Here is a 71878-nt window from a genome sequence, read left to right on the forward strand (position 1 = left end):
GCCAGGCATATAATCAACGTGCTTTCCATGCCAAGATTTTTGGTGGGCATCCCCTGGGCTTACACACCTTTTGAACATTTGCAAATTGATTTCATCACTATGCCTAAAGCTGGACAATATAAAGTTTGTCTTGTTATCATGGACCAACTTACTAGATGGATAGATGCCTTCCCTGTTACTTGCACCATAGCAGCTTTTGTTGGTAAAGTGCTATTGAGGAAGATTATCCCCCAATTTAGCCCATCTGCATACATTGATTCAGCTATGAGAACTCAATTTACTGATTCTATTTTATCACAGATCTGTTCTTGCTTGGGAATTACTCCCAAATTCCATATACCCTACCAGTAGACCAAGAGATCAGACCAAGTTGAACATATGAATGCAGAATTTAAAATCATGATTGGTAAATGGTGCACTGAGATTCATTTGAAGTGGACTGAGGTTCTCCCCTTAGACCTATTTTACCTGCACAGCAGACCTAGGGGAGATCTACACATCTCACCATTTGGAATGCTCTTTGGACATCCCCTATTCAGGCCAAATCTGTCCCCCTGTATACACATAATTCCTAGAGGGAGACATTTCTGTTTCTTTTTAGAGATGGGAATTACAGATCAAATTACATAAACTTCATAACTCTGGGGCAATAGTATAGGTAGGAACCTAGGTCTTCTCACTCTATGATCTATATCCAGGAGACAAAGGGGTATGTAAAGAGCTTTCAGTGAACTGGAGGGACTCAGCCTGCTTGGGAAGACCCCTTCCAAATATTGCTAACTACTCCACCTGCCATCGAAATTGGAGAAAAAGACTCTTGGATTTATTGTCCTCTTGTCAAACTGGTACCATCATGTATGGACTGATTAACTATATCCGGTCACTTTTATTGTACATTATTGCCTATTTGTCATTGAATTTGGTTTTGCTTTTACTTTTATTCTTATCTTTTCTTGTGATTAGGGAGTTTATATGTAAACCTAATTTAATTTACTCTGTTTAAAAAATGTTACCTTCATTTGGTACTATTTTGTTCTTAGCATTAAACCATATTAAAATTTTCCTCTTTTATTCCCTCTTCTGATGATTGGACTAAGGATAATGCTATTATTAATGTCCATAGCCAAGTAGGATATACTTTTATACCAAGACAAAGGCATTCAACTTATGGATGCTAGGTCTGTCACCAGCTCCGTTGGGGCTCTGTTGTATCATAGGCAACAATTCCAGTCCACATGAATGAGACTTGCCACAACTTGCACCTGAAGAGGGTCATATATTGCCAAACAAGTCTTTTGCCCTTTTTGCTTTTATTATAGGTCACATCAGCGTTGACAGGTAGAGCCCATCTATCTGGTCACAACTGCTCTCATTGGTCTTTGAGAGATCCACAGATTTTTAAATCTCAGTTAATTTTAACATGTCTTCCAAGATCATTTTCAGATATGTGGGAGTCCTGTCCTCACTGATTGACCATTTACCGACCTTTGATTCATGTGTTAAAAGAGGTAAGGGACCATTGAGTAGCAGATACCTGGATGACAATGTGAAATGCAACCTCACTATTCCATTCCCTACCACAATATTTCTCGGTACTAAGATGAAGCTCGATAGCTTAGAGGAGAGGTCACATAAATATATATCCTTTGAAAATGTTACTGCCTTATCAGAGATAAAAAGAGATTTCACATGGGATTTGGTGACTCCTGGGCAATTTTATGTTTGTAACTCTTCAGCTTACTCCTCCCTTCCCAAGAGTGGTATGGGATCTGTGGTTTGGCTTGTGTTACCCACCAGTGTTGGTACATATTGGCCAGGTAGACAAGTCCATAACTAGGATTCTGTTGACATGGTGGCATACACAGAGTAAAAGATCTAGTAATAATTCAGTAGCCATTTCCTGAGATTTTTCTGGACAACTATGTATGCTCACTTTGGGGATGATGGGAAATTCTATTAGGAATATTTCTGCTAAGGTTGAGAAATTGGTTCAGGAGACAGTTCAAGCGATCACTCAAACTTCTAAGTCTATCTCCTTCTTCCAGGAGGTGACTGATTCCCTGGCAAAGGCAGTCATGAAAAATCAGCTATTCCTTGTTATGCTTATGGCTGCTTCTGGAGGTCTTTTATTAATGAGTCTTGCTCTTCTTATGTAAATAGATCATATGAAATTGTTACAAAAGTCCATGAGCTTCAAGGAATTTTGAATGACACTCAGAAAATTACATTAGAGACCCATGTTACATCTGATGATACAGGGTTGTGAACCTTAAAAATTCTCAAACCCTACTTCATAAGGTTAGGATTGTAAACCTTAAAAAAAATTCCCAGACCCTACTTCATAAGGTTGGGTTAAGACCATTCCCCATTGGGACCATTCCTCATTGGGACCTTTCTCCATTTGGGCAGTGAAGGCACTTAGATCAGGAATGTGAGAACTCTACTTAGATCAGGAATGTGAGACTTCTACTCCACCCCTACTTAAGTCTGCCCTGGGGGAAGATAAAGTTGTAAACTCTTTGCTGAACAATGAAAAGTACTTAAACCCATACTTATAGTAAGACAAAAAGTTCTTTAAGCCATGCCTATTTTTGGATATAATACAAAAGGGTGATAAGTACCTATAAAGGTCAGGCAACTTGTGAACTTATAAGGAGAAAAGAGGTGAAAACTTACTCAGAGATTCTAGTCTACTCAGGTGTGAATTACTCAAAAGATTAGTCTACTCAGGTGTGAACTAAGAATGGTCTGTCCTTTGAAAAACATCTACTGTGATTGGTAGATGGGAGAACTTAGGGGAGGTGACATAGGAGAAAATTCCCTATATAAGGAGATGACAGTCTCCTAAGAATGAGGAGTCTCTAAGGAGACTCTGAAAAGAGTCTGTTGAAGAACAGTCTCTTGAAAGCAGTCTCTTGAGGACAATCAGAAGATTCTCTCTCTGGAGAAGGATGGCTGGCTGAACTGGTGTCTATATTCTTGCTTGGACAGATCTTGTGGTGAGTGATTAAGGACTGACTGATCTCTCTCTTAAGACTCAGGTCTAGGCCATGTTGGCTTAAGGCCCTTCATACTTATTCCTTTCTTACTCTTTCTCTCTTTCTTTAATTCCTCATTGTATTTTAATTAAATTCTCTATAAAACCCAGTTGACTTGGGTATATTCATAATTGGGAATATTTCCCTGGTGACCACCTTATATTTGATTTGAAACATGACACTGTAGTGAAAACATAATTTCTGTGGTCACAATTTACTCATCCACTATTTTAATCTACTACAATTTATATCTACAGTTTATGACAACCAACTATTTTAATTATTACATTTTAAGACTACTCCAACTATTTTAATTATTACAGGGTATAACCTCTCCTGGCTACAAGGCACAGGTTTGTTAGCAATTATGCCAAAATGAGCCTTTTTAATTCTAGGAATTTTTCTCCTTTTCAGATTTTGCCTTAGTCATTATATTAAAGTCTATGCCAAGCTTTTACCAAGGGTAAAACTTTTATATATGCAAATTGAGAATCATGATCATGTTAGATTAATGGATTTATATATTTATTAAATCTAATATATAATAGATTTAACTTTTAAGTAATCAATTTGTATTTTTTAAAATGCACATATTGAACTGTTACATTGTTTAATGGGTTTTTAGAAATGATCTTTTTTATTTTTCTCTTTGTTTTGTAAGTTTTAAGTATGATGTTTTAAACTTGAATTTATGGAATTACATCTGATATTTGGTATTGAAGAAAGTTTACAATGTCTAACAATCCTGACAACTTTGTATACTCAATGCTTAGACTATTAAAACCTGCCATTGGTTATTGAATCTTATGGGACTAAAACTGATGTTTTGAGTCTGATTCCAAGAAAACTCCAAAGGGACTGTTAGCAAGCCATAGATCGTTGCTGATAAGCCAATTATCATGGAGGTCAACAACCCCTGTAGAGGTAAGAAATGTCAGTGACAAAGTGGGGAGCTGTCTTGGGGAGAGTCAGAAAAAGGATTGTTTTCCAAAGTTCTGAGGTAGATCTTTTTTGATTTAGCCTATAGAACATGAGCCTGAAAGACATGAGAATATCCTTATTTGGCTCTGCCTCCATCTTGCTATCCCTGTGACTTGTATGGAATAAAAATCAGACTGGGGAACCACATTCTACTTTTTTGGTAAAATTTCTGCCCTTCTTTCTCCTTGGCATGGCAACTTTCTTTAACTGTGGCAGATGGTGGGTAGCTGCAATATTGTTGCACCTGCGCTCAGACCCTGAATATGTATCAGAGACTTGTAATTTTTATTTATTGATATTTACTGTTTCTCTCTTATTTTGGGGAAAGGTGATTCATATATTATTTGGGTGACTTATTGGCTGGCATTCTTAAATTAGTAACCTAACCATATATCCATACCAAATCTATGGTTTTTGTAAATGAATATTCACCATATTGGGACATTATTTTGTGTTATCATCAGGTTATGTATGTGCTTATATGTAGGATTAGATCCTGGGCAGTGTCTCATCCTCCTGAGGGGGGATTAGGAAGTTATCTCAAAGGCCCAGAGACTAAGAACTTTTTATAAAATAAGGACTGAGGAAGCAGCAACTCTCTCTCTCTCTCTCTCTCTCTCTCTCTCTCTCTCTCTCTCTCTCTCTCTCGACATGCATGGTGGGGCAGCTCATGTGCATGATCTCTTGACTGCAAACAGAGACACAAGGTAAGCAGTGAAATCAGATTAGTTAGGTGATTGGACATGTGATTATATAGATTTTCTCTCTCCAACCTGCTTTCACTATTTAATAAATAATTATAAATTAATATTAAGTCTCCAGAGAATTTTAATCCTAACACCTCTACTCCCGTTGTTTATCAGGACAGGAGACCGCAGGCTCTTTAGTTTTAGAGCTGGTTTGGACAACTCCTCCAGGGTGAGGAAAGAAGCACAAATCTGGCCTCAGACACTAGCTATGGATTCTAGACAAATCACTTAACCTCTGTCTGCATCAACTATAAAATGGCATTCATTATGGTGTCTACCTCTTGAGTTGTTGTGGGGATCAAAGAAGTAATATTTATAAACATTCTGCACAGTGCCTGGAACATAGTAGATACTTAGTAAATATTTGTTTCCTTCATTCTTCCCATCAGAAAAAGGTAGAAACTTAAAATTGGGATTGATTTTCCTAGATCAAAGTTATTTTCACTCTTTGAAAAGTCTAATGGTCTTTTTTCACTCCTCATCCTTGATTTTCATGTATCTTTTGATACTCTTGAATAGCCTTTCCTCTTGGACATTCCCTCTTCTCTGGGTTTTCATGAAATTATTCTCTTGGTTTCTTGGTTCTTTTGCTTCTCTGAGCACTTATTCTCCTATGTTGTATCTATATCCTATCTGCTAACTGTAATGATGTCCCAAGATCCTGTCTTTGGCCCCCCTCCCCTACTTTCCTTCTCCCTATTCTACTTGATAGAGACAGGCAGTAGGCAGTGAGGGGCAGTAATAGAAACAGGAGCCTCGTGTTCTGGAACCTTGTATTTCTCAGCAATTAGCACTAGTTAAACATGAACTGCAAGATCTGTGGTTTCATCATTAGTCAAGCATGAATTGCAAAATCTTTATTGTTGATCAGTTCAGTATCATCAATAGCCTGTACTGGATCTGTAATGTTCTATAATGGGCATCAGCTTTGCGTGTGCTCAACATTATTAATTACTCATATTGTTCTTTATTTACCTTAGTTCTAGATTGTTAGGCATTATTAATTACCTACAGTGGTTGTCTACTCTGCTGTGCCCTTCCCTACATTCCAAAAGGGTAGTGAGACATCTTCCACATTGACAAATGATGCAAGGTGGAACCATGGAGAAACATGGGGCATGTGCACTAAGGGCTCTGGCATTCCAGAAGGATCCCCAAAGTCTACACATGTTCTGTATTCCCTTTTTGTGCCCCCAGATTAACCTATGACATGTCAAATCCAAAACCATACTTCCACTTTAATTTGATCGTGCCCATTTTCCTGGAGGGGGTTGGACTGTAATGAGAAAAGGTGGACACTTCTCTGGAATAGAAGATGGTCCTCAGTAGTAGTGGTAGTCTCTTGGTGACTGAGAATGACTATTGTCTTTGTGCATTATCATCTATTGATGTACCCTCATATGGCTTTGAAGTCCAAAGACTGAGGCGCAGAGTCTGTGGCACATGGGGCATGGGGCGCCAGTTGTTACGGGAGGTGCAGTTGTGGCCTGGTGTCGGCATTCACATGCAGCGGCAAGACGTCAACGTCGCTCATCTTCAAAGGTGGTGGCGGCATGGTTAATGTGGGCTCGCCAGCTGCTTCTGTCAGAGGGAGCCAGTTCTAGTTGCTTTGGTGTCATGCCAGCCCACTTCAAGTTGGACTTTAGCTGATCCTTGAATCTTTTCTTTGGTCGACCTTGTTTCCTGAGTCCAGCTGACAGTTCACCATAGAATATCTGTCTTGGTATTGGCTGTGGGTCCATGCGGATGACGTGTCCAGACCATGTCTCACCAGCGTACAATGATGTAGTCAATGAGATGCCACTGTTTTGATCGTGGGTGCATCCATGTTGTTTTATATTTGTTCGCCATTCTGAACATAGTGTTCGTGATGGTGAGTTCGAACTCTGAGCATTTGCTGAGTAGCAGTAGGCCGTTGTTGTTCATTTTGTCCACGCCGTGTTTGCCGAGCACTCCTTTCCATCTTTCATGGTCCTGGCCAATGCGGGCGTTGAAGTCTTCCGGTAGTATCAGCTTGTCATTTGTGGGCACTGAGTGCAGGATGGCACTCAGGTCAGAGTAGAACTGCTCGATGGTCTCCTCTGTGCTGGTCAGTGTTGGGGCATATGCGCTGATGATTGTGGCATACCGTTCTTTTCTGAGAGGCAAATGGATCTTCATGAGCCTCTTGCTGATGCCCACAGGCAAGTCTGGCAGCTGTTTGAGCAAACTGGTCTTGATAGCCAGGCCAAAACCGTGGATTCTGCCTTCATTTGAGGCTCTAACTTTCCAGAAGAAGGTGTATCCAGTGGTGGATTCGCTGAGTGATCCCTCTTCTGGTAAGTGTGTTTCGCTTAAGGCTGCGATGTCGATGTTATATTGCGCCAGTTCTTTACCGATTAGAGCTGTTCTTCTCTCAGGTCTTGGGGTATTCTCTCTGTCAAGTAATGTCCTGATGTTCCATGCTCCTAGTAGGAGTTTCTTTGTATTATGTTTTCTTTGGTTTCGACCACTTAAAGGGATGACCCACCAGCCGCAGTGTGCTGACTGGGTGTTTGTAGGGCAGGCAATGTTTGGGACACCTTTTCTAGTCCCCTCCCTTGATTAAGGTGAGCAGTGCTGTCCTAGAGAGGGCTGCTCAGTCTCCCAGGATGCTGCCAAATGTCCCTGCTGCCCACAGGGCCGAGCGACCACTGGTCTGTGGGCTGCCTAAGTGCAGGATCATGACTACAACTGCCAGTGGTCACCTCCACCTGTTGCGTCGCCACTCCCCCATTGCCGCAGGTCTTGAAGAGGGTGGATGGGGTTAGGATAGATGAGTGTGCACAAAGACACTTGTGCATGAAGATTTAAGTGGAAAAGCCGATGCACAGAGACAGTCCCACTCTCTCAGCGTTGGAAGCCTGGGTCCAGTGGTACGAAAAGTCATTACACCTGGAGACTTCCTCAGTTGCATTGGATGGCCATGTTGTCTTTTGTGCTCCAACATGCCCTAAGCACTCCACAGTGCTTTGCTGTGTTGCCATCTCAGCCGTTGAACCTTCTTATTGGTTTCTTCCATCTGTTTGGCCGAAGCAGTCTTCACATGCTGGGTGAGCAAAGCCCTGGTTCACCAGGGGTCGACGACCCGATGGCTACCCTCACAAGGTTTAGCTGGCCTGTTGAAGCCGTTGCCCTCAATGATGGTCCTCAATAAATATGTAAACCCTGATCCACAACTTGGGTTGCCACTCCACACCTGGGGCTATTATTCCATCAGCTTGATGGGGCTGATATTCCACACAAGGAGTTGGTAATCTGCCACATGGAGCTACTACTTCATAGGGCTATGGAGCTGCTACTCCACACCTGGAGAGCTGCTATTCCATCAGCTCCAGAGAGGCTACTGTACTACCTATTAGGTTATCTCACCACCTTAAACCTTAAGAAAGAGTTTGAATCTCCCAATCTTGGGACAAGACCCTGCTACAAATTTGGGTGTGTTTCTCCCACAACATCCCCTCTCCTCTCCTCTTCTCTCCTCTCCTCTCCTCTCCCTTCTTCTCTCCTTTCCTGTCCTCTCCTGAACTGTCCCATCCTTTCCTATCCTCTCTCTTTCTCTTCTCTCTGCAGGTAGATAGCATTTTTCATTATAAGTCTTTGGAATTGTATCATTGAATTCCTGAAAATACCTAAGTCATTCACAGATGATTATTGTTATAATATTCCTGTTACTATGTAAATGATCTCCTGACTCTGCTCATTTTACTTTGCATCGGTTTGTCTAAGTCACCCCATGTTTTTCTGAAACTATATTGCTCATCATTTCTTAAAGCACAATAGTATTCCATCATGATCATGTACCACAACTTGTTTAGTCATTTCCCAGTTGATGGACATCACCTCAATGTATAATTCTTTGCCTCCACAAAGAGAGCTGCCATAAATATTTTTGTATATATAGGACCTTTTTCTTTTTCTTGCGTCTGTTTGGAATATAGGCCAAGTGATGGTATTGATGGGTATATCTGGGCATATTTCCAAATTGTTCTCCAAAATGGTTAGATCAGCTCACTCCATCAAGTATGCATTAGTATCCCAATTTTCCCCATTCTCTTCAACACTTGTTTACCTTTTCTGTTAGAGTATCCAATAGGAAAGGTATGAGAAGCTACATCATTCATTTTTATTTGTATTTCTCTAGTCAATAGTGATTTAGAACATTTTTTCACATGACTCTAGATAGTTTTGATTTTGTTGTCTGAAAACTGCCCATTCATATCCTTTGACCATTTATCAATTAGAGAATTATTCATATTCTTATAAATTTGACTCAGTTCTCTATATATTTTAAAATGAGGACTTTATTTATTTATTTTTCCATTTGAATTAGTTCATTTAGTCAATTTAGAACATTATTCCTTGGTTACAATAATCACATTGTTTCCCTCCCTCCCCTCCACCCACTCTTCCCACAGCTAACAAACAATTTCATTGGGTATTACTTGTGTCCTTGATCAGAACTTATTTCCATGTTGTTGTTTGCACTAGGATGTTCATTTAGAGTCTACATCCTCAACCACATCCCTTTGATCCATGTATTCAAACAGTTGTTTTTCTTTGGTGTTTTTACTCCCACAGTGTTTCCTCTGGATGTGAATAGTGTTTTTTCTCATAGATTCCTCCAGGTTGTTCAGGATCACTGCATTGCCACTAATGGAGAAGTCCATTACATTCAATTGTACCACAGTGTATCAGTCTCTGTGTACAGTGTTTTCCTGGTTCTGTTCCTCTCGCTCTGCATCAATTCCTGGAGGCTGTTCCAGTCCCCATGGAATTCCTCCACTTTATTATTCCTTTGAGAGCAATAGTATTCCATCACCAAAATATACCACAATTTGTTCAGCCATTCCCCAATTGAAGGGCATCCCCTTGTTTTCCAATTTTTGGGCACCATAAAGAGCACAGCTATAAATATTTTTATATATATCTTTTCCCTTATTATCTCTTTGGGGTACAAACCCAGCAGTGCTATGGCTGGATCAAATGGCAGACAGTCTTTTATTGCCCTTTGGGCATAGTTCCAAATTGCCCTCCAGAATGGTTGGACCAATTCACAATTCCACCAGCAATGAATTAATGTCCCGACTTTGCCACATCCCCTCCAGCATTCATTACTCTCCTTTGCTGTCATGTTATCCAATCTGCTAGGTGTGAGGTGATACCTCAGAGTTGTTTTGAATTGCATTTCTCTGATTATAAGAGATTTAGAAGACTTTTTATGTGCTTATTAATAGTTTTGATTTCTTTAACTGAAAATTCCTATTCATGTCCCTTGCCTATTTATCAATTGGAGAATGGCTTGATTTTTTGTACAATTGGTTTAGGTCTTTATAAATTTGAGTAATTAGACCTTTGTCAGAGGTTTTTGTAATGAAGATTGTTTCCCAATTTGTTGCTTCCCTTCTAATTTTGTATGCATTAGTTTTGTTTGTACAAAAACTTTTTAATTTGAAAAAATGAGGACTTTATCAGAGAAACTTGCTGGAAAAATTTTTTCTCCCAGTTTTTTGCTAGGATAATAGTTCCTTGACAGAAACACAGGGATCTAGGGATTTCCCCAAGTAAAATTAAGTGGAATATTCCAGGGCCAACCCAGCTCCTCCCATTGCAGTATACCTTCCACACCCAACATTTCAACATTCTGTAAATGAATAAAATAGAAACCTTCAGATACTTCTTACTCCCAAGTAAGAGGTTGTCCTCATCCAAGTGACAGTGCCACTTACTTCTTCACCTGGGTGAAAGACCAAGGAGTTCAAAAAATCTCATTAGAGCTTAAAGAAACTACTGCTGTCGAGGAGCTTAGGAAAATTGGAGAGAGCACTTGGGCCAGGTAACATTTTATCCTCCCTGTGACTGGAAACTCTCTAGATCCTTCTCTCACTGCTATGTCTTGGGCTCCAGGAATGGGGTTGGTCCTGAGCCTAATTGATGATGGGTGTTTTTTTCTATAAGGTCCGTTTTAGTCCATGGGGGCTAGCAGGTCCCATCCCTGCTCACTAGGCATTAATGAACTGGATTCAGTATGGAAACTCAGTGACAGATTTCCTAAGAAGGGTGCTTGGGGGGTATGGAAACAGCAACATTGGAAGGATCTTTGAATGGAAGTGTATTCTTGAAGGTTTGAATGATGCCCTACCTGTTGCTTTGGGGATACTGGAGGTGATGTCTGTTCTCAAGGGAACATCCCTGCTGAGGAAGCTGAGTTGGGTAACCATGAGTACCAGGAAGGATTGAATTTGTTTAGTTCAACTGCATGACCTAATAAGGCTTCTTTGCTGTGAGGTGGGCCAGCCTCCCACAGGGGATGGGGTCTTGGAGGTGATGGTGTCAGAGGAATGATGGATGAGACACAGCTTTTGCATTCAACCTGCAGCACAGGTTTCACAAGATAAACTGCTCCACCTTGGCTGAGACCTGGTTTTATTTTATACCCTCATAATCACATATCTACTTGGCACAGTTTTATTCTCAACATACATGTTTCCACAGAACCTAACAATAGACAGAAATCCTAGAGAGATAGTCAACAAAACAATGTTGCCAAGTGCAGGATCAGGGGGTAGAACCAATATGACCCGGATATAGGTTAGGGAATTCAGAGCACAGATTAGCCAGAAGTTTTTATGTCTAGAAAAGAGGGTCCAATATAAGTGGGTATATAAGAATCCTTAAGTTTAATTTTGTAAATGGGCTCTCCTGGTGATATCCTAGGGGGACAGAGTGGGACATCTGTATGAACCCTGCAAGCATGTTGCTTTCATCTGTTTTTCCTGGGGTTAAGTAAGAATAATAATCATGGCAATTCCAGTAATAAGGGGATGTTAATAAGAAAAGCCACTTGGGGGGGGTCTCAGTGGATGTTTCCATCCTTCCTGGGGGCTGCTTTGTAGTCCCTGGTTTCCACGAGTGACCATGTCATACAATGTGGTCTTTGATGGCTCCTGGCACTTATTCACAAAGCAGCTAGGTGGCACAATGGAGTGCTAGGTCTCAAACCAAGAAGACTCAAGTTCAAAACTGATCTCAAGTTTTTATTAGTTCTTTGACCTTGACCAAGTCACTTAACCTCTTCCTCAGTTTTCCCAACTGTAAAATGAGGATGGTCATAGTGCTTACCTCCCATGGATCAAATCAGATAACATTTATAAAGGGCTTAAGCACAGGAACATTTATAAAGTGCTTAGCCTGGCACATAGTAGGTGAGGAAGAGAGGACATGGAATAGATCCTTATTAAGACCTATTCATTATGGTTCTTAATAAATTCTTGTTTCCTTTCTTCATCATTCACACCTCTCTGTATAAATGTGCTCTGGTGAAGGTAAGTATGAGGCCAGTCCTGAATCAACCCCTGAATAAAGTATTCTGAATCAATTAACTTTAAACTATCTTTATAGGAGCAGAGATAATCTTATCATGAGTAGATACCAACCTGGCCCACAGAAGTCAGGTAAGTAGACAACATGTTGGATGATGCTGGTTCTTAAGCTAGTAAGAATGAGAAAATTTAACTGTAGGGTAATGGTTCTGGAGTTCAAATTCTTTCTCTAATGCTTTCTGCCTGTACCTTGTTGGGTAAATTACTTAATATTTAATCTCTCTAGGTCTCCATATAACAACAACAACAACTATTAGAATTTATAAAGCACCTAGTATGTGCCAACCATTGTGCTAAGTGCTTTACAAGCACTAAGAGCTTTTTATTATTATCTCATTTGATCCTCTCAATAACCCTGGGAAGTAGGTGTGTTTATTATCCTCATTTTATAATTGAATAAACCAGGATCAAGAGAGGTTATGTGACTTGCCCAGGGTCACACAGCTGGTAAGTGTCTGAGGCTGGATTTTGCACAAGGATTGCACTAGATTGGTCACTATGATCTTTTATGGCTTTGTAGCAATGATCCATGTCTATCCTGGAGATGTCTGAAAATCTCCACTGTGGGGTAATAAATTAGCCAAAACCAATTATAAATTATTCAGAAGTCATGCATATGGGAAATATAAGCACCCCAAATGTCTAACCAGTGTTTGGAAGACAAGTATGTATCCCATAGCATTTTATTTTCACCTATGCCCATAGAGAAAGCCTTTTTTATTCTTCCTCAGTGCTGGCATCTCTCCCTTCTCAAACTAACCTGTAGTAAGTTTGTATATATTCTGTATCTTCCTATACAGTTTTTGCTTTACATAAATTTGTGCAAATTTGACTTTATATTAAAAATTCCTAAAGAAATTCTCATTCAACCCCCCCCCCAAATCTGTTTATGTTAACTCTACCATACAGTGTTTTGCTGACTGTTTTTGCTCCTGTCCCTTAGCTTGTGCTCCATAGCCTCCACCTCCTCCCCCCCAAAACCCTTTAAATTAAAGCAGAAAAATGGAAGAAGGGAGGGATTGTCAACACTGTCATGGGATGAGGGTTTGGCTTAAGATTTCTGGCACTGAGAGAGGAGACCTTTGCCCTCCATGTCTGTCTTCTATCCATCTGTGCTTGGGTACCAAGTGAATGGCCCTGGACTCCCATTGTTGCCTGTCCTTCTCTGTATGTGTCTTTGTTTGGTCCTCATATGTCTTCCTCCTCTTCCCTTTCCCTTTCCTCTTGGGTCCTTCCCATTCTTCCTCCTGTTCTCTCTTCTCTGACCCTAGTCACCATATATTGTTAAATCATATGCTGGTCCCTTCCCTCTACCAGAGGCAACCTCTTTCCCAATTCCTTCCCTCCTTTCCTCTCTTCCCTGCAGAAGAATCTATTTATGTACTGTCTGCATGTATACATGTTATCTCTTCTGTTAGAATTTAAGCTGTTTGAGGGCTGTCATGGAGTCTATTCTATAGCAGAACTGTATATTGATTGATAAATCAAAGAATACCATGCTCTTTTTAACCTGAAAATGGCACAATACCTATATTTATGTTTCTCTGGTTTCACTATTTTTCAGGATCTTCATCTGAACTACTACTACCTGACAGCCATAAAGGTGAGACATTGTTGTACCACCTCCCTCTCCCTCATGCCTGCTTGACTGGGTTTCCTGGATGGGACAGAAGGAGTCCTGTCTGAGGTTTATGCAACTCCTTGATGACACCAAGCCTTAGACACTATTGGTCCAGTTGTCCATATCTAATATTTTACATTGCCCTCTGATGCATGGCTATGCCATCACTTAGGACTTTTAAGTCTTTTAATATCAGTAGAAATGGGATTTTTTGGCACTCCACTTTGGGATGTCATTTTAAAGTTTATTTATTTTACTTTTTCATTGATTGTGTGTCCTTGATGTATACTCTAGACCTACTTGGCCATGGAAAAGCTCATTATGTCAAGTAAACCCTTTAAGGAATGTCTAGGACATCCACAGGACAGAAAAAGCTTTCCCAGTGAATACACATCATTACCCTCCCAGCCTTCATATCTTTCTTGATTATCACATTGGGTATGGGGACAGGCAAGGGAGGGTGATTTTTTCATCATTTGTTTTCAGGAGAGCAACAAGGATTTTTAAAGAAGCTATATATTGAGAGGGCAGTGGATTGAGAGCTAAACCTAGAGTTGGGAGGCCTTGGGTTTGAATCTGACCCCATATACTTCCTAGCTATGTGACTAATGACAAGTCACTTAACCCTACTTGCTTAACCCTTGCCACTCTTTTGCCTTGGAACCAATACATAATATTGATTTCAATATGGAGGTTAAGGTTTTTTTTAAAGCTATATTAAGGGAAAAGTGAGGAGGGAGAGGTCCTGGCAGTTAGAATGATGAATGATAAGAGACTAAAGGGAAAGCTACTGTAACAATTAAAAGAGTGGTTGGTATAAACTGTGACCGCGGAAATATGGTTTCAAGATATTGTCTTGAGTTAAATCAAATATAAAGTGGTTGCCAGGGAAAAATTCCCAAATATGAAATATACCCAAGTCAGCTGGGTTTTTATGGAGATTTTAATTAATACAAATAAGGAATTAATGAAAGAGAGAGAGAGTAAGAGGAAACAATGAGAAAAGGGCTAGGCCAGCCTAGGCCCAGGCCCTAAGAGAGAGATCAGTCAATCTTTAATCCACTCACCACAAGATTTGTCCCAAGCAAGGTTCTAGTGTTCAGAGAGACCCAGCTACTCCAACTAGTCCAATCTCCAATTCAGCTTTGGCGAGCTGAATATCCCAGAGACCTCTTTTGAGCTCCTTTTAAAGAGAATTTTCTCCTATGTCACCTCCCCTAAGTTCTCTACCAATCCAAACATCTACCAATCACAGTAGAAGTTTTTCCTAAGGACTGACCATTCTTAATTCACACCTTCTTTAGTTCTCAACTTCTCTGGGTAGACTAAAACTTCTGAGTGAGTTCACACCTCTTTGCCGCTTGCAAGTTTGCAAGTTGCCTGACCTTCATAGGTACTTAGCACCTTTTTGTATTAGATCTAAAAATAGACTTAGCTTAAGGGATTTTGCCTCACTATAAGTATGAGTTAAGTACTTTTCATTGTTCAGTAAAGAGTTTACAACTTTATCTTCTCCTAAAGTATGCTTAAGTAGGGGTGGAGTAGAGTTCTCACATCCCTGACTAAATCCCTTCATTGTTTAAAATGGGGAATGGTCTTTACCAAATCTTATGAAGTAGGGTCTGAGAATTTTTAAGATTCACACTACTCAACTTCTATTTTGTTTATCTTCTCTAGAAGGATAATGAACTTTGCATTGGAATATGGTTAATAAGGAGTGGCTAGCCAAGATAAATAAGAAGATATTAAGAGAGCACCTAACTACCATCAAATTCAAATTAGTTGGTCCAAGATGGCAGATGTGGGGAAGTTACTATCAGTGACATTTGAAATCTTCTAGAGAATGGCAGTGGAGGAAAGCAAGTGTTCTAATTTCCCCCCAAAATGGGGAAAGAATAGGTTCTGCTCTGCCAAATTTACACCAGTGAATTTTCTTGGATTTCTACAAAATTGGAGAAGACATCATATAAGAGATATTTAGTAAACACCTAGAGTAGAAATCTTAACACAAATTGCCGGCATGACTTGAACAAAAACAAGTCATGCCAGACTAAACATATCCTTTTTTGATGGAGTAACCACACTAGATAAGGGAATTTGACAAAGCAAAAAAGGATCCCACACTAGTCTTGTGGGAGGAGATAAAAGGAAACAGCTTAGAGTATAGTACATTTAGAATCTCAATGGATTCAGGATTGGCCAGATCATTGGACTCAAAGAGGGTTCATTAATAGTTTGATGTGGACTTGGAAGGAGATGTCAAGTGCAGTGTTATAGGAATCTATCTGCTCTTGACTCTGGGCTGTTTAACATTTTTAGCAGTGACAGATGGGATGCTTATCAAGCTTGCAGATGATAATAGAGCCTAGGGGGATAGTCAATATCCAGAATTATAAAATCAGGTTTTGAATTGAACCTGACAGGAAAAAAAAAAACATTGGTCTCATGCTATTATAGGGCAGCTAGGTGGCACAACAGATAAAGTACATGGCTTAGAATCAGGAATACCTGAATTCAAATCTGGCCTCAGACATGTACTAGCTGTGTGACTGTGGGCAAGTCACTTAATCTTGTTTGTCTCAGTTTCATCAGTTTTAAAATTAGGCAAACCATTCTAGTATCTTTGCCAAGAAAACCCTAAATGGAATCATGAAGAATGTTGGGCATGACTGAAATGGCTGAAGAACAACAAACAGGGATAAATGCAGAGCTTATACCTAGGTTTAAATAAATGAACTTAACCAATACTAGATACTGTGGTTAGATAGAAGTTTCCTTGGGAAAGACCTGCAGGTTTTGTTCAGTAAGGAGTTAAATAAACTGGAGAGTACTCAGTAGAGAGAGACCTAATTCAGTGTCTTGATATTGACAATAGTGAGATTATGATAAACACATGCATGTGCACGTGCACACACACACACACACACACACACACCTGATGTGATATGGGGATGCTTTAAGAGCATCAATCACAGCTTTTAGCAATGAGGAGATGATTATGACTCCATCCTCACATCTGGAGTAGTGGGTTCATTTTGAGGCACGTTGATACACTGGAAGCATTCAGATAGGGGCAGTGATAGACCTCAAGTCCATGCCACATGAGGATGGTTTGCAGAAAAGGAGACGTTTTGCTTAGAGAAAAGAAGACTCAGTTGAGAAATGAGAATTTTCTTCAAGCATTTAGAGGGCTAACCCTGGAGAGAGATTAGACACATTTTGTTCATCCCAAAGAGAAAACAGAGGAGCAGCATGTACAACTTGAGAAGAGGTAAATTTAGACTTGATGTCAGGAAAAACTTTCCAAAAATTAGAGCTTTCTAAAATGAAATTGGACTGTCTTCTGATGTGGATTCCTCCTCGTGGGAGGTTTTCTTGAGAAAACAAAAAGAATCAGAATCTTCTAGGCATATGAAGGGTCTGGGAATGAGTTGGTTTAGATGGATTCTAAATTCCTTTCCAATCCTGAAATTCTACAACCCCTTCACTCACAGTCACAGCTCTTGGCTCATCCCAGTAGGGATTTCTCCACCCCACCCCATCAGCTTTAATCCTTATCAGCCAATGACATTTGTATTCTAACAATTTTCATTAGAGTCAATAATTCATCCAAGTCCCAGGAAAATTCGTGACGTCCATCAGCATGTCTTTGTTCTTCAAGAGAGAACCCTTATTGCAGTTCCTGAGGATGAAAATGTGACTCCAAGTAAGTGGGAAACCTCGCCCTGTTTTATTTTTCTCTGAGACAGCCTCATGATTTGGGTGACTGTTTCTTTATAGTGTTCCCTAGGACAGATGCTTGCAGTTAAAAAAATTCCAGAACTGATTTGGGTAGTTATTAAACAAAATGGGAGAGAAGAGGAAGGTCCTTTTTCCATCAGTGAAAGGTGATAAGGGTCAGTTGGGCTGGCTCTTATTAGAATCAAATTCTGCTGTTCAATGAGGTCAGAGACAAAAAACAATAGAACAGTGTTTAGGATGGAGGATGGAGAGATGAAGGGGAAACATATTGTTCGATCTATTGCAGTTAAACCTAGGTAGATAGCATCCTGGGAGGGTTATAATGCCAGGGAATTATGGAAAAATGGTTTGGGGAGTAGGGGTAATGAGAGAAGAACAGAGTGGTACTCTGGTATGGAGCAAATAGGGGCTTAACCTAAGTTGCCAACATCCAGGAAAGAGTTGGGAAACTTCCTCATTATTCCTTTACATGCAAGTTAGAGCAGCACCATGGATAGAGCAATGAAGTTGGAATTAGAAAGACCAGTGTTAGATTCTTACCTTAGACACTTACTAGTAGTATTACTTTGGGCAGTTATTAGGCATAAATGCATCTCTCTGAGCCTTAGTTTTCAAGGGTAGAGAAGTAAAATCTATGAAGTGAAACTTGGGTACCGTGCCACAAAAGACAAATAAAATGAATTTTACTTTATAAAAATAAGGACCTATAAGGTCTTTTCTGGTTCTAAGTCTATAATTTTATTGTAGCAGCTTAAACTGGATCCTGAGGCCCTGGGAAGTATGTAGAATGAATCTGTAGATGGGTCTGGAATGCCCCACTCCACATCTCCAGGGAATGTTGCCATTTTTGACTTTATAACAAGTAGGGGGACAGGCATGACTGGATGATTACTCTACAGTCCCTTCTTCAAGAGGACCACTGGACTAGGATAATATCTATCTGTTTTTCATATCTACCACCCAGAACTCCAGTGTTTTCTTGGTGTTCAGGATGAAAGCCATTTTTGCTGGGAGCAAGTAGTCCTACCCTGGAACAAGGTTTTGTTGTTGTTGTTGTTGTTGTTATTGTTAGTGGTTAGTTTATATCCATTTCCACAAAATGCTAATCACATAAGAGCTCATCATATATTATATATATGTGTATAATGAACAAACATAACTATCAAAGCAAACAGAAATCAGTAATTAGGGAGGTTATACCAATTAATTTAGGCAGAAAGAGACATATGAGTCATGGGTCTCTGGAATTTGGAATTGAGGTGAAATATCAACTCAACCAAGAAGGAAGTAATTTCACTGAAGAGGTCTGTTCTTAGTAGCCTTTGGGAGTAAGGTTCTTGGAATCAATGGGTATTTATATGCCATTTCCTCCTGGACATCTCTTGTTTGCCCAAAATCATTCTCCTCTTTGACAATACATCTCCCTGCTCCTCTCTTTCTCTAATTCTATATTGGAACTTTTTCAGCTAATCAGAGGAGTCCTATCTACCTCATGTCTACTATAGACAGCGTCATGAGACTGTCTTTCAGGAGACTGTCAAACCTACCCGGTTAGGGTGTTGCCTGAAGGGAAGTCAAAAAAGGCAAAGGATGGTTATGGCTGAAGCAACAGGCACTGAGGTCAAGGTCCCCTCTGGCATGCTTCCTGGCAGGAGTGTGCCACTGAGCTCTGGAACTAGAACTCATGCTGAGGATTCTAAGCCTAAAGAACAAATTGAATAAATGAAGTAGCCACTGAGCTTATAAACTCTCCATCCAGAAATGAATGGAAGACATGCCCATAGAACTAGGCACTTCACTTTCCTTCCCTTCCCTCAACACTTCCAAATCAATATCTCTAAAGCTCAATTCTCCTGATCTTTTCTTTACCTGGATGATGCCTTCCTTTATGACCATCCTCTGTCAAAAATAGATTTTTGATCATATATTAGCAAATTTTTTTCATCTGTATTGTCATCAATTCTTGTATTCCCAGTCATACTGGAGACTGTGTCAATCCTAGATGAGTCTCTTGAGAAAGGCAAAGGCAATGCTCTTTACCTGGGGATAGGAGAACAAAATCCGCACCTGTGCCTGTGTTGTGTAGCCGATGAAGGTCAGCCCACCCTGAAGCTGGAGGTGAGTTACATAACATCTCATAGAACCTCAAAATGGGAAGAGATCTCAGAGCTTATCACCTAATCCAATCAATACAGCAATTCTAATCTCCTGGGAAGTATCCCCAACTAGTAGGTTCTAATGAAAGCTCTTGGGTTCTGATAGGTGACCTTTTGTCTTATCTTGCTTAAAACTAAGCTGTCATGTCATGTCCTGGCCACACCTACCACTCATATGATTTCTAGCTTTTTTCTTGTGTGATTTATTTATTTTTAAATAGAATTTATTCCAAGGCATCTCAGCCCCTCTGTCCCCAACTTGCATCATAGAAAGTATCACCTGACAAAAAGATATGAACATATAAATTACATCTTTCATGATTCTATTTATCAGTTCCTTGTCTGGAGGTGGACATTCACAAGTTATTCTTTAAATATTAATTCCATAGCTGTATATAGTTTTGGTGGGTGGTTCTATTCCTTTTAATCTTTGTTATTCCAGGTAAGTCTTTCCAATTTTTTAAAAAAATTAACCTACTTATCATTTTTTACATCACACTCTAGCTATTCTTTTAAAAACCCTTACCTTCCGTCTTGGAGTCAATACTGTGTATTGGCTCCAAGGCAGAAGAGTGGTAAGGGCTAGGCAATGGGGGTAAGTGACTTGACTCCCACACAACTGGGAAGTGTCTGAGACTAGATTTGAACCTAGGACCTCCCATCTGCACTGTGGCGCCAAAGAGAGAATGTTTAATTCTTCTTCTCATGAAAGACCATATAATGTTTGAAGAATGACATCATGTCCTTAATAGGTCTATTCTCCTTCAGGTGAATTACTACTATTTTCTTCATCTCATCCTTATATGGCATGATCGTAAGGTCCTTCATCCCAGTCTTTCTTCTTTGGATACTCTCCAGTTTGTTAACGTGTTTACTGAAATGTGGTGTACAGAATTGTATGAATGAAAAAGATTCATTTATTATTTACCATGAACCAAACACTGTTCTAAGCACCAAGAATCCAAATATAAAAGTCTCTACCCTTAAAAAACTTTTATTTTAATGGGGAAGATAACACATAAAAGGGAATGGTAACCAGGAAAGGGTATTATAGTCTGGGAAATCATAGACATGTGTTCAACAATAGTTTAATCAACTGACTTTTCTTTCTGAGGCAATAGTAATGGCTAGTAATAGTAATAATGACAATTTGCATAACACTTTGATGTTTGCAGAACACTTTATGGATATTATCTCATTTCATCCTTACAACAAACCTAGAAGATAGATGCTATTATTATTCCCATTTTACAGATGAGGAAATGAGGCAATCAGAGGTTAAACAACTTGCCTGGCATTGCATAACAGATAAGTATCTGAGGCAGGACTTGAATTCAAACCTTTCTGAATTTAACTTTAGCCACACCTAGCTGCCAGGGATAGGTTTAATGTGATTAAAATTCTCAGGGGAAGAAGCACCCCCAAATTTGGTTGTGTTAAAAGGGATATAGATTCCAGGAAAGGCTGGATGATAGTCCACTGTACTCTGCCCTTCTCTTACTTCATCTGGAGTATCATGTTCCATTTTGGGCACCACAGTTTAAAAAGGATATTGATAAATTGGAAAATGTCCAGTGGAAGATAGCCAAGATAGAGGGCTTTTCTTCCTTATCATTTGAGGTGGCACACATATCCTGGAGAAGAAAAGACTTGAAAGTGTGAAGAGGGAAATAGTATCTCTCTTCAAGTATTTGGAAGACTGTCACATAAGAAGGACTTGACTGATTCCATTTGGCCTCAGGAGGCAGAACTAGGATTACCCCCAATAGCAGTTACAAAGAGCCAGATTTGGGCTTAAAATCAGAAAACAATTAGAGCTGTCTCAAAGTGGGCTGGGCAGCCTCAAGAAATGGTAGATTCCCTCTTATTGGAGGTTTTCAAGAAAGAAGTGGATGACCACTTGTCTAATAGATTATTCAACTCTTCTTTCATGGCAAAAATATTGGAATTGTTTGCCATTTCCATCTCCTCTTCATTTTAAAGATAAGGAAACTAAGGCAAACTGGGTTAAGTGACTTGCATAGGGTCATACAGCTAATAAGTGTCTGAGTTCAGATTTGAACTCAGGTCTTTCTGATTCCAAGGCCAGAATGCTATAGTACATGGATTGGACTAGATGGCGATTGAGATGTTTTCCATTTCTCAAATACTGAATTTTTGTTATTCCATCTTATGGTCTTTTTCTTCTTGCTTTTCAGGAGAAGGACATAATGGATTTACCTCGTACTGAGAATGCAGTGAAGAGTTATGTATTTTACCATAATCAAAGTAGCAACAACATTTCTACTTTTGAGTCAGCTGCTTTTCCTGGCTGGTTCATCTGCTCCTCAGAGGAGCAGAGAAAACCTATCAATATTACCAATGATGTGGGAAAAAATAATATATCTTTCTTTTTAGACTTCTAGCTGCTTGCACAGTATTTCACATCCTCCAAAACACACATTTCATCATATTGTTCAAGAAGACACAGACCACTAAAGAAATAAAAGAAAATGAAAATGGTCTTTGGTCTGCATTTAAACTCCTTCAGGTTTTTCTCTGATCATGGATAGCATTTTAAAACATAGGTCCTTTGGAGTTGTCTTAGATAATTATATTGCCGATAATTGCTATAATTCATAGTTGATTATCATACAATACTCTTGTTACTGTATTTGGTTCTGCCCATTTCACTTGCCATCACTTCATACAAATCTTTTCAGGGTTTTCTGAAATCATCTTGTTCATTTTCTATAATATAATAGTATTCTATTATAATCATATGCTACCCTCCCCAATTGATGGAATATCCCTTCAGTTTCCAATTATTTGCCACCACAAAAGTGTTTCTCTGAATATTTTTGAACAGATAAGTTCTTTTCCTTTTATTAAAAAAAAATCTCTTTGAAGAGAATTAGTGTTGGTATCAAAGGTTTACATAATTTTATAGCCCTTTTGGCATGGTTCCAATTGCCCTCCAGAATTATCATATCAGGTCACAACTCCACCAACAGTGCGTTGATATCCCATTTCCCCCACATTCCCTTCATCTTTTATCAATTTCCTTTTCTGTCATATTTGCCAATTTGATAGATGTGAGGTGGTACCTCAAAATTGTTTTAACTAGCATTTCTCTAGTCCAGTAGTGATTTGGAACACTTTGTCATATAACTTTTCTTTCTTCATCTGAAAACTGCCTGTTCATATTATTTGATCATTTATTAATTGGGAAATGACTCAGACTTTTCTTAGAAATTTAACTCATCTCTCTATGTTTCGGAAATGAGGCCTTTGTCAGAGACACTTCCTGTAAAATTTTTTTTCTGTTTTCTACCTTCCTTCAAGTCTTGGTTGCATTGATTTTGTTTGTGCAAAACCCTTTAAATTTAATGTAATTGAAATGATAAATTTTATATCCTGTAGTGCTCTCTATCTCTTGTTTGCATTATATCCATAGATTTGACAAATAAACTGTTCTATACTTCCCTCATTTGTTCATGGTATTACCCTTTATGTCTAAGCCATGCATCCATTTTGACTATCATGGGGTATGATATGAGGTGTTGGTCTATCTCTAAATTCTGCCATACAGTTTTCTAATTTTCCCAGCAATTTTTTATTAACAGTGAATTATTGTCCTCAAAACTGGGATCTTTGTGTTGATCAAATACTAGATTACTATGGTCATTTATTACTGTGTATTGGGTTCTTAATCTGTTCCATTGTTCCACTACTGTATTTCTTAGCCAGTACCAAATTGTTTTGATAATTACCACTTTATACTATTATTTTAGATCCGGTATAGTTAGGTCACCTTCTTTCACATTTTTTCCATTAATTCCCTATATATATTCTTGATTCTTTGTTATTCCAGATGAATTCTGTTATTTTTTCTAGCTCTGTGAAATTATTTTTTGGTACTTTGGTTGGTATGACACTGAATAAGTAAATTAATTTAGGTAGAATTGTCACTTTTATCATATTTGCTTAGTTTTCCCATGAGCAATTAATATTTCTCCAATAGTTTAGATCTGACTTTATTTATGTGATGTATTCAAGGGGAGGTTAATTTGTATTTGAGGAGTTGTTTAGTTGAAACCGAGGTGTTGTTTATTTCAGTAGTGAGAGGGGGAAAGAGAGGAGAACCTCCCTTCTCAAAGCAGGGTTCAGAGGAGACAGCTGGTATTTAGGGTTGGCTCAGAGAGAGGAGAGGGGGTTTGAAGATTTTCCCTCTTCTGCCTTCCCTCCTTTGCTAAGGCTGCTCTCCCAGATTCACTCTTGTCCCTCTTGTCCCCCCTCCACTACTTGAGATCAAAGGGGCTCCCTTTGATCTGTTCACTCACACACAGCTTAGAGAAAAGATAACTATTTTAATGTCAACTCAATCAGGATAATACAAATAATAACTAACCAGGAAAAGAATGGGAAAGGAGGTGGGGAAAGGGGGTCCCTGTCTCTATCTAAATCCTTTCCCCTTCCTCCTTGAGTTTGGGGGGAACTCAGGCCTTGGCAGCCTGAGCCCCCTGAGAGAAAGGCAGGTTGACTCACCCCTGGGCAACAGGAGCTGAGCTAAAGTATGCTCAAATTTCTCTTCAGAAGGTCCCTTCAATGGGGAAATGTTGGGGAGGGGGGAAGATTTCCAGTCACCAGCAGGAAAAGTGAGCAACCCTCAGGAGTAAGTCTTTTCCCACCCACTGTCTTCTGCTTCTCCTGACTGAGAGACCAACTCCTCTACCAGCTCCTCCAGATTCCAAAACTCCTGGGGCCACTCCCTTGTAGAGGTGATCAGTTCCACCCACTCTTCAGCCTGGCACTTTTCTTATATGGCAGCCTCTCTCACAAGGGGAGTATTTTGTAATTGTGCTCATATTGTTCCTGAGTTTGTCTTAACAGGTAAACTGAGTCAGGTCCTGAGTCAGGTAAACTCCCAGTTATTTTATATTCTCTACAATTACTTAAATGGAATTTCTCTTTTTATCTCTTGCTACTGGACTTTGTTGGTAATAAGTGGCTGACAACTTATATGGGTATATCTTGTAATTTTACTGAAGTTGTTAATTATTTCTATTAGTTTTGGGTTGATTCTCTAGGAATCTCTAAGTATAACATCATATCATCTGCAAAGAGAGTTTAGTTTCCTTATTGCCTATTCTTATTCTTTCAATTACTTTTTCTTTTCTTTTTTATTATTGTAGCTACCATTTATGAATAATGTTATACTGAATAATAATGGTAATTCATAACTAATCTTTTTTGAAAGGCTTCTACCTTATCCCCATTACATTTAATGCAAGCTTATGCTTTTAGGTAGATATTACTTATCATTTTAAGGAAAGCTTCATTTATTTCTATATTTATTTCTATGTACTCTAGTGTTTTTAATAGGAATGTCTACTATATTTTGTCAAAAGCTTTTCTGCTTATATTGAGATAATTATTTTGTCATTGATATGGCCAATTATGCTGATAGTTTTCTTAATATTGAACCATTCCTGCATACCTGGTATATAACCCACCTGATCATAGTGTATGATCATTGTGATATATTGCAATAGTCTCCTTGCTAGTATTATATTAATTTTTTTTGCCTCAATATGCATTAGGGAGATTGATCTGTAGTTTTCTTTTTGAATTTGCTCTTTCTGGTTTAGGTATTAGCATCATATTTGTGTTGCAAAAGGAATTTAGCAGGAATCCTTCACCTATTTTTCCAAATAGCTTATATAGTATTGGAATTAATTGTTCTTTAAATGAGTGGTAGAATTCACTTGTGAATCCCCCTGACCACAGGGTTTTTTTTCTTAGGGAATTCATTGATGGCTTGCTCAATTGAAAGAAATTAAGTATTCCATTTCCTCTTCTATTAATTTGGGCAATTAATATTTTTGTAAAATCCATACATTTTGCCTGTGCTACCTCATTATGCCCCATTCTGCTTTTTTGTTGTTCTATTTGGTGAATTTTTTGCTTCCCTTTCCATATGACCATTTGTCAGATTTATTAGCATATACTTGGAATAACTCCTAATAATTGCCTCAATTACCTCTTTATTAGTGGTACATTAACTCTTTTCATATTTGATGCTGGTAATTTTATTTTCTTTATTTTTATTAAAATAATATTAACCAAATTTTTTATGTAACCAGCTTCTAATCTTATCATTACTTCAAGATTTTCTTTTTTTTAATTTTACTAATGCCTCCTTTAATTTTAAAGATTTTCAATTTGTTTTTTAATTGGGTATTTTTAATTTGCTCTTTTTCTAATGTGTTTTTTTAGTTGCATGTTTAATTTATTGATCTTCTCTTTCTCTTTTTTTATTAACATAAGGAGATCACTTTCTAATGGGAGAAATGACATGCAAAAAGCTCTATACATACAAGTTATATACAAGACTTCCTTCAGAAGGTGATTCTTGATTGTAGTCCTAGCTCCTTTGCCTTCTAGAATGTCATATTTCATGCCCTCCAATCCTTTAAAAGCTGTTAGGTCCTCCATAATTCTGACTGTGGATCCAAGATAATTAATTTTTTCCTTTCTATCTGCTTATAATATTTTTTCTTTGGCCTGGAAATTCTGGAATTTTGCTATAATATTCCTGGAAGTTTTTATTTTGTGGTCTCTTTCAGAAATGTGACTAATTTATTTCTTAAATTTCTATTTTCTTCTCTTGTTCAAGAATATCAAGGCAGTTTTACCTAATAATTTCTTTTTTATCTTTCTTTTCTTTTTCTAAAACCCTTACCTTCTATCTTAGAATCAATTAGGGTTAAGTGACTTGCCCAGAGTCACACATTTAGGAAGTATCTAAGGCCATATTTCATCCCAGGAGCTACCTCATTGCCCCAATTCTGCTTCTTAAAGGGTTGTTTTCATTGGTGAATAGATTTGCTTTCCTTTCCATTTGACCAACTCTGTATTTTGGGGGGTTGTTTTCTTTGATGAGTTTTTGAATACATTTTTCCTTTCTGTGTTTCTTCTACCAAGTGCCTTTTCTTCATGATTCTCTTGCATCAGTCTCATCTCTTTTTCCATTTTTTCCTATAGCTCTCTAATTTGATTTTTAAAATCATTTTTGAGCTCCAGACTATTTCACATTTTCCTTTGAAGCTTCACATGTAGTCATTTTGGCATTCTTGTCTTCTCCTGGGTTTGTGTTCTGATCTTCCCTGTTCCCAAATAAACTTTCTATGATCAGGTTTTTCTTTGCCTTTTACTCATTTTTCTAACCTGTTCTTCAGATGGGTGGGAGGCATTATTCCAAACTTTTTCTGCTAAGATTTGTTCCTGTGCACAAGGGTGGCCTGGCTGTCCAGGGAGGCTATGTTGGATGTCTGGCGATTATCTCTACGACTGTGCTATGGACTGGAACTGCATGGACCTGGCTGTCTGTGGATATAAAGGGTGCAGGATTTAATGGTCTTGGTGGAAATGCCTGAGTCAAATTTTTACCAAGATCTCCCATCTCTATGACCGATTCTCTATCCACAAAGACCCACAAAGTCTAACATAGTTACCAGCAGATAACAAGATATAGCAAACATTTTGATGACAAAGGCATTGGGGAGACACCCAGTTTGCATCAGCATTTCTACCTATGTGGTATAATCAGAGCGATCATTAGCTCTGAGACAAAAGCATGTCTGGGTAGGTCTCATCTCAAAGCATTTTGTTACCTGGATACTGGAACTAATATTTACAATCTGTCATCTCTGTGAAGGTATGTGTATAAGGGAATAGATGGGTAGGTGTGTGGGTTATTTTAGTTCCTCATGCATAATTATTTCACTAATATAATGTTGTTGTTTGGTCATGTCTGATTCTTTGTGACCTCATTTGGGGTTTTCTTGGCAAAGGCAGTGGAGTGATTTGCCATTTCCTCTCTAGTTCATTTTATAGATGAGGAAAATGAGGCAAACAGGGTTAAGCTAGTAAGTGTGAAGCCATATTTGAACTCAGATCTTTCTAACTCCACGTCCAGCTCTCTATTCACTGTGCCACCTAGCTACCTCTAAATAGCTGTCTCTAAATGAGTGAGCTGATACTCATATGATTGAAGGTCTAAAAACTAAAAAAAAAAAGGGACAGTTTATTTGCAAGCTAACAAAAAGTGTGGCTGCTATCATTAGCATGTAAGGGCCCTGACCCAGTGGCAAGTCTTCCAATAGGTTCAGATAGAGGGTAGCATCTTTTATTTAACCCCAAACTCATCCTTTAGCATCTGCCTGCAGTGTCTCAGCTTGAGACTCAGTAAAATTCTTCTTGAGTCCGAGATCAAGTATCTCTCCTAGGAAAGGGCAAGAGTCATGGATGAAGGAATTTGTTCTTGGTGGATTTCTAGGGAAAGATCTCCAAACCTCCAAATTTTATTTGCCTGAATCTTCCTCAATTCTACCTCTGATACATACTGCTGATGTGACCCAAAGCAAAAAAAGAAAGTTCTCTAATATTAAAAATGGTGGAGCAGTTGCTGATCTACATAGGTAGAAGCTATTTTATCACTTTGCCAGTGAAACCAAAGGTTTAGCATACCCCCACCCTAAATCTTCTAGAAACTGGACTTTAGGAATCTGATGGGTGACAGGAGGAGTTGAGGGATTTCATTTGGGAAGGAGGGACTTCATCCCCAATTTTTGTGACCTTCAGCAAATAGGGTAGAGTGGTAGGGAAAAACACAGCTTTGACAGGCAGAAAACTTGGGTTCAAATCCCACCTCTAACATTTATTTCCACAAAAATTTGGACAAGTCATTTCAACACAGTCAACCTCCATTTCCTTATCTATAAAGTGATATGGTTGGACTGGTTGAACTTTCAGGAACCTTTCAGTGCTAGGTCTCTGATCCTAGAAAGACTGGTCTTCCTCAGCTTTGCTTTCCTCATCATTCCAATGGAAACCAGTAATGCACTCTGCTGACCTCACAGAGATGTTATAAGGTCCTGACGTGACCCTGAATGTGCTCTAAAAAGTTAAAAAGTACTCTCTGGATTTCTGGCAGTGTTGTCACCAACCTTCCTACCCTGAGCTCTTTCATATCATCTAGTTTAGGTCATTTTCCATAATATCTGTGCCAGAATGTGGCAGTACTACCATATGGTATGTCATAAATGAGATTTGAAATAGAGTCTTACCCAACTCCAAGGCCAGCTCTCTATTTACTATGCCATGGTGCTGGCACTGAGAAGGTTTAACATGAATAAGAAGCCCTAATATGACTTGAACGAACTTGAAGAATATTCTGGGACTGGAATAGGAGGAACTGTAATGAGGGAGAGCTTCCCCCAGTACACCTCTTTTTCTACTGCCCTTGGTAATAGTATGACTTCCTAGTTGTATGATTTTTAAGGCACTGGGATTCACCAGAGTACAATATTCCCTCATTCTTCCCTTTTGTAGGCAAGGTAGAAGAAGGAAGGAAGCCCAGCTTGTGAGCCAATGCTTCAGAGCCAAGACAAAGAGTCAAAGAATAGAGGCATTGGGCCGCCCTGGGGGAAATGACAAAAAAAGATAAATGACCAACAGGGACAGATTATGAATTTTTTGAGGAAAAAGGATGGCAATAGGGAAATGAAGGTACTGATACTGTGTTTGAGCTCTTTCTGATTCTAGTAGATTGGGTGAAACTGAGCAATCTGGATGATCAGAATTTATAGAGAACCTATCCCTTGTACTTAATAAGTATTTACACTGTGCCAAGCACTGAACTGGGCATTGGGGAAACAAAGACAAAAGGGATAAAGTCCCCACCTTCAGAGAGTGAACATTCTACTTGGAGGCAATGCAGAAAATTAAATAAAATATGTATAAATGTATACAAAATTATTTCTGGGAGGAGGGTATAAGCAACTGGAGATAGAGATGGGGTGGAATCAAGCTTCTTGGAGAAGACAGCACCTAAAATGTGATAGAGCAAAGAGTACTTCTACACCCAGAATTCACTAGCATTAGGTGGTAAGTGCTGAAGAGCAGAGGGGAGATGATCTGGAACTAGAGTTCATGGAGACTTCTAGTTAGATTCTTGGAGTGGCGAGTCCTTGACGCACCATGTGGGGTTAGGAGGCTTGAACCTGAGGAATAATCATACTGTTTTGTTTTGTTTTAAACTTGTCTATATACAATGCAGTAGTTTGAGTATGAGCCGTGGTTATCGAAACTTGGATTGTACTTTGTGATTCAAATGGGTGTTATTCAAAGGCTGCAAGAACTGCAGGAATCCAGATCATGCAGGGGTTGTTAAAAATCCTTGCTTTCATTCCTTTTATCCTCTGATTATGAATATAGAAATGTATTCAGTTATATTTTGTTTATGGAATTCACTCTATTGAAAAATAGGGAATGGAAAGACCACATTTTCCAGTGGATGGGTCCAATAAGATAAATCCACATACTATAACTCCATAGGCTAATGGGATGAGCATGACTTCCTCAAAAAGGGGACAGAACAGAGGAAAAAGATCAAAGAGGGGACTTTGGTAGATGCCTTCAGTAATTCTCAGATTCAAGAGAAGGACAGAGGAAGGGAGAGAGATAGAGGGAAAGAGAGAGGGAGACAGAAGGTGAGAGGAAGAGAAGGAGGGAGAAGGGAGAGGGAAGGTGAGAGAGAGCAAAGGAGGGAAGGGAAGGAGAACATGAGAGTGGGAGAGACAGACAGAGATAGAGAGGCAGAGAGAAACAGAGACAGAGAGGCAGAGACAGAGCTAGAGACAAAGGAAGGGGGTAGGGGAGAGAGAGAGAGAGAGAAAGAGAGAGAGAGTTGACTCTTTAGATAAAGGTCATTTCCAAATCTTAAAACTTCAGCAAGACACTAGTACCTTCCATTTGAGAAAGAAGGGGATTCACATCCTTGTAATGTGAGAGTTGGAAAGACCTCAATAGCCATTTTAATTCATATTCCTAAAGAATTCCCATTATAACACACTTGACAAGTGGTTATCCATATACTGTTTGTTATTCTGGATTCCAAGACTAATATTCCCATCAACTCTTAACCCTACAGTTCCTTCTAGGTCTCTGCCTCATGGGTTAAGATCAGAACTGATCGACTCAGTTCAATGGTTCTTAACCTATTTGTGTGTATCACAACCTATTCTGGTGATCTGGTGAAGCCTATGGACTCCTCACAATCATGTTTTTAACTGCATAAATTGAAAGCAAGCAAGCAATAAACATTTATTAAGCACTTGCCATGTGCCAGACACTGCTAAGTAATGGGGACACAGAGATAAAAGACATACTCTGTCCTCAGTGAGCTTACAGTCCAATGGGGGAGACAACAAGCAAACAAGTATATACAAATCAAGCAATATACAGGATAAATAGGAAATAATATAGGGAAGACAATGGAATTTAGAAATGCATACAATTATAATTGCAAAGGAAAACATAATATATTAATCTTTTAACAGAATATTATATAAATCCATTCAATATATGTTAATATGATGAAATATATTGAAATATCATTATCAAATAAAAAGGAAAAACAAGCTCGTTGCCCTCAGGTTGAGTACCTCAGCCCTAGAAGCTTGTCCTTCCCACTCCTATTGCCTTCTGGGATTTTTGGCACCCATTTTCTATATATTTATATGCTCTCATGTATCCCCTGTTACAATATAACTTCCCTGAAAGCCGGAATCATTTCCTAGGCAGTGTTTGATATAGCAAAATCTTTATAAATTCATTTAAAGAGGTAGATTGACATATTTGGGACCATTTCCTGGTGGAGGTTGGTGGGAACCTACTAAAATTCTTTTTATATAGGGAGGAGAGTCACATATGGGGTGATGTAATCATGTAATTTGGGTGATACTGTGAATCTTAAAATTTCTCAGACTCTATTTCAGAAGATTTGATTAAGCTATTCCCCATTTAAACAAGGGAGGTACTTGATCAGGAATGTATTGGGAACTTTAAAATTACTCCACCCATACTTAGGCATACCTTGGGGGAAGATAAAGTTGTAAACTCCTTACTGAACAATGAGAGGCCAAGCCCTTAAGCTAAGTCTATTTTTAGATCTAATACAAAAGGGTGCTAAGTACCTATGAAGGTTAAATTAATCACTAAAAGGGCAAGCTTAGCAAAGAGATGTGAAATACTCAGAAGTTTTAGTCTACCCAGAGAAGGTGATAACAAGGTGTGAATTAAGAATGGTCAGTCCTTTGGCAAACATCTACTGTGATTGGTAGATGTGAAAGTTTAGGGGAGATGACACAAGATAAATTTCTCTTTAAAAGAAGCTGTCTGAACCAGTTCAAGGTAGTTCCAGTTAGTTCAGCTTTCGTAGCTGAGTTGGAGCTGAGATTAGTTGGAATAGCTGGGTCTCTCTCGGTGACTGAGCTTAGTTGAGCTCAGGAGCTGAACTGGAGGGTCTCTCTCTACACTAGAGTTTTGCCTGGGACAAAATCTTGTGGTGAGTGATTAAGGACTGACTAGTCTCTCTTAAAGCTCAGGCCTAGGCCAATGGCCTAGGCCCTTTCTTACTATTTCCTCTGCCTCTCTCTCTCTCTCTCCCTTTCTTTAATTCCTTCATTCATATTAATTAAAATCTCCATAAAACCCAGCTGACTTGGGTATTTCATATTTGGGAATTTTTCCCATGGCGACCACTTACTTTTTATTTAAATCAAAACACTAAAAATTATCTTTACAGTTTGGCAATTCACAGTCTTGAAACCCATATTTTCATGGTCACAGTTTATGGCAACCACTCTTTTGTCTGTAACAATACCCTCAGATGGGATATAAAAAATAATTAGCAGGGATTATTTTTTCATTGGGGGAAGAATGTATCTCCTTAAAGTTACTAGAGGGCAAACAGGTCTGTGGGTCTGTGGAATTATGTTGTGTTCTGTAAACTTATATCCCTCATCCAGAGCAGTGAAGTGGCACTGTGGATATACCACCAGGACTGGAGTCAGAAAGACTCATCTTCCTGAGTTCAAATTTGACCTGACACTTACTAGTTGTGTGACTCTGGGCAAGACACTTCACCCTATTTGCCTTGGTTTCCTTATCTGTAAAATGAACTTGAGGAGGAAATGGCAAACCACTCCAGTATCATTTCCAAGAAACCTCCAAAAGGTCCAGCAAAGAGTTGGATGCAACTGAAGAGTAACACAATCCCTAAAGCAACTATGGAAGACTTAGAACATTTCAGAAAAAAAAGGGTGTTCTTCGAAAAGATGTCTGGGAAATTTAGAGAAGATTAGGAAGCACTTCCCAGTGCAACTCTTTCATTCATAAATGAAATTAGAACCCACGTGGGTTCTAATAAAGCTAGAAAGGACCATAGAGTCATCTAATCCAACTCCCTCTACCTCCAATTTTATAGATGAGGAAACTGAGGCACAGGAGACTAAGTGAATTGCTTAAGGTCACAAAAATAGTAAGCATCAAAGGTAATAGATGCACCTGGACCCTCAGACTACAAGGACAATGCTTGGTCTGCTCTCTTGGTGGCTGGACATGGGAAGATAAGTAAGGAATAAAGATTTGGGGAAGCAGGGTTAGAGAGAGATTGCCAGCAGAGATTGCCATATTTGTTGGAGAGGGTTAGGAGGGAGACCATTGGCATCAAGGTTAGAAACCCTATAATGACTTCAAAGTCGAAGTGCTGGCAAGAGCATATATTTTCCAAATTACTGTATGGAGGCAAGTCTAGAGAAATGTGTTAATTCCATATCAGCCTTGATAGAGATTGCTGTGTACTTTCTGAATTTTCTTTCTTTCTTTCTTTCTTTCTTTCTTTCTTTCTTTCTTTCTTTCTTTCTTTCTTTCTTTCTTTCTTTCTTTCTTTCTTTCTTTCTTTCTTTCTTTCTTTCTTTCTTTCTTTCTTTCTTTCTTTCTTTCTTTCTTTCTTTCTTTCTTTCTTTCTTTCTTTCTTTCTTTCTTTCTTTCTTTCTTTCTCTCTTTCTCTCTTTCTCTCTTTCTCTCTCTCTTTCTCTCTCTTCTCTCTTTCTCTCTTTCTCTCTCTCTTTCTCTCTTTCTCTCTCTCTTTCTCTCTTTCTCTCTTTCTTTCTCTCTTTCTCTCTTTCTTTATTTCTTTCTTTCTCTCTTTCTTTCTCTCTCTCTTTCTTTCTTTCTCTCTTTCTCTCTTTCTTTCTTTCTTTCTCTCTTTCTCTCTTTCTTTCTTTCTCTCTTTCTCTCTCTTTCTTTCTTTCTTTCTTTCTTTCTTTCTTTCTTTCTTTCTTTCTTTCTTTCTTTCTTTCTTTCTTTCTTTCTTTCTTTCTTTCTTTCTTTCTTTCTTTCTTTCTTTCTTTCTTTCTTTCTTCCTTCCTTCCTTCCTTCCTTCCTTTATTTCTTCCTTCCCTCCTTCTTTTCTTTAATTCCTTCTTTCTTTATTTTTTCCTTCTTTATTTTTTCTCTTCCTTCTTTCCATCCATCCATCCATCCTTCCTCCCTCCCTTTCTTCCTCCCTTTCTCCCTTCCTTCCTTCCTCCATTCCTCCATCCCTTCCTTCCTCCCTTTCTCCCTCCCTCCCTCCCTTCCTTCCTTCCTTCCTTCCTTCCTTCCTTCCTTCCTTCCTTCCTTCCTTCCTTCCTTCCTTCCTCTCTCTCCCTTTCTTCCTTCCATTCTTAAAAATAATAAGCCTTTGTCTTTGATCTTAGAATCAATACCATATATTGGTTGCAAGGGAGAAGAGTGGTAAGGGCTAGGCAATGAATGTTAAGTGATTTGCCTAGGATTATACAAGGAGAAATAGTCTAAGGCCATATTTGAACCCAAGACCTCCCACCTCAGTACCTGACTCTGAATCCACTTAGCTGTCCAGAAGGCCCATTAAAATGAGAAGAACAAACACAAAGTATTGACCCACATTCTACTTTATACATCAGGCTTCCAGAAAAGCCAGAAAACTTTGTAATAGCTGTATTACCTGGAATAATTAAATAGAAGTAAGCTGTATTTCTTTAGCACATCAAGACTTACACAGTATTTTCCTGAGGAAATCCTTTTTCAGTGCTAAATTGAGAGATAGGTTAGAATAGTGGATAGAAAGTCAGTCTTTGAACCAGCATAGTTTGCTTGTCTCAATGTTGCTCATAGGAAGACAAGAATAAGGATATCTAGCATCCCTCCATCACCCCCTTCTCCAAGGAAAACTTTTGTTCTTGCGAGTAGGGGTAGAAAGAGATTTGAGCTATAGGTTTGACCATTCTATTCTCCTTAGAGAGATTGGGTCCTGGGATAGAATCATGCATATTAGTCTAGGGAATGCGATTTTTAGGTTTAAGCTAAACTCCTGATCAATATTTGTTTTCAAATTTGGAAAATTTTATTTAATTAATTAATTTAGAATATTTTTCCATGGTTACAAGATTCATGTTCTTCCCCTCCCCTTTCCCTATCTCCCTCCCTTAGCCGACTACTGGGTTGTACATGTGTCATTTAATCAATATTATTTTAAGGGGGAAGTTGACCTTCATGTTGAAAATAATCCCAATTATCCAAGCTAATAGCAAAATGGATATCAAAGAAAGCATACATTGGAGAGTATAAACAAGATAGTTCAGTGCAAAGCAGTTCTTCCATTGTGAGTGAGGTAACTCAATTTAGTCAAGAGTGAATCTCAGATCTCATATAGAGGGGGAAATCCCTGAAGTCACTAGAATAGCAAATATGGGATATTGTAAATACTTCCAGCTCCTCTAATGTTGGCTTCTTCCTAGAGCCTTTTTCTCCCTTCAGGGTCCTAAAGAGGAATTTCACATATCTTCTCCCTTGATGTTGGAAGCCAGAAGAATCCACAGATTGAATCTTCTTTCTCTCCTGTTCCTTAAAATTCTATTTTTATGCAAGTGTAGAGCATTGATTTTTACCAATGAGTGTAGTCCCCAGTAATGAGTGTGAACCCAATTTGCAAGGTCTCTGGGAAGCCATAGCTAGCAACAGCCAGACACATAGCTTGCCTCCTCAGCATGAGAACTCAGCCTCTCCTCTCCCCAAATGCTCTATGTTCTTCTAAGAAATTACTGATGCAAGAATTCTGTGAGAAACTTGGTTAGATGATAACATGTTGACATCTTGAATCATCACGTATAGAAAACTCTGTTTAGAGCCACTGGAGTAATCTAAATCTATTATCTCCACCTTGTAAATCATTACTAACCATTTTCTCTGCAAAAGGCTTACTTCATCCCTTAGCCTATTTCACTCTCTCTATGAGCACCTTCCTGAAATCAATAAACTTTGTCACTGATCAGCAAGAGGCTTTGAATCTTCTGTAAGTCTGTCTGTGATCCTCCTGATCCCAACATCATTCTTCTTATCCCATTTCATGAACCACAAATAATTTGTCAAGCTGGACTCTACAAACAAGGAGAGTCCCACATAATTGACCTTTCAAACTGGGGTATTCCAGGAAGATGAGTTTAAATCTCACCTCTGACAAATGAAACCATGTGTCCAGTCCTAACTGCTTCTTCTACTAAAGTCATACTTCTTGGTATGAAATCTCTTCTTGGTATTAAGGCGATGTTGAACTCTTAAAGGCCATGCTAGAGAAGAGTCAATTCTGGCAGGTCCTGACAAGCTGAGTGAATACATTCAGTGATAGATGCTATATCTGTTGTCCCACCATGAGTCTGGTATACTTTTCAGAGTTCCTAAGAAGCAAGTTTTCATCAAGTGGTGTATTTTTTCAGCCACAGCAACCCAAGAAGACTGTCTAGTAAGACAGAAGAATCATCATCCTCACTGGTGGGAGGGATAGTTGCACTGATCATAATAGGGAGCATTCATATAACATTTTAAGATCTGCAGAACACTTTAAAGTCCATAAAGGAACTCATAAATCCCTAAAAAAATTTGGTCAAATATTTATTGGTTTGATCTTTGAACAGAAAGGCAATTTGGGGAGCATCCAGTTCAATCCCATCTTTAAAACTATTTCATTGATATGTTTTTGTTTTAATATCACCTTCATTTCTGAATACATCTCTCCCATTACCTGATCTGCTGAGCCATCTAACATAATGAATAAAAAAGAAAGAGAAGAAAAAAGTTCAAGAAAAGCAATCAACACCCATTGAATATGACTGCATTTACAATTTCCATTCCTGTCAGTCACCCACCTCTGCAAAGAATGGGGGGAGGTGCCTTTCTCATTTCTTCTTCAGGGATAGACTTGGTCACATATTGTTCAAGTTTATATTTTGCTTTTCAACTCCCTCATTTTACAAGTGAGGAAATTCAGGTCCAGAAAGGGGAAATGATTCATCCTGAGTTATACATTATGACATAACCAAATTCTCCTGAATCCTAATTCCAAGAGGGAAGAGGGGTGTTTTTTCTAATACCTTTCTATACAATCATCCAATTCCTGGTTGTGCAATGAGCTTTTAGAGTTGAAAGATCATTTACTTAGTTCAGCATAATTCCAGGCTTCTTTTTAGAATGGCTGGAACAATTTACAATTCCACCAACAATGTGCCAGTGAATCTGCTTTCCCATAGTTCCTCCAACATTTGATATTTTCCTCTTTTGCCATATTTTTCAGCCTGATGGGTATGAGATGGAACCTCAGAGTTGTTTTAATTTACATTCCTTTAGTTATTAATAATTTAAGAATATTTTATTATGATTGTCAATAGCCTGTATTTTTTCCTCTTTATAAGCTACCTCATATTCTTTAACTATTTATCTACTGAGGATAGCTAGTGGCACCACTCCTATTTTCCATAATCCTTCAGATATCACTGCCAATGACTCATCAATCAGCCATATGCACCAGTCTTTTAGAATGTGAAGATACAGGGCATTTGGATCAACTTACAAGAATTTATAAAGGATGGTTTGATGTTTTATTGCTGTCTCTTTATTTGTTATAAGTAATGATTCCTTGTTTTTCATTTTTGTTCTGGTGATTCCAGTGAAAACACATCCTGTTTCCTGAGAAAACAGAAACAAAATAGAGATAGAACAGCTCTGCCTTCTCTTAGTTGTCAGTTATCATCATTCTATCTACTCCAAGAAAAGAGTCTGACCTTTCTTTGGTCCCACTTTTCTTCTAATACAGCTAAAAGATCCTTTTTTCTATATTTGCTCAGTTAATCTGTGTCTTAGCATTCCTGACATCATTTTTGTAGTACTGTGATACATATTCACCCTTTAGTTCCTGCCCTTGAATCCATCTTCTGTATAATTTTTTTCTTATATCTAAATTGTTTGGCAGTCTATTCAGACAAATCTAATTTTTCCTCCTTGGTAGAATTGTTTCTCTTTGTGTCTTCATAATTTTGTTCTATTTTAGAGATAATAGGGGAAAATATTTGTACAAGAATATTCATAGCTGTGCTCTTTGTGATGGCAAAAATTGGAAAATGAGGGGATGCCCTTTGATTGGGGAATGGCTGAGCAAACTGTGGTATCTGTTGGTGATGGAATTCTATTATGCTCAAAGGAATAATAAACTGGAGGAATACCATGTGAACTGGAATGACCTACAGGAATTGATGCAGAGTGAAAGGAGCAGAACCAGGAGAATGTTGTACACAGAGACTGATACACTGTGGTACAATCAACTGTAATGGACTTCTCTACTAGCAGCAATGCAATGATCAAGGACATTTCTGAGGGACTTATGAGAAAGAACACTATCCACATCCAGAGAAAGAACTGTGGGAGTAGAAACACAGAAGAAAAACATTTCCTTGATCACATAGTTTGATGGGGATATGATTGTGGATATAGACTCTAAATGATCACTCTATTGCAAATAATAATATGGAAATAGGTCTTGATCGATGATACATGTAAAACCTAGTTAAATTGCACATTGGCTATGGGAGGGGAAAGGGGGAATGGGAAGGAAAGAATATGAATCATGTAACCATGGAAAAATAGTCTAAATTAATTAAATAAATAAATGCATTTTTAAAAAAAATCTAGGCACTATAAAAACAAAAATATCAATAAAATCTGTTTTTAAAAAAGAAGAATTTTATTCTTTTTTAAAATTTATATTTTATTCTGAACTTAAACAATAAATGAAATAGACATTTACCCAGGCATGGTAGGACAGAAAAAAAAGAACAAAACTATATTTTTGCATTAGGAACAGTTGATTTTTCTTTTTAAATGTATAACTTCAACCTGCAACTTCTTTTAAACCCTTACCTTCCATTTTAGAATTAATACTGCATATTAGTTTCCAGGCAGAAGAGTGGTAAAGGCTAAGCAATAGGGATTATGTGACTTGCTCTGGGTCACACAGCTAGGAAATGTTTGAGGCTAGATTTGAACCCAGGACTTCTTATCTCTGGGCCCAACTTATAACTTTCAAAGCTGTCCTGCTTGACTATGATTCAGTCTGGCCTTCTCATTGTTCTTTTTTTTTCTGCATTGAAAGGGGAAGAAAAGATGCTTAAATGACCATTTAAAATGTTTTTTTTTGTCCCTTAATTTTGCTACCTTATTTCTATCCTCCATCCCCAACGGTATTTTTTAAATCTTCAACTATCATGATATTTCTGCTGCCTTTATACTGTTTTATATTGCCACCATCTCCTCCTGGATACTGACTTCTCTCTAGCTTAGCATGACATTGCTCTTTCCTGGTTCTCTACTTGTTTGAATCAAGCCTTCTCAGTCTCTTTTGCTGTATCTTCATCCAGATCACACTTTGGGTGTCCTTCAATGCTCTCTCTTGGATCCTTTCTCTTTTGTCTTTATATCATTTCTATTGTTGATCTCATCAGTTCCCACTGGGTTTTGTCATCATCTCTACCCAGATGATTCCCAGATATGTAAGTACAAACAAATATATTTGTATACATATACACTCACAGATATATGAATGTGTATATGTATGAATGCCTACACATTTATATATATACATATATATATATATATATGCGTGTGTGTCTCTATCTCCCTAATGTCTCTCCTGAGCACTAATCCAGTGGCATCAATTATCTTTTAAATCTCTTTTTAAAACCTTTACCTTCTGTCTTAGTATCAATTCTAAGACAGAAGAGCAATGTGGGTTACTTAAGTGATTTGCCCAGAGTCATACAGCTAGGAAGTGTCTGAGGTCAGATTCGAACCCAAGTTCTCCCAGCTCCAAGCCTGATGCTCCATTCATTGTGCTCCCTAGCTTTCCCACATTTTACATATCTAGAATTGGATGTTCCCTCGGCATCTGAAACTCAACATGTCCCAAAAGGAACTCTTTCTTTTACTCCAAACCACCTTCTTCTCAATTTTCCTGTATTGTAGTGAGCACCAACCATCCTCCCAGTCACCCAGGCTCACAACCTAGATGTCATCTGTGACTTCACACTTACACTTCCTCCTCACATCTAATCTGTTGTCAAAGTTTGCCATTTTTGCTTTCACAGCATCTCTCATATACCTCCTCTGCACTCGCCACACTATGATAGGTCCTAGTCATCTCTTGGCCAGCCTGTTTTAGTAGCCTGCTAATTAGTCTTCCTTCAAGCCTCTCCTCACTTCAGTCCATTCTCCTTTCAGCTGACAGAGTCATTTTCCGGAAGTGCAGGTCCCATGGTCCCATAGTGCCATCACTCTATTCAAAAACAACAACACTAACAACAAACTCCAGTGGCTTCCTATTAACTCCGAGATCTTAATACAAAATTCTCTGTTCTTCAGAATCCTTTATGACCCTTCCTGCAATTCCAGTCTTCTTACCCTTTGTTCCCATTCTCTCCTGGCTTATTTGCTGTTCTTCACACAGGAAACTCCATTTCCCAACTCAGTCTTTGCACTGTCTCCCATCACCGGAATCTTCTGCCTCTTTCTTTCTGGATCTAGCCTCCCTGGCTTCCTTCAAGATTTAGCTCATCAGGTCTTTCCTAGCCTCACACACTTTTAGGACCTTCTCTCCTTCCCATTTATATTGCATTTTTCATGTATGTACAAAATTCTTTACATGTCGATGCCCCCATTAAACTGTGCTCACCTTGATAGCCATGACTGTATCTTTACCTTTCTTTGAATCTCTAGCATTCAGCACAGTGTCTGGTACATAGAAAATCCTTAATAAATGTTTATTTATCCCTCCTTTCCAGGCTTGTGATTGGTCTCTCAAACTATTTTGCTTTCTGTCCATGTGATCTGTACCACACTTCAGAGACAAAAATCACTCCTTGTTTATCTCTTTAACCAAATATGCATGCTTCTTCCCTCTGGCTCTTGGATTTCCTTGTGCATATGAGTATGTCTTCTTAATACACTATACCCCTTTTACTATACCCCATTTCCTCTCCCCAGGCAACAGCTTCAATAAGCCGACAGGCTGGCTAAACCTTGTGAGGGTAGCCATCGGGTCATCGACCCCTGGTGAACTAGGGCTTTGCTCACCCAGCATGTGAAGACTGTTTCGGCCGAACAGATGGAAGAAACCAATAAGAAGGTTCAACGGCTGAGATGGCGACGCAGCAAAGCACTGTGGTGTGCTTAGGGCATGTTGGAGCACAAAAGACAACACGGCCATCCAATGCAGCTGAGGAAGTCTCCAGGTGTAACGACTTTTTGTGCCACTGGACCCAGGCTTCCAATGCTGAGAGAGTGGGACTGTCTCTGTGCATCGACTCTTCCACTTAAATCTCCTTCACGCACAAGTGTCTTTGTGCACACTCATCTATACACCATAGATGAAAACACACAAAGACAATTGTCATCCTTGGTTACCGAGAGACTACTACTACCATTTCCTCTTAAAAATGTATACTCATATAGCCACATGGAATGGTCATGGGGTTTTTTGCCACCAAGTCTCAATTATATCTATCAAGTTTAATTCACTTTCATGTGATGGAGACTCTACTCAGTTGCTGTCAGTTAACAAGCATTCAATTATGTCTTTGTATTCCTACCAAGATCCTGTACATAGACATTAACAATCACTGGATTGAAGTGAATGAAATAGTTTGATTTCTTACTTTTGATCACCTGTCCAGAAAGAGAAGGAATTTGACAAACAGATCATGAGCCTGGCCAAGAAGAATGATATAGTACCTAGTCAGTCAGTCAGTCAGTCAGTGAGTTAAGAAACATTTAGTGAGGTTTAATTTGTGCCAGACATTGTACTAAGCATGAGGAATGCAAAGAAAGGCAAAGCCCAGTTCTTCTCATCACCTAAACTTTGGGGATTTGTACATAGATTTTTGAGATAATTAATTTTCCTACTGGCTCTTCTCTTGAATTTTGTTTACTGTGAATTTCTAGTTATCTTAAAAACTATCCTTTTTCTTCCTGTATTGTACCTGCTTTTTATAATATATAATTCAGGAGATACATGACTAAAGAGACACATATATGTATATATATAAACACACATACATGCACATATGCATTCATACACACATATCCTCAGATGCTTGTTAGGTTTCAGCTTGATCTTGTTAGGGAGGGGCTTCTTAGTCATGTCATTTTAGTAGATAGGAACAGTGAGTAGTAGATGGTCCTAAAGAGCCAAAATTTAGCAGATAATAACAGAGAATAATTTGGAACATCAATGCAAAGAGATCAAGGATAAGATGTCTATTAGATAAAAGATGATGATCCAAAGAGAACAACAGAAAGAGGCAGTATTACACTACAAGCTCCACAGTATTGGAAGTGTGATTTTGGAATTATAGCAGTATGACTTTGAAACATGAACCTTTTCCATAAGTGTCTCTATTCATGTTCTCTGTCCCTGTAAGTTCTTGGCATGTATGTCCTCCACAAAGTGTTCTGACCACATTGGTTCCTGACATGTATGACCCCAATAACTATTCCCTGGATGCACAGGATTCTGATGTGGACTCCTGGTCATGTGTATTCCTTAGCTGTGTCCTTTTCATATGGATTTTAGAGAATCAGAGATTGAAGAGACCTTATAGTCTACCCAACCTAATCTCTTCTTTTCATAGAATAGGAAATTGAACAGCGGTTGAGGGGACATGACAGAGGAGAGACTCTAAAAGAACACTCTAATGCAAATATTATCAACAAAGCAATGGGTTCAAATCAAGAAAACATCTAATGCCCAGTGGATTTACACGTCGGCTATGGGGGGTGGGGGGAGGAAAAGAAAATGATCTATGTCTTTAACGAATAATGCTTGGAAATGATCAAATAAAATATATTAAAAAAAAAGAAGATAGGAAAAAAAAATAAAGTGCATTTGTATAAAAAAAAAAAAGAATAGGAAATTGAAGCTGACAGTGACCGAATGCTTTGCCCACTCTCATAGCTAGTAAGTTGTCTCAGGCAAAATTCAAATTCAGATCTTATTGATATTAAGTTCAATCCTCTATCTACCCTGCTCCATCTGTGAGTCTTTCACATCTCCTATGTTTCCTTCTTCCCTGTATTCTTAGATGATATATTGCTCCTTCTTGCCAAGTTCAATCCAGTAAATTTTATCCCATCCTTTCTCATCTTCTCCAAAAGGTTGCCCCCACTACCATAATCAATGTCTCTATAATTTCCATGTCTCCTTAGTGTGCAGATGAAAAATTTGCCACACCTGAGCTATATTCCCAGCATCCTTTTAAGTTATGTCCTCATTTTACGTAAGGATGCTTTGGAGATAAATTTGGCTGATACCCACACTGCAGGACTCTTTTGGGGGGAGCTTGTGCTTTTGGTAAAGTGCTGCAGGGGTGAGTCTCTGTCTCTCTTTGCTCTGCTCACTTGACTGAAAGAACCCTTTTTCTTTTTTCTTCTCTTGTGACTTATTATTAAAAATCCTATATCTTTAAATATTAGGAATATTTATTCATCTTTACTCCTATACTAGTTACCTCTTTGTTCTTTGATGCCTACAAAATCCTCTCAATTTTCCTTTCTTTTTTTAAAAAAAACCCTTACCTTCTGTCTTGGAGTCAATACTGTGTATTGGCTCCAAGGCAGAAGAGTGGTAAGGGCCAGGCAATGGGGGTCAAGTGACTTGCCCAGGGTCGCACAGCTGGGAAGTGTCTGAGGTCACATTTGAACCTAGGACCTCCTGTCTCTTGGCCTGGCTCTCAATCCACTGAGCTACCCAGCTGCCCCATCTCAATTTTCCTTTTAAAAAGTCCTCAGTAGACCCTGTCATGCTCATCAGTTATTATCCTTTATCTCTCCTCCTCTTCTTAGCTAAACATCTTGGAAAATATATCTACAATGAGTGGCTACATCTAAATTTAGGTCTGAGCTAAGGAAGCTATTCATTCACTATTCACTCACTATTCAATTGATCAAGGCTGGTTATTGGCAACATAAATCTTTGTCTGTAGTCGATGGTTCCCAGGTTCTGGAATATAATGAGAAAAAATAATGGTGTGATATTTGTTCGTTTGGGTTGCTGACTTTCTCAGTTCTTAAAATATCACTTCAGACACTGTTATAGTTCTCCTTAGTTTCCATGACAAAAAGGAATTCTCTTGACCTTCAGATTTGGAAACCACTTTTCAAGACAATGTGATGTAAAAGGTTCCGTGTATGTACTTAAAAAAACATGAGTCAGTAACAGTTATACATCTAATTTTTTTAGCATTACAAAGTTATATGAATCATGTATCCTAGGCTTACTATTGTATGGTTATGCTTCTGAAGTATTTCATTATTGCAAAGTGATATGGATGGTTTAGCTTTTGTCCTTCTAAGGAATTATGGGAAGATGATTTCCCATGGGAAACTCTGTTGCATCCAAGTAGAACAATGTATAAACTTCCTTTATTCATTTATCTGTTAATATTTTATCCATTCTTCCAAAGATTCCATAATGTCCCCCTCATATCTACTGATCCTCAGTGATTCCATTGTGTACCTCCATGATTTATATGCCTCAATTAATCTTTTTGCTTGTTGGACCTTTATTTATCTTGTTTACTACCCTTGGCTGATTTCTCCTCCTGAAGAGTATAACAATATTTAACCTTGTATAGTTGGAGGAGGCAATTGGACCTGGTGTTTGTAGGGGGGGGGGGGAAGGGTTTATTTATATAAAAAGGTTGAACTGGATATATTTAAAATAGGATATCCAGGAATTTAATTTATTCCAGAGATTAATTGACAATTTATTTACAAAATATAGAAAGAGTGGAGTAAGAAAATCAGAGAGAGGTAAGGGTAAGATATCTAGCTTAAGCACTAAGTAATTACTCCCAGTCCCTGGCTCAACCTGGGCAGGGAGAGTTTAGTCCTTAGAGGAGAGGCCTTGGCCCTTGTAGTTGAGGAGCTGAGTATATAGGGAGCCTCTCTCAAGAGGATAGGTCTCTCCTGAGGTTATTCTCTTCAGAAAAAAAAAAAAACCCAGCAGTTAAGAGTCAGCTTTCATTCACCACATGTCGGTCCAAAGGAAGAAATTTAAGAACAGTCTCACTAGGAACAGGGTCTCGGGTCTAGTCAGCAGATTCTTCTCCAGTCTGAACTTGAACTCAGAACTCCAAGGAAAAAACTCACTCAGGAAGTTGTAACTCCCTTTTAAAGAAACTGTCTTTTGCATCACTTCCTGTGCCTTCCTCCACTTTTTTACGTGGACAAATCATAGTCTAAAGCCTTGCTTGACTGGCCAGGAGGCAGTCAGTCGATTCTGATTCATTACTCACTATTGCACATGTGGGTCACAGACCTCACCCACTCAAGTGTGAATGGGGGTGTTTACACCTTTGGTGATTAAATCTAAAAATGGGCAGATCTCTCCACTCAACTTTAAGTAAGTTGTTTACACTTTTGGTGACTAAATCTAAAAATGGGCAGAGGTTACAATTTAATCTTCACAATCAGGGCTAATTAATTTCATTTTCACAATCAGGGGAGAGTAAAATTTAATCTTCACATATTGAATAGAACCATTACAAATAAAGGCTTGACTAAACTGGAATCCCAGTGCCTTGGTTTAAGTCTTCAACTTAAGTAAGCCTGCTCTGAGTAAACATTATTCATATGCAGATAATGTAGAATTCATTAATCCAGAGTTTTCAAAAGACACACCCTAGTTGTTAAGTTATAAACAAAGAAGTTGGATTATACAGATGGACATCAACAGAATTATACCCCCATACTCTAGGTATACCTGTGTTCTAGATGTGGTCTGGGCACAACCAAATAATCAGTTCCCTACTCCTGTGGACCATGCCTTTTTGTAACATCACATTCGTTGTTTTGGTTGTTTTTAACTCTTTGCTTTCTGTTCTAGAAATAACTCTGGGACAGAAGAGCAAGGGCAGGGCAAAGAGGGTTAAGTGACTGTCTCAGGGTCACATAGCTAGGGCATGTCTGAGGCCAGATTTGAACCAATTTCCTCCTGACTCTAAGACGGACTCTCTATCCACCGCTCCACTTAGCTTCCCCTCCATTGGCTTTTTGACAGCCATATCATAATCTTGATTCATTAATTTCAAAGTCCAGTAAAACATCTATTAGAACCACCTTTTTCAGGTAAATGCTTATCAAGCCGGTTTTTCTCCATCTTGTCTTTCTGGACATTTAATCCCTATTAGTATTATCTTCATTAGATTTGGTAGCTTGTTGAGATCTTTTTTTAGATGTTGACTCCATCATCTAATATATTAATTCAACTATCCATCCCTCCCCCTTTTTTGGTCATTTTTCAATCTGATAAACGAGTAATCTATACTTTTATTCAAGGATTAAAATATTAAATACTAGAATGTTAAACAAATTATTGGTCTTTATATACCTCTCTCCAAGTTGAGATGGTGCCATTAAAAACTACTAATAAGGTCTAGCTATTCAATCCATGTAAGTGTATGCCTAGTTCATATTTCTCCAAATTGTTTGCAAGAACAACTAGTTTGAAGCCAGTTCTTTTGAATGGCAAAGAGAAAAAACAAGAGGTTGGCCAAGAATGATGACCAGTTCTCAAGAATAAAGTTAGGGAGAGTTAAGCAGAAACAATTTTGGTAAGAAAGAAAAGAAAAAGAAACTTAAGCAAAGAGAATTTCTGGATGTCCAGGGAATACAGATGCCATGTTATATATATACCCTTATTCCTTCGCCCTTGCCAAAAAGGGAAGGAAGAATATTTTTAATTTCTTTTTGGGGTATAAGTTTGGTCATTATAATTTTACAGCATTCAATTTTAGGTTTTTTATCTTTTTTATGGATGAATTTCTATCTCTAGTCAACCCAAACCCAGGCCAGTCCTGGTAAAAATGAGAAAAACACCAACAATAATACAATGATTTCTTTTAGGAATTGAATTGCTTCCTTTTCCTTATTATTCCCCCTGGAAGCCCAGGTCCCAAAGAATCACAGAATACATGCTGAGAGTTGGAAGGAATCTCAAAGGCCACCTAGTCCAGCCACTACCCCAACAAGAATTCTCTACAAAGAATTCTTGTTCTGCAGGATTCCATGATACCAGGAAATAACTCTCCCTTTGATATTGTTGTATAGAGCTGCAATGACAGTGTCATCCTCTTGGCTTGCATGTATATAAGGCTGGGGAGTAACAAGAATCTGTCTGGGCCTCTGGGGACTGAAGGAGGCACAGCTCAAGCTCTCAAGAACATAAGAGTTGGTGGTTAGTTCAGGTACCTTCTCTCAGATTCCACCTGTGAATGGAAATATCTGATTTTGGATCTTACTTTCATTGCTTCCTTCTGACTCCAGTCATAGGTGTGGAGTTTGGACTACTTATGTACAGAGTTCGAATACAACCTAGGTTTTCCATTCATGAGTGCCATTTTGATGGAAAAGGAGGTGCATGCAACATAGACATAAGCCAAGATTCCTGGGGACTTTGGAGGGTTTTTTTTTTCTGGAACTTGAGATGGGGAGAGTTGAATTAATGAGGGGGACATTATCTCAGCTTTGAGCTCTATAGGCACAGACGTACAGAATGTATTTTTCAGGAAACACCACAATATTGGAGAGATCTATGATGACATTTCTTTTCTTTACTTTTCATTTCTTTTTTTTAAACCCATGCCTTCTGTCTTAGAATCAATATTAAGTCATGATTCTAAAACAGAAAAGTGGTAAGGGCTAGGCAGTTGGGATTAAGTGACTCTCCACAGCTAGGAAGTGTCGGAGTTTCATGTCTGAACCCAGGTCCTCTCAGATCCTGGCTCGGTTCTCGATTCACTGTGCTCTCTAGCTTTTCACTTTTGAAGAGTTGCCCACCAATTGTTCTAAGCGATACTGCCAGAAGGCAGAACCTTTGTGGAACTAAACTGGGTTCTAGGGTTTTCCAGGATAAGGTATGCAGGATAAGGATAAGAAGGGATGGGGTTGCTTGGGAATGTCTTTGAGTGCTCCCTTGAGTTTAGTTCTTTAGACCACTGACTTTCTTACCTCTACAGGTACCACAGGGATCCACTTCACCACAGAGATGAATGGCAAGCCTTCAGGTAGGGAAAACTCATCGGAAATCTCTTGAACTTTTCCTCTGCAATAATGGATTATTAATCAGCTCTGGGGTTTGATGGGATTCTCTTCAAAATAGATAACTGGAGCAACCCAAGAATTCATAATAGATCCCGAAGGAGTGTAGGTAGTTCATTAATTAGCTGGAAAATCTTTAGAGTAGAATAACAAACATAAAGAATATTGAGTCTCCATCCTATGGAAGGTGTTTAGCCTGGAGAAGAGAAGACTGGGGGAGGGTCAGAGACATGCTAGCTCTCTGTAAATAATTTAAGAGCTGTCATGTGGAAGAAAGATTTGTTTGTTCTGTTTAATGTTAAGGGACTAGAGACTAAGTCCTGCTAAGGCTTCCACAGCAAGTTTGGGTGGTGACATCACTTTCTGATTAATCCTTGGAGCAGAAATCTTCCCTCCCTGGCCTCTGTTGCTTATCCCTATAAGGGGACTGTAGTATAGAGTTTCCAAGGAAGCTTTGCCTAGAGAATTTGTAGGGAAAGACCCAGGAAAATAGGGACCAAGCTGAAACCCTGCTCTCTCACTTCTCCCCTGGACTTTGTTCTGATAGAGGACTGAGATAATCACACCATCCTGTCTTGGGAGCCCTGGGGAAACCCACCAATCAGAGCAAGACTCCTCAGTGTGCTCACCTTCTATTTCAGCTCTCCGTAACACAAGTGATATTGGGGCAGGAGTTGGGATACTCTTTCCAAGGAATAGACAAACCCCACAAAATATTGACAAAGAAAAAGTTCCTATTGGGGAAATTCATGATGTGCAACAGCAGGTCTGGATTCTTAAGGGAGAGACACTCATAGCAGCTCCTCATGAGAAAGGTGTGAACCCAGGTGAGTAAAAACTGCATTACTATTGTCTTTTTCTATGGTGCAACCTCATCTTCTGTTCTTAGTTCCTCCTGAGAATAAATACCTATTGCCATTCTCACTTCCAGGGATGTGTAATTTATTGTGCTTACCTGGGATGGGGAAAGTCCCACATGGATCAATGACAAATGAAGAGGAAAGAAGGACTGACCCTTTTTTGTAGTGAAAGTGGGCTTTGTCAATGAAGACAGAAATAAGGAACAAGAGAGAGATGTAGAGGATGAGGGGGAGCTCAGATAGGTTGATCTGCAGGCTTCTTGCTTCAGAAAAAGAGAGGAAAAGGGCAAGTATGGAAAGGAAAGTGAAAGGAGGAGAATAAAGAGAAAGCAAAGTTTCCAATGAAATACTGCTCCTGGGATACTCCCTAGGGTGCTTGCTCTATAGATCCCAGGTTTTGGACCTTGTGGCAAATGATTCCAAAGTCCTTCCATTTGATACTTAATTTCCCCTAGAATTCATCTAAATTTTATAAGAATTTGATGAAGTAGACAAAATAGGTACTGATATTCACCCTCTCCTTTTACACACTGAAAGATAGCAGTCCAAGGGGAGCATTGTACCTTGTTTAAGGTTTTAGCTACTAGGGCAAGCCAGAGATCCCCTTTAATGACTTTACACTGCAATTTGATCATTGTGCAATGTAAGTATGCAGCTTTGGAAATCAAGAGGCATAGGCACTGGAGAACCATCTACTCTTCTCAACTTCCTTTTTTCTGATGAAGAAACCCTTATCCTTCACATCACTTGAATTTATAATCTGTCAGGAAACTCAGAATCCACCATTCTACATTCAATTGCCACTTCCACATCATTTCTGTCATCTTTTTCTTCAGTCCCCCAGGCACCACCGATGCTCAGACTCTCATCACCTCTCACTGGGAATATTATAATAACACTAGAAATCATGAGTTCTAAGCCGTAATGCCTTTGGTAATATCACGAAGGCTATGGATTCTTTATCAGAAAATAAAGCATTTTAAATAATTGAAGGAAATGCTAAATTTTGGTTAGAGATTAGTAAGATAAAGATGATTACTTTTTCCATCCAAGTTCAAAGACTCCCTTAAATCCATTCATAGACATCACGTTGAGAATTCCTGCTCTAATTAGACTCCCTTCTTCAAGTTTCTCCTCTCTTCAATTTATGTACCATAGAACTGTCAAAGTATTATTCCTTATGCACAGTTCTGATGATGCTATTCTCTTACTCAGAAAGCCCAAAGATTCCATCTTGCCTTTTTCCAAATTAAAATTTATTTTTATCAGAAGAAGGATCTGTTTCCTCTTCTTCCTCTCTCCCCTAGGCTGGAAAAGGGAAAACCCTGCAACAAATATTTATGGCTAAGCCACATCCAAAAATACAACTTATTTTGTATATATAGTTCATCCCTTCTCTATCGAAAGATGGATAGCATCTTGGGTCTTCTGGAATAGCATTTGATTCTTTTATTGATCAAAGTCCTTAAGTCTTTCAAATTATTTGTTTTTATACCACTGTTGTTATAGTGTAAATTGTTCTCCTAATTCTACCCACTTTATTCTTTTTTTAGGTTTTATTTTTTGGTGATTTTATTTTATTTTAAAAATATTTTCCCATGTTTACATGATTCATTTTCCCCTCCCCTTGCCTTTAAAAGATCACTCTATAGCAAAAATTAATAATATGGAAATAGGTATTAAGTAATAACATTTGTATTACCCACTTTATTCTTTATCACGTCAAAGTGAAGTTCAAGTGGTTTCCACCCTTTCTACTCTTTCCTTGTTTGTATAGACCTTTATTTGCACCTCCTTATTATTCCTTTCTGTTGACATCATAGTATCATCCTACCTCCTTCCTTCCATAAGAATGCAAACACTTCATCCTTTAAAAAGACCTCTCCAGTTGCTTATTTTTACCTTTTTCAATTCTCCCCCACCCCCACATTTGTATTTCAAAGTTTCTACAAAGCTCTGGTCTTTTCATCAAGAATAATTGGAAGTCCTTTATTTTGTTAACAATCCAATTGTTTTTTTTTTTCCATCTCAGTTTTGCTGGGCAAATTTAAGGCCTATGTCTTTTGTCTTTTGGAATATTGTGTTCTGTGTTCTGTGTTTCTTTGTAGTGGTAGTTACTAAATCTTCTGTGAACCATGGTACATAAATTCTTTCCTTCTTGCTGCTTATAGTATTTTATCTTTGTCCTGGAAACTCTGGATTCTGGTATGATGTTTTTAGAAATGTTATTACATTCATTTTTAAAGATTTTAAATAAAATCTTTTGTTTGTAACATGAAAATATTCAGTTAACTCCTTCCCTCTCTCTCCTCCTCCCATTATAGAAAGCATCATTTTACAAAAAGATATATGTAAATATAAATTATGTCTTACTTCATTCTATTTACCAGTTCTTTTCCTGGAGATAGACATACTCAAATCATTCCTCAAAGAATATTTCTACTAGTTTATATAATGTTTGCTTAGTTGTGCTCATTTCACTATTTGTAATTTCATTTAGGTCTCTCCGTGTTTTTCCAAGTTTTTTTGGCACATTCATTTTAAGGTTTTTTTTTCAGGAAAGTAATGATGGATTTTTAAAATTTTTACTTTGTTCTCTAGTTGTAAGAGATAAAGACAATCTCTTTAATGATGTTCATGATTTCTCGAAATAGGATATTTAGTCTTGGTTTCTAATCATGACTTTCAGAAAGTTCAATGATTTTTTTCAGTTAGTACTTTATTTTATTACTGCAAAACACAGTTCCATATTCACCATGTTGCAAAACAAACAAACAAATAATAAAAAACAACAAACATGAAGAAAGTGAAAAAAGTATGCTTAAGTCTGGACATAGAGTTTACCTGTTCTATCTCTGATAGTGGAAGGAATTTTTCATCATGGATCATTCAGATTCTCTTAGATAACTGTCTTGATCAGAGTAGCTAAATCTTTCACAGTTGATCATCTTTTACATTTTACTGTTACTGCATACAGGGTTCTCCTGGTTCTGATCCCTTCCCTTTGCATTAGTTCATATAAGTCTTCTTAGATTTTTCTGAAACCATCCTAGTCACTGTTTCTTATAGTACAATAGTATTCCATCACAATCCTCTAGCACAACTTTTTCAACTGTTTTCCAGTTAATAGTCCATTGTCAATGGAATTATAGTCAATGTCCAATTCTTTGCTATCACAAAAAGAGCTGCAATAAATGTTTTGGTACACTTGGTTTCTTTTCTTATTTTTTTTGTTATATATTTTTGAGATATAGTCATAGTAGTGGTATTACTGGGTCAAAGGGTATAGACAGTTTTGGACATAGTTCCATATTATTTTCCAGAATGGTTGATGTCCACTTTTTTTAAGCTTTTACTTTCTGTTTTAGAATAGATACTCAATATTGGTTTCAAGGAAGAAGAGTGGTAAGGGCTAGGCAATGGGAGTTGAATGGTTTACTCAGGGTCAGACAACTAGGAAGCATCTGAGGTCAGATTTGAACCCAGGACCTCCCATCTCTAGGCCTAGATCTCTATTCACTGAACCACCTAGCTGCCCCTCTTGCCTCTTTTTTTGAAGTTCAATCATTCTTCAATAGTATTTTCTTGATCTGTTGTTGATTTGATTATTTTTGCTCTAATATACTTTATTTTTCTTCTGTATGTGAGACTGATTTAATATTTCTTTTTTCTCTTAAAGTTGCTAACTTCTTTTGGGTTTATTCTAATTTTGGGACAATATGATCCTTAGATATTGTTGTGCCCCCCTGTTTCCAAGCTATCAATTCTTTTTCCAAGTGTCTCTTCCATAATTCTCTCCCCCCCCCCCCAATTCATTCTTTTCCTTCTTGCCTTTACGATTAGATGAAAATCCTTCTGTTTGGCTTTTAAAGTCATTCACAATCTGACTCTACCCTAGACTTTTACAGGCTCTTTATACATTTATTCTCTTTGAACATAGCTTTTTGATGCTATCTCCTCCATTAGACTTTGAGCTCCTTGATCTCAGAGATTGTTTTGTACCTTCCTTTCTATCCCAAGTTCTAGAAAATAGTGGGTACTTAATAAGTGTTTAACTGACAGACTCAATGGACTTTATGTGGAAATCATAGTTTATTTTCTTCTACCTATATCTGGCATTCCATCTTCCATCTTCATGACTTTACAGGATGTCCTTATTTTCTAGGGTGCCTTCTCCCCTAACTTTATCCTCATTGACTCCTTAGCTTCCTTTCTAATTTAGCTCAAGAGGAATTTTTAAAAGTTTATTTATTTAATTAATTTAGAATATTTTTCCATGGTTATGTGAATAATGTTCTTTCCCTCCATCCTCCCACCCCCCTCCCATAGCCAACTAGCAACTCCACTGGGTTTTACATGTATCATTGATCAAGACCAATTTCCATATTATTAATATTTGCACAAGGATGATTGTTTAGAGTCTACATCCCCAGTCATATCCCCATCGAACCATGTGATCAAGCAGTTGTTTTTCTTCTGCTTTTCTACTCCCACAGTTCTTTCTCTGGATGTGGACAGTGTTCCTTCTCATAAGTCCCTCAGAATTGTCCTGGATCATTGCATTGCTGCTAGTAGAGAAGTCCATTATATTTGATTGTGCCACAGTGTATCTGTTCAAGAGACATTTTCTATAGAATATCTATCTTTTCAACCCAATTGTTAGTGCCATTTCCCCAGAAATTAGTTTGTTATTTATTTTAAATTTTATTTTATGTGCATATGTTAGAACTAGGAACCAGGCCTCTTAATTTATTGGTATGAGGAAATTCCATTTTTTGATGATGAGTGTGCCTTTGTTTTTATTTTATTTTAGTAACAAATTTCCACATAAGTTTTCTGAAATTAAATGATTCATGCTATCTCCCTCCCTTCTTCCCAGCCCCCTCTCAGAGCTGACTAGCAATTCAGCCTAGGTTATCATGTATTATCATACAAAACATATTAAGGAAATGCCTTCTAATAAGGGGAGTCCATGACTTCCCAACAATTTGTGCACTGTAGAGTTGGGGATGCCTATATGTAAGCTAGACATATTCACAAGAGTTGTCTAAAAGTATAGATGTGGTTCATGAGTGGAATGGATAGATATGCTCTGAGGTCTCATCTGCCTCTGTGAAGAGGAGGAGATCGAAGAGTTGTGACTGTATACTGGTTCATTGAGGATGAGGGGTGGACTAGCTCTAGAGACGAAGAAACAGACTCCAAGCATACCACAGAAGTTCTTTTCTCTAGTCTCTGAGAGGGGTATCAAGATAGAATTTTATCTTACTGTCCCTCTCTCCCTTCAAATATCTCTGGATTCATTTACTGGGTTTGAGTCTAGGTTCATACGGAACACTCTTCCTTGGTCATTCATAAAGGGATGTAGCTTTCAGCTTACACTCTCCAACTCGGTTTCTTCCAACCAAATACTGGTTACCCAAAAGACCATCATAATAGTAGCTGACATTTATATAGTACCTACTTTATGCCAGGCACTATACAAAGCACTTTTAAACTATTATTTCATTTGATCCTAGCAACAATGATGGGAGGTAGGTGCTATTATTATCCTTATTTTATAGATAAGAGAACTGAGGTAAAGTGACCTGGACAGAGACACACTATCAGTAGGCGTCTCAGGATGAATTTGAACCCAGGTCTTCCTGACTTCAGGTCCAGCCCTCTATCCACTGTGCCACCTGCAAGAGGAAAATGTAGAAGTTCCATAGGTTAGACTATATCAGAAAAATCCACAATAGTTAATTATTTTGTCCTTCACATGTTTCTCCTGAAGAGTCTTTAGATGCCATCTAACCCTCTCTTTAAAAGATATAGGACTGACTTCATAAGTCTTTAAGCAGGTCAGTGGCATCATGCTTGGCCTTATCAGCCTGTAAGAAGGCCATATCTCCTTCAGCAGAAGCAGCAGAATACAAAATCCCCCCAGCTTGGTCATAAGGCTGATTTTATTTATTATCTTAGAAAGTTGTCTAAAACCTTGAGAGGCTAAATTATATTTCTGGAGTCGCACAGCCACTCAGAAGTAGGATTCAGAAATTAGGTTGCCCTACCTCTAAGTCCTACTTTCTATCCATCCTCAAATAGAATGAGCTACATGAAGGCAGAGGCTATATCTTGATTGTTTAGCACAGTACCTAACATATAGGACATGCTTAAAATACATTTTCTGAATGAATTAATGATTCATGGTAGTGATCTAACCAAAGGGATCATACAGATAAGAACCAAGATGGCAGCCAAGACTTATTGATATAGTAGTTGTACTTCCATTTATGTAACTGATCTTGCCACTTGATATCCTTTCCTCCTGTTGTATTCCCAGTGTCTCTGAAGGTATTACCATGTAGAGATGACTCCCTTCCTAAAGACAAGGGAGATCCTATATACCTGGGAATAAATGAAACAGATTTCTGTCTATGTTGTGAAGTGAGTGGAGGACAACCCCAGCTGCAGTTGGTGGTAAGTTGTTGACAATGGAGAGAATAAAACTTGGTAGGGGAAAACCAACATAATAATCTCATATGACTTATACTTTTTATGGACATGTTTTTGTTAAAGAATACTTTAAGAGAAACTTACTTTCATTGACAGGACAGAACAGTAGATAAAATCCAATATGATGAAATTTAATAGAAATGAGCAAATTTCTTTATTGGTGAAAAAAAATTCCACAAGTCCAGAATTGAGAAGGCATTTATGAATAGAACACAAGGTCGTAGTATTAGAACTAGAAGGAACCCTTAGAGGTCATCAAGTATAATACCTTTATTTTATAGGTGAGGAACCTGAGACAAGGGAGGTTAAGTGACTTTTCCATAGTCTTGTTGCTACTATATGACAATTAGGTTTTGAACCCAAGTCCCATGAAAAAAGATCTGGAAATGTTAATGAACTGCAAAGTGATTCAAATTTTGGGGGGTCCAACACTCTCAGGGTCTAGATATAGGCCAGTACAACTGCCTGGAAAACTTATTCCCAACAATAAAGACATGATTTTGTTCACTCATGAGAAAAGTATTTAATGGGGACCACAAAACACATGAACTCCAGATGAAATTTCTAGTTCCCTAATGACCCCAATATAAATCCAGTATAGTTTGAGATCAATCAAGGATGTTGCTCTGCATCAGGGGGAATTCTTAGTTGAATATAAACATATGAATCTCTTAAAATAGTTTCAATAGAATGAAAATTGAATTATTAACAATAATTCTAAAACTATAAGACACAATTATTTCATAAAAGAGGATACCCTTCGTTAGACCTGCCTTAAAAGAAGGTCATGTACACTGCCCAATTGGTAAAAGAAAGGGAGAAAATGTGAATAAAAGAGACTATTAGTTGCTCCTTTGCCTTCTAGCCTTTTATCCTAGGACTGCGTACAGTGGTAGGAACACAGTAGGTGCTCAATAAAAGCTTGTTGCTTACTTAATTGATCTTGAGAAGGTATGGAGTCATCATACTCCTCATTGTTTTTTCCAACAGAAGAAAATAAAGGCAGGACAGAGAAATCTGAAAAAAAAAAAGCAGTTTCTGCTCACTTTGTTTCCAGGTAGAGAAGAAAGAAGGAAAAGAGTGGAGACTACTTACTGCTATGACTAGTTTAGGAGAGAAGAGAGGAGAAGGTTATTAGAAAGACTGCAGAAGACCTGTCTTGGAACCTCACCTACTTCTACTCTAGTCAGATCACATAGCCCTAGGCATCTCCTTCTTTGCTTGGATCCAGGCCTGCTCAACTCTGCAGTCTTGAGGGTTGGAAGCAAACTCTTAGTTTTTTTGTTAAAAGCTCTGCCAACTCAAAAGGTTTCAGAATTCTACCACCTCAGAGGTGGAATAGATGTTAGAGGCAGGAATGGAGGTAATTTCCCTTTTCCAAAGATGCAGACAATTTTGTATTAAAGCAGTTCTGCCCTACTTGTTAATAAAAATCTGCCTCCTAAGTCCATGACCTGTTGGGGACCATTTTTATTCCTTGATACCAACAGTCCTGGCTAGAACTAAGAGAAGTCTTTTCCTTCTTCCTCCCCTTCTCCAAATAAAAAAAAAATCTAGAAAACCATTTATCAATTTAACTAAAGCTATTATTTCCAAGGCTGCATGAATAGTAAAGCTCCTAACAGCAAGATCAGTATGAATTAAAAGAGAAATGGAAGCCAAAAATCAAATTTAGGCTGCATCAAGAGGCATAACTCCCAGAAAAAATGGGGGTAGGAGCTCTGTTGTACCTAGGTTCTAGTCCAAGTCCATCTGAAGTACAGTTTATGTTCAATTTATGATGCTACACTTTTAGAATTACATGGATAAGCTAGAATATGTTCAAATCTGATTTTTAGTGCAAAAACTTTTTAATTTCATTTAATCGTGTGGGTGATGATCTTTTTCCATGTTTCCCTAAGAATTTTCTTCAGCTATAGATGTGAAAAATAATGGATTTAGTTATCTTTTTACAATGTAATCTCCAATATATAGCTTACATATGCATTTTGAGTTTACTATGCCCTGTGGTGCAATGTGATAGTCTAAACTTAATTTCCACCAAAGTTCTTCCCAATCTTCCTAGCAGTTTTTGTCATTTAGAGAGTTCTTCCTCAAGCACCTTATGTATGCCAAACGCTGGATCGATGAAGTCAATGGTTTCTTATCTAGTCTGTTCACTGATCTTCAAATGTTTTTTTTTTCCTTTATGACCCTCAGAAGGAGGACATAATGAAGCTGTATAACAACCCTGAAGCAGTGAAGGCTTTTGTCTTTTACCAGAATCGGACTGGCAGCACCTCTACACTTGAGTCAGCTGCCTACCCTGACTGGTTCATCTCGTCATCAGACAAAGACCAACCTATTATACTGACCCACAACACGAAAAGCCAATATAATACAGCCTTCTATTTAGACATAACTACACCCAACTCTGAACGCTAGCTCCTTTCATAGACTTATCTAACTTTGAAGGCATTTCATATATATATACGCATATATATAAAAGCTCATTTTCATGTTTACATCACATCTTTGAGATCCTCAGAATTGGCATTTTAATCCCTATTTTGCATAGGAGGAAATGAAAGTCCAAAGAAGTGATTCGATTTTTTGCAAGTTCACAAAGCTGGAGACTGGCAGGTTTCTTTTAACGACTGAGTCATTGGAACACTGAAACTTATGAGTCAGATCATGTTCACGGTTGCTCCGTCTACCCTTCACAGATGCAGCAGTGGAGATGTTTCTTTCTAATCATTCTCAGTGTGTACCAGGAACACATTCCTTATTGTCATTAGGTGTAGCACTCACTGGTGGTGTATAGGGGTCATGATATATCTGGATTTAGGGTTCTGGTCCTTCATAGTCCTTTAAAAGAGGCTTCAACATGAATCGCGTAACCATGGAAAAATTCTCTTAATTAATCAATAAAATTAAATTTAAAAAGAAATTCTATTGACATATAATCTGGAAAAATAAAAATTTAAAAATATGTAAAAAATGAAAGAAGCTTCAATCGCATTAACTCTCACTTCATTGACCACTCAAAGACCTTTAACAAAGGAAATATTCAGGAAGAAGTTCTGTCAGTAACTGTGAGACTTTAAAAAGTTGTTTCCTCTTTGGAGACTCAGTTTCTGCATTTGTAAAAATGGGCAAGATGCACCATTAAATCTAGAGTTAGAGTAGGAAACCCTCCCTTAAATAATATTCTTATATATGCTTATATTTCAATATGTGAGTGATTATATGCACACACACACATACTTTTGCACTAAGAGATCCTTAGCACTAGGAGATAATGAAACCAAATTACTCAGGCTTTCTGGTTTTCTCATCCTTCAAATGGATAAAAATGTACCTACTATATATGGTTCTTCAGGGGATCAAATTAGAAAAATATATGAAAATGCCTTGAAAAGCTAAAAACATCATGGAAAATATGAGGTGATCATCCTCATATCATCCCTTTACTGTCCTTCTATCTAATAATGATTTCTATACTCTTGGTAGAGCCTGACCTGAGCAAAATAATGAAATAAATGAGCTTGGAGGGGAGGGGAGGGGAGGCAGGAGAGTATGCCCAGACTTCTCTTTCTGGGCTCTTTCCCACTTAAAGTTGACCCATTCTTCAGCCACCCATTCCTTTCTCCCTACACAGTCCAGACCTTTTACAGTTGTGGGTCCCCTAAAAGCTAGAGTAGGTTCCAGGCATCATTTGGGTCAGCACCACTTCATAACTATACTACAAAGCAAAAGACATCTACTGCTTCCACACAAGGTCAATAGCCAGGGAACCTCCTTCCCTTTTTCTATGTATGTAGCTATTATTACTCTCCCCCTTTGGTGTCTTGTTTTTCCCTCTTAGAGTGTAAGCTCCTTGAGATCAGGAACCATTTCTTTTTGCTTGTATTTTCAGTTCCAATGCTTAACACAGTGTTTGGTATGTAGTAAATGCTTAATAAATGCATGTTGACTAACTAACTGGCTGCTACTTGATTGAACAAATCACCTTGGCCACCTTAGCCAGACTTGGTGGGGAGGGGGGTGTCAGAGTGTCTGGGTGCTCAGTGGTTAAGATCACCAGATTTGAAGTTCAGAGGATCTGGGTTTCAATTTAGCCTCAGACAATTCCTTGCTCTATGACCTTGGGTAAGTCACTTAAGTTCAATTGCCTACCTTTTATCTCACACTTTATATTAATTCTTTTTAAAGAATCCTTACTTTTTGTCTTAGAATCAATACTGTGTATTGGTTCCAAGGCAGAAAAGCAGTAAGGGCTAGGCAATGGGGGTGAAGTGACTTGCCCAGGGTCACACAGCTAGGAAGTGTCTGCGGACATATTTGAACCCTGGACCTTCCATCTCTAGACCTTGCTATCAATCCACTGAGCCACCTAGCTGCCCCCTCTTAGTACTGATTCTAAGATAGAAGGTAAAGGTTAAGAAAAAAAAAACTTGGGGTAGAGCAGTCTCCCCCCACAATGCTCAGTTACTACTCAGAGTGTGTGTTCCCAAGGAGGAGCCATCATCCATTTTATTATTAAAATAATGGGCTTCATTAATGTATTTTATAATTACATCACAGTCATTACATGTCTTCCCTTGCAACGAGTGGCCACACGTGATTGGTGTATATAGCATTTGATTCTCACACATCTCCACTCCTCTATCAAAAGGAGGAAAGCACATTTCCTCTTGTCTTCTCTAATCCTGCCAAGATTAGTCATTGAAATGATTCAGAATTCAGCTTTGTTGTGGTGCTCTTTTTATCGCCATCATTATGCCAATGGTTGATATTGTTCTTCTGGTCTTGTGTACTTCCCGTGTGTTTCTCTGAATTCCTAGTCATCATTCCCGAACATGCAATGGCAGTCTACTCCATTCATATGCCACGATTTGTTTAGTCCTTTTTAAAGTGGCAAAGATACTGTCCTCTGTCCAAAAGGAATAACAATCATAGTGACAGCCTGCATTTAGCCATTTCTTGATTGTATATTTCACTTGTCTTTACACAGCTTTCTAAGATAGGTGCTAATAAGGCAGAGAAAAGTTAAGTGACTTGTCCAGGGTTATACAGCTGTACTTGAACTCATGTCTTCTTGATTCTGAGGCCAATACTTTATCCACTCAAATTTAGCCTCTCCTAATCTTGTTCACCATTCCTACGGGACCAACAAGTTAAGTGTATTACTTCTGTCTGATAATCCTAGACATTCTTTAAGACAGCTACCATGTTATCTTAAAGCTTTCTGCTTTTCAAGATGAACAATTTCAGCTTCTTCCACCAGCCCATTCAACCTCTTTTTTTTAATTGAAAATTTGTATTTAATTAATTAATTTACAATATTTTCCCATGGTTAAATGATTCACGTTCTTTTCTTCCCCTCCTCTCCCCCCAGCCAATGAGCAATTCCACTGGGTTTTACATGTGCCATTGATCAAGACCCATTTCCATATTATTTATTTATATATATATATATTAGGGTGATTGTTTAGAGTCTACATTCCCAATCATATCCCCATCAACCCATGTGATCAAGCAGTTGTTTTTCTTCTGTGTTTCTGCTCCCACAGTTCTTCCTCTGGATGTGGATAGTGTTCTTTCTCATAAATCCCTCAGAATTGTCATTGCATTGCTGCTAGTAGAGAAGTCCATTACATTCATTTGTGCCACAGTGTATCTGTCTCTGTGTACAATGTTCTCCTGGTTCTGCTCCTTTCACTCTGCATCACTTCCTGGAGTTTGTTCCAGTTCACATGGGATTCTTCCAATTCATTATTCCTTTGAGCACAATAGTATTCCATCAACAACAGATACCACAATTTGTTCAGCCATTCCCTGATTGAAGGGCATCCCCTAATTTTCCAATTTTTCCACCACAAAGAGCGCAGCTATGAATATTTTTGTATGTCTTTTTCCTTATTATCTCTTTGGGGTACAAACCCAGCAGTGGCTGGATCAAAGGGCAGGAAGTCTTTTAAAGCCATTTGCGCACAGTTCCAAATTGCCATCCAGACCCATTCAACATCTTGATGAGAGTTGCTTAGGTTGTGATGAGATAGGGCAACCTGTCTGTAAGGGGAGACCAAACCTTAGAAAGGTTAGTGAGGAGGAGGGGTCACTGAGGGAGGAAGCTTCATGGCCCCAGGTCTTTGCAAGCATCCTCTCCATTGCCTCTAGGAATTCCTAATTTCCTTCAAAGTCCAACGCTCAGGTGTTGTAGTTTGGGCATTTTTCAATCACATCTGACTATCTGTGACCCCGTTTGGAGTTTTCTTAGCAAAGATACTGAAGTGTTTGACATTCCCTTCTCCAGTTTATTTTACAGATGAAGAAACTGAGGGAAACAAGGTTAAATGACTTGCCCAGGGACATCCAACTAAGACATGTCTGAGACCAGTTCTGAATTAGGAACATGAGTCTTCTGACTCCAAGTCTGTAACTCTTCATGAGCACCTTGGGATCAACTCAAAGAGCAGCCCCTCTCATTTGACAGATGAAGAAACTAAGGCACAAAGAAATTCTGTAAATTGCCTGAGGTCTCTCACCAGTAATTATCCTCTGCCTGAGATATCTCCCCAGGTGACTAAGTGGCTCATCAGCTAAAGGACATCCCATCTCACTGGGCAGGACAGACATGCCTAAGAGGCACTGTTCCTGTGCCAGTGCCCTCACCTTCTGAGTAGGGTCTACCCCAAGGTGTTTTGTGAACCAAGTCCAGCTACTTGCTTCAGAAAAACATTCCCTATTATTTCTTGGTTGACTTTATGATTACTTCTTGATCCCAGCTAGTTTAGCAAAAGTACTAAAATCAATCAAGTCGGCTTCCTCAGTGGAGTCCCCAGGCCAGATGAATAGAGTAGTTAGGTACCAGGAAACAGCTAGTGTGGAGTTCAGGACTGTCCTTACCTAAGCCCCAGGGATATGGCCAAAGCAATTCGCTGTATTGATTGATGGATGGATGATGGTTGGTTACCTGCATAAAAATTGAGAGAATCTCAGAAGAATCTGGAGACATGAAAAATGATCAGTGGTTAGCACAGAATCCCTCAACCTTAGGAATATTTATGTCTGTCTGTCTATATCTCTTTTCTCTCCTCTCTTCTCCTCATCTCCCCCACCCTTTCCCTTCCCTCCCTCCCTATCTCCTCCTCTATCCTCTCCATCATCCCTGGTCCAGTCCTGTTCTGTCCTGTTCTGTCCTGTACTCTCCTCTCCTCTTCTCTCTTTCCCCAGTTGACCTTATAAGTGTAGACTGGCCTGCTGGACAGTAGAGCTAAATCTGCATAGGAAAAATCACTTCCTGGAAGTCTGGGTTCAAGGGTAGGGCCAAGAGGTTTCAGGGTGATCTTTCCATTCTTCAAAGGGCTAATATTGGGGACTGCTATTTGGACATGATGATTCTCCTCCAATTGGAACTCTCTAGGTACCTGATTTTCCAAAGTAGCACTTGTTTGCCCTTGGCTTTGAAGAGGATCAAATGTCTCAATTTGTGCAAGAATTGGATTTAAGTGAGACACAGCTACACAAAGTTATCAGCCTCACTCTTGGAGTCATTGGAGTCCAGTGGCAAAATAAAAGTCGAGATGACTCCTGATAGCTCTGGAATCCAATGGATGATCTTGGCCTCTTTGGCGTCTGACCAAATTCCAGGAACTCTAAAGTGCCTTCTTCAGCCACTTCATGGCCATGGAAATAAGTTGTTCTCATACAACCACTCCACTGGGGCATGCCATGCTCAGGGCAGACATCCCCCCCCCCAAGTCGTTGATGGGTTTGAGGTCTGTCAGTTTACTCTCCACCCAGTTTGGCTGTGATGGTTTTACTGGGGTGCAGCCATTGTACATGCTAGAGCTTCTTGGAGCCCCTGGTGAGGATTGGGTAACAGGTAGAAAACAAAAGTGAAAGAGCACCCCTGAAAAGGGCTTGGCAAGCTCTTGGTGCTAGTCCTCCCTGAACACCCGACCACCCCTGTGTGAAGAGGGTGAATGGGAATATACTCTTGAGGTCCAGTCTCTTATCCCAACTGTTGCTTAGGGGAGGATAGGGTTTGCTGAGAAGACAGGGGAGAGTACAGCTGAGTCAGGACGTGTTTCTGACCCATTTCCGGAAAAGTAGATTATCCTGGAAACTGCTGATCATAATCACTCACTCTGCAACAGAGGTGACCACCTCCCTGGGGAGACTGACTTGTGATTCTGAGTCATTGGGGAGCTCATGGCTATATATACACCTGTGTATTCCCTCTAAGACAGCCCTTCACACTGCTGACCTCCCTCCTCATCCTGTCTATGGGCAGCAGTAACACATCACCATGAAAAAAAGAGACAAGAACAAAGGTAAGGAGTATCATCGGAGTCTTGTGAAAATCTGTACCTACACTGGAGGGATGGGTTAATGGTCAGCTCTGGGGTTTGACCAGATGTGCCTTGTTAGATGGAATCTTCCAGCTCTTTGCAGAGGACTGGGGAGGAATGTCAGAAGTTGCCCTCCCTCCCTCCCAGTTCTCTTAAGAAGCCAACGAGTGAGTTGGTGAGTCAGAGTCACGTGATGAGTCCGAGGACCTGAATCCAGATCCCAACTAAGGGCAAACAGGCACAAGTTACTTCAAAGTTTGGGGTTTTCTCATCTGTAAAATGAGGAATTAGATTAGATCAGTACTTCTTAACCTGGATTCCACAAGCTTGTTTAACATTTTCTTAGAAACATTTTAATAATTGGTTCATTTGTAATCGAACAGGTTTTTTCTATACATCTAAAAACATGATTCTGAGGAGTCCACAGTATTTACCAGATTGAGGTCTGTGCCATAAAAAAGATTAGGAACTTCTTGACTCGGTAGTGTCCTCTGAACCCATGTCTCTAAACTGAGCATGACTTCCTTGGCACTCTCCACTTGTGACAGGATTTCCTTTTGTCTGCACTTTTGTACCCTTAATGGGATGAATGGGGAGGAGTTCTCGTCATAGGGGTCCCTGCTATTATGCATTGGCACCAGTTGGGAACTATTTGGAGCAGTCCCTGACGTTTTTTAGTTTTCCTGCTTTCCCTCCCTTTATTTGATTAGAATCCTCTTTGAGGGCACAGGCAAGATAACTGGACTTTCTCCTCCCTTTTCCACAATGGCTGCTCTCCATCATTACTAGAAGGGCCCAGAAACCAATGGGTATCCCCTTGGTTAGTCCCTGTCACAATATAGTTCCAAGAAACTTAGCCCATCCTTCCCCTAAAATGAAATTGGTTGGATCCTTGGAAACAGATATCTTTTGTCTTTACAGGATCTAATTTCCCTCCTGTGTCCCTTGTCCAATTTGTACAACAAAATAGTTTAAAGAAAAAGAAGGAAAAAAGGAGAAATCAGTAAAACTGATTAATACCCTAAAAATGACAATATATGGAATATTCCATACCTCTAGACTTCTCCTACCCTGTAGCAAAGTAGTGGGGGTGGGGGCCTTCTGGGGCCAATTCTGTTCTTTGCAATTGTGCCACATTCAGTCTTTTTTAAAAACCTTCACCTTCTATCTTAGAATCAATGGTTCTAAATCAGAAGAGTGGTAAAGGCTAGACAGTGGGAGTTAAGTGACTTGTCCAGGATCACACAGCTAGGAGGTGTCTAAGATCAAATTTAAGCCCAGGACCTCCTGTCTTTGAGTGGCTCTCAATCCACTGAGTCACCTAGCTGCCCCCCACCCCCAAACACACACCTTCAGTCTAAAGTGCTCTATGGTTGTTTGTTCATGATGGCAGTCATACTGTATGTTGCTTTCTTGACTCTGCTTAATTAACTCTGTGAATTTATGTAAATCTTTCCCTGTTTCTCTAAATTTATCATGTTCAGCACTTTTTACAACTCAGTAATCTTGCGTTATATTCATGGGCAGTAATCTGGGAGATGCCAACTATTAAAACACTCTTAATTCTCCCTAACGGACTACGTCTGCTTTTTACTTCATGATAGAAATATCCTTTATGGTCCCTCAAGAGAAGGAAATCCATGACATCCACCAGTATGTCTGGGTCCTGCAGGGCAGCATGCTTGTAGCTGTTCCGAATGATGAAACTGTGAAGGCAGGTGAGTGATAGAATCAGTCCACTTGTTTCTTTCCTTGGGTCCATCTGGGTAGAGATCTCCAGCTTTTTTCATTCCAGGGCTTCTGGGAGGAGTAGTTTTTGGGCTCACCTGGGGCCATGAATGTCCCTCACTCATCAGTAGAACTCAAGGGACTGGAGAGAGGGCATTGTGGGAATAGTCCAATGGAGTCAAAAGGAAGAGAAAGAAAAGAAGAGAGAAGAGTGCCTGGGTAGACCCTCTGAGTAAGCTCTAATTGCTTGATCACACTTGAGAAAAGCTTTGAAGATGGGACCTAATTCTAGAGGTGGAAAGCAAATGCTTGGAACAGGTGGCCCCCAACAGTACTAAGTACTAGCCCCCACTTCCCACTAAATTAAAATGTAACTGGGAAATATTTAACAAAATAAATGAAAATTCAATAAAACAACAAATAAAAATATAATAAAGCATGACTAATTAAAAAAAATCTCAATAGCTGTACCCAGGGATCTTCATGAATAGATAAGGAGTCTCCATTTTTGGAGATAATAGGAGCAATAAGAAAGGAGGAAGAAGAGAAAGAAGAGAAGGTAGAACATAGTCATTACCCCAGCAGTAGACTGTGAAATCATTGGATTACACAGTCAGAGTCCTTTCCCTAGCAATGTTTCCTGGTAGGTCTGTCTGTAAGGATAGTTCTGGCATTTATGGCCAAGGTTTCTTCACTCCCGTCAGTGTTCCTCACTCCTGAATGTTTGTAGAATTCTCTCATGTTTACAAAGTGCATTCATAAGCTCTTAGGTGATTCTCACACTTTTAAGGTAGGCAGGGAAAATAGAGTTACTGGAAGAGTATTTACTATAAAAGAATTTACTAAGTCACACAATTAGTAAATGATCTAATTAGAATGAGGACTTGGATCTCCTGAGTCTTAAACCAATGTTTTTCCATTTCCAAAAATCACTTGAAGGGGCATTAAAGGCTATCTATTATCTAATTCACCCAATTAATAACTAAGGACACTTTAATCTAAAGAGATTAGGTGACTTGTGAGAGAACCAAACCAATTCCATTTTGTAGCGATGCTGGCATTTTGTGCAACTGTTGGAGCTAAGTCTCATTTTTCCTGAGCTAAGTTTCATTTTCCTGTTAGTGACATGTTTTTTAGAGAAGTCATCAATTATTATGCCATCATTTTGTAGGATACAGGTAGAAGCAATTTGTCAGATTCTTTGAACTCTGAAAAGTCCCTAAATCTAAAAATAATCATGCTAAAAGCAGTAACTGTACTTTACTATAAAAACCCTTCAGGGTCCTTGTCCTTACTGAGAGGCCCTGGACCCGATTTGTCCTACAAGTGCATGCCTTGCTAATGCATCCTATAGCTCAGATTGTGTTTCCTCAGTCATTACAAATTATTTACAACATTTGCCTAGGGTCTCACATCTGGTAGGTGGTAGGTGATGAGACTGGAGCTAGAGCTCAAGGATTCTGCTTCCTGATCCATTATGCCATACTGCCGATGTGAAATTATTTTGTATTCACTTGAAGAATACAAGTCTGGGTTTGGTTACTCTGTGAGACCTCCCTGCGATCTGGAGTGGGTAGATTTAATCACTATTGTCCCTATTCTGGTACATATGTTATAGCCTTGGGAACTTCTTGAGTCTGTGATAAGTTGGTTTGGATAATATGTGATATGATATGGTATGGATGCATAAAGGTACAGAGGGTTGGGTATGGAAGAAAAGGATGGGTTATAGAGGCCACCTTCCTTGAGTCCTGAGAGGTATTCACAGGGGATGTGGAGAGGAGCACTAACATAAGGGCCATTGATTCAGTTAATGATGACCTAGGATCTCTGACAGTTGGACAAATTAGGACACGAGGAGATAAGGGAAGGAGGCTACTGGCGACCACAGCATCAGAGTTTTTGTCCAGGGATAGAGAGAGACCTGGACTCTCCCAAGAAGCTTTCGTGCTATGCTTGGATCATTCCCAGAAAGAGCCTTCTCCGTCACTATCCTTTCCAGCCAGAAATGGGTTCTTGGTCCTGATTCTATGATTTTACTGTGGCCAGTAATGCTATCTTCCCTCTGATTCTCAGTCACTCTAGAGGAAGCACCATGCAGAGATGACAATCTTGAGAATGGCAAAGGAATTCCTATTTACATTGGAATAAAGGGCAGAGATATCTGTCTGGCCTGCGAAATGAGTGGAAAAGCAGCCGTATTGCAGCTGTTGGTGAGTAGCCCAGAGGCATAGACTCTCAATTAGAAGGGACCTCAGAGTTTGCCAATACCAACTCATACCACAACAAGAATTGTCTCAATGAAGTTCTGAAGTCATAACTATTAGCTTCCATCTTAAAATTAATACTGTATATTAATTCCAAGGTAGAAGAATGGAAATGGCTAGGGAATGGGGGTTAAGTGACTTGCCCAAGGTCACACAGTTAGGAAGTATCTGAAGTCATATTTGAATCCAGGTTGTCTTGACTCTAGGCCTGCCTCTCTATGCACTGAGCCAGCTAGCTGCCCTTTCTAACTAGTTTTCCATTAAGATATCTAGTGATGTGGAACCAAAGGACAAGTAATTACACTTTTGTATGGTTCTAATTTTTTAAAGAATTTTTCTTGACATCAAGCTTCTTCATTTTTAATCTTTCTAGACCTACTTCATCAGCTTCTACTCATCACTTCTCATTCTGTCCCCTGGAACTACAAAGAATAAGTGTATAAAGGATAAACTTCTAGACACCTGGAGATTATTATGTCATTCCCTCTTCCTCCTTTCCTCCTCGCAGTTCTTCTCTCCTACAGGCTAAATATCCTCAAACTCATCAACTCATCTTTGGGTACATGATTCTCCATTTCTCTCACCACTTCTTAAGTTGTCCTATTCCAAAAATGAGACAACTTGTCTATGTATGAGAGAGAGAGAGAGAGAGAGAGAGAGAGAGAGAGAGAGAGAAGGAGGGAGGGAGAGAAAGAGAGAGAAGGAGGGAGGGAGAGAGAAAGAGAGAGAGAGAGAGAGAAGGAGGGAGGGAGAGAAAGAGAGAGAAGGAGGGAGGGAGAGAGAGAGAGAGAGAGAGAGAGAGAGACAGAGAGAGAGAGAGAGAGAGACAGAGAGAGAGAGAGAGAGAAGGAGGGAGGGAGAGAGAAAGAGAGAGAGAGAGAGAGAGAGAGAGAGAGAGAGAGAGAGAGAGAGAGAGAGAGAGAGAAGGAGGGAGGGAGAGAAAGAGAGAGAAGGAGGGAGGGAGAGAGAGAGACAGAGAGAGAGAGAGAGAGAGAGAGAGAGAGAGAGAGAGAGAGAGAGAGAGAGAGAGAGAGAGAGGAAGGCAAACAGAGGGGAAATGACTTACTTTGGGTCACACAGCTAGAATAGGTGTGAGGTTGGCTTTGAACTCAAATCTTCCAGACTCAAGGCCCAACATTTTATCCACTGAGCCACCCAGCTTTGGGATACTGTTCCATCGCACTGAATTAACAGTATAATTTTACTCCCAGATCTTTCTCACCATAACTATTGTAGCTGATGTTCTATACTTGTCTAATTGATTTCTAGAAACTAGTTGTATAATTCTACATTATTGTCCATTAAATGTCTTATTTCTCAGTCTTACTCATGTTCTATCCTGTTGGGATCTCTCTAGATTTGGACTTGGTCATCCAAGGCATCAAAATCAAATAGAAATGATCCCTGCAGGTCACATGTTGACTTAGAAAATCACAAATGGACACTATCTACACTACATTATATTTTTGTTTGCTTGTTAAACATTTCCCAATTATATTGGAATCTAATTTCCCACTTTTTGCAACAGCATACAGATGTGTGTTTGTGTGACACCTCTGAGTGGGTCAGCCCAGTCTCCAAACTTTGTGACATCTGCAGATTTGAAAAACATGCCAGCTAGAGTTTCATACAATCATAGAGATGCACAATACATTTCATAGCCATGTCCATCCATGCTAGGGGTAAAATTTACAGTTGAGACTGAATATTTTTAAGTTGGTCACCAGGGATTTAAACTTTAAATCCCAACGAAATACTCAAGTCAGAGTGGAATTTTATAGTGGTTTATTTACAATAGGAGAAAAAAATTAAGAATGTGAGAGAGAGGGAGAGGAAAAAGGGAAGGATAGCTGCCCTGGCCTGGTCTGAACCCAGCAGGAGTTCAGAGGCCTCAGCCAAGGGGCCTTTCCAGAGGCTGTTGCCTCAGAAAAGCCAAGGAAAGGGGAGTAAGCCTTGAACTCAACACATGACAGTCTAAGGAAAGCAGTCTGAGGTCTCACGCTCAATCTCCTCCACAGTCAAGTTCCACTGCCCAGATCCCTCTCACAGGAAGTGACACAAAATGTAAAGGCAGTTCTTTACGTCACTTCCTGTGTCTCACATGTACCAATGGTGGTTTGAACTTGACTTTGGACAGCCCAGGGGTCAGTCAGTAGTTGTTTCTGATTTGTCACTTGCTAGCATAGCTGAGAAATAGATCTTCCTCCCACACACTTAATCCTTAAGTGGGGGTGTATACATACCTGGTTGCTAGAATTCTAAAACCTAAGCAGGGTAGAGTCAATCTAAAATTCACATCCAGGAAACTGTATTTGGTTTTTAAAGAAAATTTCTATTGAATATTTGAGTACAAAGGCATCAAAGAAACTAAAACTTAAGTTTACTTTTTAAAAATCAAAAATTTTAAAAGAAAAAAGAACATTTAAATTTTTTTAAAATTAATTTAAAAATTAAAAATATTTCCTTAAAAAACAAATATCACAAAGGGCTCCTTTTAGTCAAACCCTTCTACTATCCCTAAATAGAGACCAACCTCCTCAGCCTTATCTTCTTGGTCACAAGAGCATCTCTCCACCTAGATGCTTCTTCCCTAGCCTTACACTTTGCTATGTAGTACCAGCCATGGAATTTAAGGAATGGCATTTTTTAAAACTCTTACTCATCTTCCAGCTTGTAATCAATATCAGGTATTGGTTCCAAGGCAGAAGAGCAGTAAGGGCTAGGCAATGGGGATTAAGTGACTTGTCCTGGATCACCCAGCTAGGCAGTGTCTAAGGCCAGATTTGTACCCAGAATTTCCCATCTCTAGGTGTGACTCTCAGTCCACTGAGCCCCCCAGCTGCCCCTTGAATGGGATATTTTTAAAACAGAAAACCTTATTTTCTGCCTTCCTCACCTATATCAATCAGATGCCCCAGGACCACCTATTATGGGCTTAACTAAGAAAAGCAAAGTGATTGGAGGAGTTGAAGGAGGAAAGAATCATGTAGTTGATTTTTCTCTGGTTGAAATCTGAACTGCAAAGGGGCCTCAGTTTCCTCATCTATAAAAAGAAGGGACTGGACTAGATGGAATCTTGGGTCCTTTCTAGCTCCAAATCTATGAACTTATAATACCTATCAAGCATCTAGGGAGCACAGTGATGAGAATGGACCTAGAATCCTATGTTCAGATACAGCCTCACACACTTAGTAGCTGTGTGACCCTGTACAAGCCCTCAGCTACTCTCTGCTTCAATTTACTCATCTGTAAAAAGTAGATAATGATAGCACCTGTCTCCTTGGGTTGTTAGGAGGATAAATTGAGGCAATATTTTAAAATTAAATTTAAATAGATAAATAAATAAAAATAAATAAATAATTGAAAAATAAAATTAAAAATGTGTTCTAAACTTTAAAATGCTATTATTATTAGCTATTTACTAGATAGGAGAAAAGGATGAGAAGGAGGAAGGCAGATGTTGTGTCCAATACACATAGGGAGAGAGAGAGAGAGACAGAGACAGAGGCAGAGACAGAGAGACAGAAACAGAGAAACAGAGAGATAGAGGCAGAGAGACACAGAGAAAAACAAAGAGGGAGAGGCAGAGAGACAGAGAGACAAAAACAGAGACAGACAGACAGAGAGGGAGGGAGAGAGAGAGAGAGAGAGAGAGAGAGAGAGAGAGAGAGAGAAACTAGAGCTGGAGAGGGTCTCTGTGTCCAATTCACTTGAAGAGCCTCTGAGAATGTAAAGGGAAGCAGAGGAAGGAAGCTGTTGTCCCCTGAGAGCAGAAAACCACCCTAGCCAGCCCTGGAAGGAGAGCGGCCCCTTTTGTGGCAAGAAGCTATTATCAAGTTAGGATGTGTTGAGACATGCCTAATGTACATGCTTACAACCCAAGTGGAGAACCCCACACTTAGCTCCTTTAATTTCATCTAATTAGATCCAACCCATTAAAATCATCAGCTATAACTTTTTTTTTTAATATGAGGCAATCTAAATGGTGCAATGAATAGCATATTGGACTTGGATTCAGGAACACTTGAGTTTGAATTCTGTCTCAGACATGTGACCCTGGGTGAGTGACTTAATAGCTGCCTGCCTCAGTTTCCCCATTTATACAATGTGGCTAATAATAGCGCATAACTCTCTGGGTTGTTGTGAGGATCAAATGAGATAAAATATTAAA

At 38.9% G+C, this 71878-nt stretch overlaps 3 protein-coding genes across 6 annotated transcripts in view; all 3 read left to right on the plus strand.

Annotated features, from left to right (window-relative positions):
* The first annotated feature begins 10447 nt into the window (after positions 1-10447).
* LOC100026065 (interleukin-36 alpha) lies at positions 10448-23151 on the plus strand. Of its 2 annotated transcripts, none has more exons than XM_007477578.2 (6): positions 10448-10622; positions 12188-12240; positions 13733-13771; positions 17385-17495; positions 19506-19648; positions 21885-23151. In XM_007477578.2, exons 2-6 carry the CDS (start codon positions 12207-12209, stop codon positions 22089-22091), a joined length of 534 nt encoding a protein of 177 aa, XP_007477640.1. In that variant the 5' UTR covers positions 10448-10622; positions 12188-12206; the 3' UTR covers positions 22092-23151. The 2 variants fall into 2 exon arrangements, with proteins under 2 accessions (XP_007477640.1, XP_056668171.1); XM_056812193.1 differs by lacking the exon at positions 21885-23151 and adding an exon at positions 20862-21229.
* Positions 23152-23243: 92 nt separating this feature from the next.
* LOC100026087 (interleukin-36 gamma-like) lies at positions 23244-59328 on the plus strand. 3 transcript variants are annotated; one of them, XM_056812181.1, is made up of 6 exons: positions 23244-24584; positions 25996-26073; positions 47934-47981; positions 48657-48842; positions 55201-55337; positions 57573-59328. In XM_056812181.1, exons 2-6 carry the CDS (start codon positions 26010-26012, stop codon positions 57795-57797), a joined length of 660 nt encoding a protein of 219 aa, XP_056668159.1. In that variant the 5' UTR covers positions 23244-24584; positions 25996-26009; the 3' UTR covers positions 57798-59328. The 3 variants fall into 3 exon arrangements, with proteins under 3 accessions (XP_056668159.1, XP_007477645.1, XP_056668163.1); XM_007477583.2 differs by lacking the exon at positions 25996-26073; XM_056812185.1 differs by lacking the exons at positions 23244-24584; positions 25996-26073 and adding an exon at positions 47098-47162.
* Positions 59329-63125: 3797 nt separating this feature from the next.
* Positions 63126-71878, plus strand: part of LOC100618751 (interleukin-36 alpha-like) — a 35869-nt gene continuing 27116 nt past the window's right edge. Inside the window, exons 1-3 of the mRNA XM_056818585.1 lie at positions 63126-63225; positions 65317-65430; positions 67517-67653. Coding sequence (XP_056674563.1) covers positions 63126-63225; positions 65317-65430; positions 67517-67653 — 351 coding nt within the window. The remainder of the gene's footprint in view (positions 63226-65316; positions 65431-67516; positions 67654-71878) is intronic.

This window comes from Monodelphis domestica, chromosome 1 (genome assembly GCF_027887165.1).
Source record: "Monodelphis domestica isolate mMonDom1 chromosome 1, mMonDom1.pri, whole genome shotgun sequence".
Lineage (NCBI taxonomy): Eukaryota > Metazoa > Chordata > Mammalia > Didelphimorphia > Didelphidae > Monodelphis > Monodelphis domestica.

What these genes read in the sequence shown, in the direction of transcription:
- LOC100026087 (XM_056812181.1), top strand. Translation starts at nt 26,010, where the DNA reads ATGGGAGAAATGACATGCAAAAAGCTCTATACATACAAGTTATATACA. An exon ending in TACAAGACTTCCTTCAGAAG is followed by an intron (nt 26,074 to 47,933) that starts GTGATTCTTGAT and finishes TTACCTCTACAG; the next exon opens with GTACCACAGGGATCCACTTC. An exon ending in AACCCCAGCTGCAGTTGGTG is followed by an intron (nt 55,338 to 57,572) that starts GTAAGTTGTTGA and finishes TATGACCCTCAG; the next exon opens with AAGGAGGACATAATGAAGCT.
- LOC100026065 (XM_007477578.2), top strand. Translation starts at nt 12,207, where the DNA reads ATGAGTAGATACCAACCTGGCCCACAGAAGTCAG. An exon ending in ACTACCTGACAGCCATAAAG is followed by an intron (nt 13,772 to 17,384) that starts GTGAGACATTGT and finishes AATTTTCATTAG; the next exon opens with AGTCAATAATTCATCCAAGT. An exon ending in AGCCCACCCTGAAGCTGGAG is followed by an intron (nt 19,649 to 21,884) that starts GTGAGTTACATA and finishes CTTGCTTTTCAG; the next exon opens with GAGAAGGACATAATGGATTT.